Source organism: Juglans regia, chromosome 12 (genome assembly GCF_001411555.2).
Source record: "Juglans regia cultivar Chandler chromosome 12, Walnut 2.0, whole genome shotgun sequence".
Classification (NCBI taxonomy): Eukaryota; Viridiplantae; Streptophyta; class Magnoliopsida; order Fagales; family Juglandaceae; genus Juglans; species Juglans regia.
Window position 1 is genome coordinate 13,507,750 of NC_049912.1, and position 71,650 is coordinate 13,579,399.

Here is a 71,650-nt window from a genome sequence, read left to right on the forward strand (position 1 = left end):
TATCTGAATCTCGTGGATCTTCCTTTGGTAGGGGGGTTTATACTTGGTCTAACAATAGAGGGTGGTCAAGGTTGGATAGATTTCTAGTCTCTTCTCCTTGGGAGACACATTATCCTTATTTATGTCAGAAGAGGTTGCCACGCATCAGTTCTGATCATTTTTCAATTTTGCTTGATTGTGGTGGTGGCATTCATGGGAGTAGGCATTATTTCAAATTTGAGAATATGTGACTTGAAGCTGATGGATTTGTGGAGAAGGCAAGGAATTGGTGGGCTTCTTATTCCTTTAATGGCACCCCTAGTTTTATTGTGGCAAGTAAACTTAAAGCCCTTAAGACTGATTTAAAGAAGTGGAATGATGAAGTCTTTAGACATACGGAAGTGCAGAAAAATCTTCTTTGGGATGAGTTGCATGTATTGGAAGATGGGGAAGATAACGAGGAGTCATTGTTAAGAAAGAATGAGGTTGTGTTTGAAATTGAGAAAGTTTTATTGATGGAAGACATATCTTGGAGGCAAAAATCAAGGGTGCTTTGGTTGAAGGAGGGAGACAAATGCAATAAGTTTTTTCACAAGATGACTAATTCTCATAGGTGCAATAATGCTATTGAGGTTCTTCATTCCGGCTCTAATGTGTTTCAATCTCCCAATGAGATCCAAGATCATATAGTGAAGTATTATGAAGATCTCCTTTCTGAGACAGCAGAATGGTGTCTTAAACTTTTTTTTTATTATTTTATAAGTAAGAATCTTTATTGAATAGAATGAAACTAGGCAATGCCCTAGTACACAGGAATTAGACAAAATGAGACACATAATTACATTCTAGTAAGCTGGAAAGAAGATAAAATCTCATGAATGCTCACACTCTTCAGTACAATAGTAGAAAACTACTGTAAAAGAAGGAATACAAATGAATTCCAGATTTCCCCCACTGCACACTCTATGTTGTATCATTCCTTTCTGTCCATAAACACAACATTAAGCACAAAGGTATCATCCGCCACACTGCTGCCAGTTCATGAGAGCTATTGTGACGCCTGTTCCAGCATGCTAGTAGATCCACCACACACTTAGGCATTACCCAACTCAGCCCGACTCTACTAAGGATGCCAGCCCATAACTCCCTAACCACCTCACAACGTACAAGCAAATGATCTATTGATTCCCCATTCCTTTTACACATGTAGCACCACTTCATAACAACCATACTGCACTTCCTTAGATTGTCAACTGTCAAAATCTTCCTAAGTGCAGTTGTCCAAGTAAAAAAGGCGACTTTAGACGGCATAAAAACCTTCCAGATGCTCTTCCACAAAAAGAATGTGGGTTGTTGGACTGCCAAAACCTTGTAAAAAGATTTAACAGTAAACTTTTTTCTCCCCGTGTGAATCCACAACATACGATCACTCCCATTTCCTCCTAATTGCGCTGAATACAAATAGCTATAAAAATCTGCCAGCTCTTCAAGTTCCCAATCCTAAGCATTTCTAGTAAAAGTGACATTCCAAATTACAGTCTCATTTGCATGACACAACACTTCTGAAACTACAGCTTGCTGGTTTCTAGCCAAGTTGAAGATGACCAGAAAAGCAGTGTAAAGAGGGCTCTCTTCACTCCATACATCGAACCAAAAGTGGATTCTTGCTCCCTCACCCACCTCAAACTTAAGATGTTTTTCAAAAGTGTTCCACCCCTTTCTATTAAATTTCCATAGGCCTACTCCATAAGACCCCCTAACCTCCTTAGAACACCATTCCCCCCCACGCACTACCATACTTTTGATCAATAACCTCTCTCCGCAGCGGGTTCCCTTCCATTTGGTACCACCACAACCATTTTCCTAATAATACTTTATTAAAAACGCACAAATTTCGCACCCTAAACCACCATTCACCAATCGGACAACTTACCATTTGCCAACTCACAAGATGAAATTTGATTTCCTCCCCCATGCCACACCACAAGAAAGCTCTAAACTATTTTTTGATCCGATTTGCCATACCCACTGGTAATGGAAAAAGAGAAAGATAGTAAGTGGGAAGATTGGAAAGGGTACTTTTGATAGGGGTTAATCTTCCCCTTTTTGATAGATATAACCGCTTCCAACCCGATAATCTTTTCTCAATCTTCTCTACCACACCATCCAAATACTTTTTACTTTGAATGACGCCCTTAAGGAAAGCCCAAGATATTTCATAGGAAGAAAGACAATTTTACAGCCCAATAACTTCGCTAGAGAGGCAATATTCCTTACTTCCCCCACCAGCACCAACTCCAACTTTCTCAAGTTTACCTCGAGTCCTGAAACAGCTTCAAAGCACAACAAAACAGCCCTTAGAGCTTGAATCTGGTCACTAACAGCATCACAAAAAATGAGCCATTATCCGTGAATAATAAGTGAGAAACGGAACTGACATCATTACTATTGTTGTCCACCAAAAAACCGGCAAGAAATTCCTCCCTTACTGCAGCCTCCACCATGCAACTTAATGCCTCTATTACAATAACAAAAAGAAAAAGGGATAGCGGGTCCCTTTGTCTCGAACCCCTCAAAGTCTGAAAAAATCCACATGATTTTCCATTGACTAGAACTAAAAACTAAGCAGTCGAAACACAATGTTTAACCCATTCACACCACCTTTCCCCAAAGTCACATCTTCTAAGCATATAAAAATGAAAGTTCCAACACATATGATCATAAGTCTTTTTCATATCCAGCTTGCAAAGGACCCTCGGAATGTCTTCTCTTAGCCGGTTGTCCAAACACTCATTTGCTATCAAAACTGAATCCAAAATTTGTCGGCCCCGGACGAAAGCATTTTGAGGTTTGGAAATGAGTTTCTCCATCACCAAACTTCTACGGTTCGCTAACACCTTTGATATGATTTTATAGATCCCACCTCCCAAACTAATAGGCCGGAAGTCTTTCAATTCATAGGCACTGGCTATCTTTGGGATAAGAGCAATGAAAGTAGCGCCTAGTAACTTCTCAAACTTATGACTAGAATGAAAATCATGAAAAATTTGCATCACTTCTTGCTTCACTATATTCTAATACTCTTGAAAGAAAGCCATAGAAAAATCATCCGGGCCCAGGGCTTTATCTTTGCACATACCTCTCACCACTAGATGCACCTCCTCTTCATCAAACGACTTCTCCAACCAACTTGCTACATCCAAATCCAGCTGGTCAAAACTTGAACCATCAAGTTTGGGGCTTCATTTTACTTTTTCAGCAAGGAGGTCTTCATAATACTGCACTATGTGATCTTGGATCTCTTCAGGAGAATTGTAGCACATTTGAACCGGAATGAAGGACTTCAATAGCGTTATTGCGCTTATGTGAATTAGCCACCTTGTGAAAGAATTTAGTACATTTATCCCCCTCTTTTAACCAAAGCGCCCTTGATTTTTGCCTCCAAGATATTTCTTCCATCAAAAAAACTTTCTCAATTTCGGTCACAACCACATTCTTTCTTAACAAAGACTCCTTATTATCTTCCCCTTCCTCCAATGCATGCAACTCATCCCAAAGAATATTTTTCTGCACTTCCGTATGTCTAAATACTTCTTCATTCCACTTCTTTAGATCTGACTTAAAGGCTTTAAGTTTACCCACCACTATAAAGCTAGGGGTACCATCAAAGGAATAATCAGCCCACCAAGCCCTTACCTTTCCACAAATCCTTCAACTTTCAGCCACATATTCTCAAATTTGAAAGAACGCATACCCCCATGAATGTCACCACAATCAAGCAATATTGGGAAATGATCGGAACATACACGTGGCAACCTTTTCTGACATAGATTCGGAAAGTGCGTCCTAAACTTGACAGTTTGAATTTTGACCATCTAGATTCTGGTGCAGCAAACTAGTTGGAGAGGCCGTTTGAAGAAGCGGAGGTGCATCAGGTGGTGGGAGATATGTGCAAAGATAAAGCCCTGGGTCCGGATGGCTTTTCTATGGTTTTTTTTCAAGAATGTTGGGATATAGTGAAGGAAGGAGTGATGTAGGTTTTTCATGATTTTCATTCTTGTCATAAGTTTGAGAAGTCCCTAAATGCTACTTTTATTGCCCTCATTCAGAAGATAGCTAGTGCCTATGAGTTGAAAGATTTTCATCCTATTAGTTTGGTAGGCGGGATTTATAAAATTATTTCGAAGGTGTTAGCTAACCGTATGAGTATGGTGATGGATAAAATCATTTCTAAACTTTAAAATGCTTTCGTTCGAGGTCGGCAAATACTGGATTCAGTTATGATTGCGAATGAGTGTTTGGACAACTGGATAAGGCTACGTTTGGGTAGCAAAGATATCTCAATACTTTCCAAGTATTCTCGTACAGATGAAAATACTCCACATGCCAAACACAGTGAACTATCTTTGTACCAAAGTCTCTCCAAAAATCACTATAATCATCATTAAAAAAAAATCAATCATTGATGAGACCCACATATTTTTCAATTATCTATCCAAAAGTCAACAACTCAACATACTTCATACATCCAAACAACTCAAAATACTCTCAATGGGACCCACAAACCTACTTCAATCTCTACGTATAACTATTCATAAACATTCTCAACACTTCTCAGGTATTCTCACTACCCAAATGTAACCTAAGAGAAGGCATTCCAGGGGTTCTTTGCAAGCTGGATATGGAAAAAGCATACGATCACGTGTGTTGGGATTTTCTTTTTTATATGCTTAGAAGATGTGGCTTTCGGGATAGGTGGTGTGGATGGGTTAAAACATTGTGTTTTGACCGCTCGGTTTTCTGTTTTAGCTAATGGTAACTCATGTGGATTTTTTCAGACTTCAAGGGGTTTGAAACAAGGGGATCTGTTATCCCATTTTCTTTTTGTTATTGTTATGGAAGCATTGAGTCACATGGTGGAGGCTGTTTTATTGTGTTTTGAAGCTGTCTCTGGCCTCAAGGTGAACTTGGGTAAGTCGGAATTGGTACCGGTGGGGGATGTGAGGAATATTAACTTCCTTGCGGATTTGTAGGGTTGCAAAGTTGCTTCTCTTCCTATGAAATATCTTGGGCTTCCCTTGGGGGCATCCTTCAAAGCAAAGAATATTTGAGACGGTGTTGTAGAGATCTACATATAATATTTCTTTATTTCTATTATCGGTTGGTGTGACAAATCTGATTGAAAAATTATTTAGAGCATTTTTGTGGGGTGGTATGGGGGAGGAGAATAAATTTCATCTTGTGAATTGGTAAAGGGTGAGCTGCTCGATTGTAAATGGTAGTTTGGGGTTTCAAACTTTGAGTATTTATAATAAGACATTATTAGGAAAGTGGTTGTAGAGGTATCAAATGGAAGGAGATTCGTTGGGGAGAGAGGTTATTGATCAGAAGTATGGAAGTGAGTTGGGGGGGTGGGGGGGGATGATGTTCTAAGGAGGGTAGGTGGTCTTATGGTGTATGCCTATGGTTTTAAAAACATCATAAGTTTGAGGTTGGAGATGGTGCAAGAATCCCTTTTTTGTTTGATGAATGGTGTGGTGAGAGATCTCCTAATACTGTTTTTCCGGTTGTCTTCAGCTTGGTTGGAAACCAGCAAGTTGCTGTTTCAGAGGTGTTGTGTCGTGCTAATGGGATTGTGCTTTGGAATGTTGTGGAGTGGTGGTTCATGTGTAAAAATAATGAGAAATTGATTGATCATTTACTTTTACATTGTGAGGTGGCTAGGGAGTTATGGGTTGGCATTCTTAGGCCCCGTTTGGATGTTCAGATGAGTTGAGTTCCTTACGAATAGTAGTGAGTTGAGATGGTAGAGTGAGTTTGTGGGGTCCACCTAAGATGTGTTTAGATGTTAAGATGAGTTTAGATATATTTATGGAAAGTTGAAAAAGGTTGTGGGTCTTGTGTGTAAAGAGGTGTTTAGTTGAAAAAGGTTGTGGATTCCACGTGTAAAGAGGTTTTGAATTGAGATAAGTTTAGTGATTTGAGAGTTTGATATTTGGATGTTAAACTCAGCTTAAAATTAGACTAAATTGAGATCAGAGTCAAGTTCCAAACGGGGCCTTAGTAGAGCTGGACTGAGTTGGGTTATGCCTAAAAGTGTGGTGGATCTACTAGCATGCTGGAATAGGCATCATAATAACTCTCAACTGTTAGTGGCGTAGAGGATGATACCTTTATGCTTAATGTGGTGTTTATGGACTAAAAGGAATGACAGGTGCTTTAATAACAAGGAGCGAGCAGTGGGAGAAATCTGGAATTTCTGTGTCTTCTCTTTTTCAGTGGTTTTCTGCTATTGTACTAAAGGGGAGGGAATGTTCATGAGTTGTTGTTTTCTTTTCAACTTTCTAGAATGTAATTAGGTGTCTCATTTTGTATACTTCCTGTGTACATGAGTTTCGCTTAATTTCATTCGATTCAATAAAGATTCTTACTTATAAAATAAAAATAAAAAATTACTTATAAAATAAAATAATACATCATACTATGTATGTAGATTCACTATATATAGGGAATATGTAATAGAACCTAAACCCATGGAACCTAAACCCCCGGGGAGATTAGCACAACAACCCACCGCCATGGCCTCCCACTTAAATCGTAGTTTGATCCCAGAGGGAATCAAACCTATGACATGGGGCTCATGCACACAAGTTCACCCTTACCACTTGGGCTACCCACAGGTGGGTTACATTGATTAGATTTGGGTAATAGCTAAGTAGCCATACAGTCTTGTAGCCATTTAATTGTATTTGTAAATAATTGTGATTAAGAATAAAATTATATCTAATTCTATGTTGTGAGTGAAAAAATTATGTTATCTTATTTTATTCTTTAAATTCAAAATTTTTTAAAAATGAGAAACGAGCTGAGTTGAGCCGAGTGCTTGATTGAGCGCTAGACTTGATTTTTAGTCGAGTTTGGACAAGAGAATGCCTTATTTGAGTCAAGTTTAAACATCCAAAAAAGGCCAACTCAAGAGTGAGTCGAGCTCGAGCCTTATTTTTTAATAATTGAGCTGAATTTGATTGGGCACTACTCGCTCGAACTCGGCTAGATCAAGTCAAGCTCAAGCCTTATTTTTTAATGACAAGCCGAGTTTGACCAGGCACTACTTGCTCACTCGGCTACCCTGGTACAACACTTATCACTCTAAATTTGGATAATCATTTTGAAATAAATCGCCATGTAGAAAGGCATTTTGAACATCTATTTGAAATAGTGGCCAATCAACATTAGTTGCAAGGGATATGAATACCCAAACAGAAGAGATTTTGGCAACAGGCGAGGTCTCCTCATAATCACACCATAGGTTTGTGTGTGACCCTTAACAACCAAACTTGCCTTTAAACGTTCCACAAAATCATTAGGATTGAACTTCACAGTGTACACACATTTACATCCAACATTCTGTTTACCAAGAAGTAGTGGAACAAGATCCCATGTCCCATTATGGTGAAGGGCGTCTATTTCAGCTTCCATGGCTTGTCTCCAACTTGGATGAGATAATGCATCCTTAACTGTTTTGGCAACAAAGAGTTTTGCAAGCTAAGAAACAAAACAAGAGAATCCAGGAGATAAAGCCTGACATGAAACAAACTGACTAAAAGGGTAGCACTTTGTACATGTAAATCTGGAGATGAAAATGAAATTGGTGGTGGCATGAGAGGTGGTCTAGAGCAGCGAGAATAAGGGCATGTTTGGCAAACCACTAAATTTCCAAAATTTTTCATAACTTCATTCCCAAACATCAGTCAAACACAAAAAACTTTTTTATTTCAAATTTTAAACTTTTTATCTAATTATCTAATCATTACACAAAAATCAATACAACTTTTATGAACTTCAAAACGAAAATAATATTAAAAAATTATATTCAAACAACTTTTAACTTTATCTATCCACTTTCACAAACTCCAATACAATACTTATTTTAAAAAAGATTTTTTATTCAAATTTTTCTCTCATTTCCCAAAACCTAAATATTTCCAAACATTCTTGGTATCCAGGCATGCCCTTCAAGGGAATTGCAGAAGGTGCTAGTTGACAAGTTTGATGGAGTAGGTTCGGGTGTTGATAGAGTGGTAAGGGTAGGTAAAGGAAGATATGAGAAGGACAAGACAAGATCGCACTCACCAGAATATGTGACCGAAAATTAGGGTATATACTCAAAGAAGGTGACATCAAGTTGCTTCGAAGAAGAAGACCGTAACAACAATATCCCTTTTGAGTTCAGGAGTAACCAAGAAACACGTTCTGTAGCACGTGGATCAATTTTATCAAACCTAGGGCCAAGGTTGTGAACATAACAAACACACCCAAAGATCTGTGGTGTAACAGAAAATAAGAGTTTTGTTAGGAAAAAAAATAAAGTGAGGAGAAACACTATCTAGAACTGAGGAAGGCATGAAGTTAACAAGGTGACAAGTGATAAGGACATCATCACTCCATAAACGATTAGGAACATGCATGTGTTTAGCCACACCATTTTGTTGTGGAGTGTAAGGGCATGAGGTATGATGAACAATTCCCTTTACTAAAGTAAATAGCAAGTGAATATTTTTAGCATTGTCCAAATGCAAGATTTGAGTTTTTTTCCAAATTGGGTTTTAACTTCTTAATGAAAAAATTATAATATGGAAAAAGCTCAAATTGGCATTCATAAAACACAACTTGTTATACAAGAATGGTCATCCACAAATGTCCCAAAATAATGAAATTTATTTGATTAAATATTTATTGGCTCCCGAGCATCAAAATGAATCAATGCAAATGAACTTGAAGCATAGGGATCAACTTGAGTGACAAAAGGCAAACAATAGTGTTTACAAAGTTCATATGCTTCACAAGGGATGGAGAAATATTAATGAGATTGCTAATCCATCATTTCCAAATACAGAGAAAAGAATGACCAAGATGACAATGCCACTCAAAATGGGATGATGATGAGGATATGAGAGCTCGAGAGGGTGAAGGCTTGAAAACTAAAGATAATAGAGGTCACAAACTTAATGCCTTTACCAATCTTCCTCTCCATCTTGAGATAGATAACATAAAGAGGAGTGAAAACTAACTGATCATTCAAGACGTTGAGTAATCTTACTAATAAACAACAAATTAATGGAAAGCCAGGAACATATAAAACCGATGACGAAGTAATAGACTCTGTGAGCTTGGTGGACCCAACACCTATAATTTTAGCTAGGGAACCATTACCATGAGTAACACTTTTTGGAGATTCCATGCGATGTATATCAGATAAGATGCTAGACTATCCAGTCATATGTTCATCGGCACCCGAATCGATGATCTGTGGATCTTGGGTGGATGAGAGAAGATATGTGGATGTAATACCTGATTGAGCAAGAGTAGTTGTGGAAGATGAAGGGCCCTCTGTATAGTTATCTGGTATGAACTTTTGGATGTATTGTCCTTTTCACCAGTCTGAAATGGATGAAAAAGCGACCAGAATAATGTGATTGTGGGTTTGTACTGAGTCAGCAAATACCGGCATGTATCAGTTTGTACCGGCTATGTATTGGAAATATCAGCCAAAATCAGGTAGTTTCAGTTGATATTGGGTCTGTGATTGTGTGAATCAGGTCTGTCCTGGTATAAATTGGTATGTACAGCTTTGAACCCATACATATCAAACCAAAATCGGTGGTACGAATACAGGCGGATTGTTTGGTGACCCAGTAAATGATTCGGTCGTGGGTTGATCTGAAATACTTTGAACTATGATGAGGATGGACAAGCTCCGTATATGGATTGCCTTATTCCTGTCTCCAAAGAGATACTATTAGAGATAAGAATAGAATCCTAATCAGGATTGAGAACAAACTGAATTGGTAGTGGATGTTTTCAAACTGAGAAAACAAACACCCTCCTTTCTTTACCCTGCCGCTGGTAACAGCTCTACTGGCGATCTGCGACGTTGGCAAACATAGCTATGACCACCTACGCTGCTCCCCCACAGTGGTAAATACCAGAAAACACATCCACACCAGGCAGCTCCATCATACCACCAGCCACCACAGAAAGAATTGGCGATCTCAAGAAACCAACGCATCAATGCCATCTGCACACCAACCCGATTCCGACAACCTCGAAGGACCTTTTTTTTTATCTAAACTAACTGAAATTTGAAAAAAATAGATCCTTGAAAGACTAGCAAACCAGCTCTTATACCATGTCAAGATTAGGGTTTTGAGTGAAAATGATGGGTAGTCAGAAACTTGTCTTATCCTCTTGCTATTGCATTATATATACATTAGCTTATATTATACATTTATATGCTCATTGGCTATACCCAATACAATCATGCCATCTAACACTCTTGTTTTGAGTTTGCAGCAAAATCCACTAGAAAATAATAACAAAAAAATAGGTAATTCTTCGGTGTGTTGCTCCTATGTTTAGTTTCTTACTCCCTTACTGTCTGGTTTGGTGTAAGAAGATGGGGGAGGATAGTGTGATAGGTGGTGATATTTCAGTCATGAGTCAAAGGAGGTGGTAACGGTAAATGGATGTTCATAAAGTTTGGAAAAATCTCTTATTTTTAATTTTGGGATGGCACAAACTATTTCTTACTGGTTTCTGATTGGTCTGTAAACTATTTCTTTGCCGATTACAGTGTTCATTTAAGTGGAATTTTTGTTAGGTTCAATGATCAGTTTCATGATGGCTTATAGTGGTAGCTTTTTGTTCTTTCCTTTTTTCAGTATGGCAGATATTGTTTGTCAAAGATGTTTGTACTTCATTCTTAATATAAATATGCACAGGAGTCCCCCATTTTTGAGAATCTGAGAGTAATGGTTATAGAAGATATGATATATCTGATACATGTAAGAGGACTTGCTGAGCATGTAAGGTTAAGCTTAAGCTCAGAGGCACAGCTGCTTTTTGTGGACCTTGAACATGACCCTCCAAAGGTAGGTTGGTTCCTGCTGTGGGATATTATTTGAAGTCTTTATCTTTAATCCCTCACACGCTCCTATTTTTCCTCTTTGATGAAGTCTCTCTTTTCATCTTTGTTCCAGATGGTAACATTAGAACAGAGCCCATTAAGAATGCAGTTTGTATCAATTCAGAAGTCTTTCTCTCTTTTATTTCCTCAAGATGGAATGAAAGATGATCTCTTACCATGTCACAGCAATGATTACATGGCCAATGACAAATCTTCAACTAACGAGCTTCTTGTTTCTCAATCTTCTGACTTTATTGATCTTAGTAGCTGCATGCAAGATACACAGGTTACTGTGCCGACTTTAAATGGGTATCCTTCTAAATTCACTTTTATGGTATATGTGTGCTCCTAGGTGTCATGGGAACGAGTGGAATTAGGAATTGATCATAAGGGTGCTGAGGTCGATCATTATCAAGATAGAAAACTCACCTATGTATGGACACACGTGTGTATAAATTTAGAAAATCTCTTAACATTCTATAAATATGGATATTTTTAGTGACTCATTATATTTTTGTCTTCAATTTGCATTTTAAAATAGGTTAATTTATTTATTTTTGGGGCTTTGCTGCAAGTGAAAGCTAATTTTAGCATCATAATGCAAATAATATAATACACCTATGAGGGGCATATAACTCAGAATGGAGATTTTTATTGCATAGAAGAATAATTATTTTTGAGATTTTGGGAACCATTCCCATCTTAAGCTCTTATGTGTGTATACATGTATGATTATTTTCAAGCATGGATTGTGCAGCCTTAATCTACTTATGTCCTATTGAACACAATTGATTTTCATATCTTTTAGGAAGCAAGTTGAGGTGGGGTTGAGTTTCATTAACAATAGGAATTGCTTTTGATGTTTGTAGATTTCTGCATCTAAAAAAATGCGTATTACAAAGTAGTATAGATATTTTACACCAATTGTTTTTACCTGATCTGTCAGTCAGTTCAATTGCTGGCCTTCTTTTGTGGTCGAATTAATGATTTAGCTTAAGATTTGGTCTCTCTACTTATGGGGGGTACATTTTCTTCTGCAATTCTCTCTCAACATTTTCTCTCATCTCTTCTGCTACTCGTTTCTGATGATTATGGCTGGTGATCTTCAACACGTTGAGCATTTTTCCGAACGTTATTGGGAGATGTAATCTTTTTTTAGGATGGAATGCTCGAAGGTAGCCCTCATTGAGACAAAGTTATTTGAGATTTCAAACCCTGAGGGGTAGCTCAGCTGGTCTGGTCTTGGGTTTGCTCCCTAATGGTCACTAGTTCGAGTCCCCTTAGGGCCACTGGAGGTTTACCTGGTCGTTAACTTCAGGGCCCCATGAGATTAGTCGAGGTGCGTGCAAGCTGGCCAGGACACTCTCGGTTATAAAAAAAAAAAAAAAAAAGTTATTTGAGATTTCATCTGCAGGAAGTTGTGCAGTATGCATCATAGAGAGAGGAAGGAAGGTGACTAAAGAGCTACTAGGTATTCCAACAGTGACCTTGGGTGCAGACTCTAGAAGAATGCTCTCTCGATCGAACGGAAACAAGGAATTTATCAGAACATCCAGCCTAGGCAGCAGTGCTTATATTGCACAAAGGTCCTCTAATGTATATGGTAAATATCTTACTGTAGTAGAATACAGAGGCGGTGGAAGGAAAAGTCTCATCATCATCATCCCTGAAGAATTGGAAGGTAAAGGTTGGAGGAAGATGGCTATGGAGCTTTGTGAGATGAGTGGCATTGTGGGTAAAACCAGGATATGGGCCTGGGTTCGGTCAGAAAAGGCAAGTGGCTCATTACAAGTCTGCTAGGACCATGGGCTCAGTTGTGGGCTCGGGAGAAATAAGGAAAACGTGGGCCGAGAAAGGGAAGACAAAAATTTATGACCCAAAAGGCCATCCGGCCCTGCGATGGCGGGTCAAACACGCGGGCCCTCTCTCTTTGAAGTCCTCCTTTGGAGCTGCAAATAAACCACCAGAGCTGACATTACTATGGACAGTGACAACATAGAAACCTCTGGCCGAGGAAGGCAAGCCGGTGGTCAGTATCTAGGCTGAAAAGTGGTGGCACCGGCAACAAGAACAATAGACGATGGGCTGGTTTTGGATGCAGAAATCATCACCCGGCCTGTTGAAATCATTGTGAAGCGTGTATTACGGGGAGAAGGAAATTCCAGACAATGTGATGGTAGTGTTTGACTCGGTTGGGGCAGAGGGAGAGTGTTTGCAGGTGTTGCATCATGTCTCAGACAAGTTGGGTGAGGTACAAACAAGTCCTTTGGTCCATGAAGATGTAAACTGGGTAGAACCCACTCCACTGTTTTCTCTACACCCAAGCAACAATAGGAACACCCGGGTCTCAGATTGGATCTTACACAAGGCAAAAGAGATTCAACATTGTGTGGGGATCTTGTGTGACGTCTTCAAGGACCAATTTATAGCCCTCCTTGCAGTTATAGAGGCCAGACAGACCCATTCTAGCTCACCTGGTGAGCTTAAGTCAGCTAAGAAGAGAGCTAGAGAATTAAAGAGGTTTGACTGGACAGTCAATGATGGAGCAAGAGAGAGGAGCTCTAACCGTGGAAGATTGAAGGGAAGGCCAATGGAGGTGTTTTATGAAACCAAAAATTGTTTCATGAGATGTAAGGGGGCTGAATGTGAAGGAAAAGTGCCTCAAAGTTAGAAATCAGCTACGAAAATGGAGAGTAGACATTGTATGTTTGCAAGAAACGAAGTTGGAATTTACCCCCCTTTGCATAATTAAGAGTTTGTGGGTTGTAATCAATTGGGGTGGCATTACATACCATCCAATGGAGCATCAGGGGGCATTTTAGTGATGTGGGATAAAAGAGTGGTGGAAGAAAAGATAGGATTGTTTGGGGCACTTTATGGCGGCTTGCTCATTCAAGAATGTTGTGGATGGATATCAGTGGTCTTTCGCAGGAGTCTTATGTTCGTAATCAAATCTATGGTCCCTTACAGCCATAGATTTGATTTTTGTTTCAATTTATCTTAAGTTGGTGGGTGATATTTTGTTGGTTTCTTGGGATGGACACATCTGGCCAGAGCATTAGTTTACGTTTTAGATTTTATGGGTTAAATTTGCTTTGTCATTGGATTTAGAATCTGTTCCTGTTGTTGGGATTAGTTTTATTGTGATTTTAGGAAATGGGTTAGTTGTAATGTTGTGAGTTACATTTAAAGAAACTTTTATAACAAAATACTTATAAAAAATATTCTATATTTTATAGTTTGAGAAAGGTCGATTCATTCGAGTTCCTTGGTTTCAGTACAGGTAAAGACAATGTGTTTGCTTTCCTGGAAATGTATACCTTTGTGCTGAAACCTAAATTTACTTTGGTGGTTAAAACTTAAAACTTTTATAATACTAATTATCCAAAAAATGCCCCATAATAGTAAATTTCTATTGTGGCTCATTAAGAAAGGATCCATGGGTAGGATGGTGGTCCAAATTGACCTGTTACTACTTGTAAGATGGAACACACCTTTGCACTTGACAATTCTTTGATGTTGTGAACTTGTTGGAACAGTTATTACATTCTTTCTACCCCAAAAGATGAACTCTTGCTATTATTTGTCCTTTAAGATTCTCTTTAATATATGCCATATGCTTGTTGCATTTTACTGGCCTTTGGATCTTATCTTAACAAAGTAACAATGCTTAACTAAATTGCTGCAGATGGCTTCTGGGTTATCCAGTAGTGTACTTGTTCAGCAAGGAGTACATTGCTGATGCTGTTTGTAACCTTTCCACCAAGTCTCTTCGCATCTTCAAGATATCAGTCTGCAGGTTTGTTGTTCCCAATTCTAGTCTCATGTTGTGTCAAGATGTAACTTGAAGGATGTTTTCTTCTGGTCACCGCTACAAGAATCAACTGTCTCAGCCACAATTTTTATTTAAAGATGCTATATTGGGTATATAAAAAGGGAATACTGTCAAAATAAGGTTTTTTTCCCTTTTTTTCTTTTTTTTTTGGGGTGTCAAGAATTTTGCTTATTTCAACATTTTAGGAGAGAGAGTCTTGTGTACTCAGGAGTGAGTCAGGCTATGCCTTTTGAGTTATTTTTAATAACATTATCTATTATTTATCAAAGAAGTGTTAGAGAGAAAGTCAAGGTAGTACTAGTGACACTGAGTTGGAGAAAATACCTTCCCGGTACCCAAGGTTTATATATGAAAACTAAAGGGATATCAATCTCATGATGGCTAATCAAATTACATGCTTCACATTTGTGGCCAGCGGTCTTCCTGTTGTGAATGACGAGGACATACATAAATCATTTTGTATACATCTTATGCATTTTGTATACATAAATTATTGCTTATTAATATTTTCTATTACTTCAAAAGAAATCCTTCTTGTCAAATGCATTGTTGAAAGTAGTGTTTAGTTTTCTTTATTCCCAACAAAAAAGAGAGAAAAAAGGTATAGTTTTCACCGAGGTTAAGATATATAGCATGTTGACGTCAAAGTTTGAATGCTCGCAGGAATGCTGCCCCAAATAAAGTATCTCAGCTTGAAGAACTGTTGAGGTAACGCTCCCCTAGATATCTTGTTAGTCAAAATTCAATTCATAAAAATCTGTTTTAATTACAAAGGAAAATTTTCAAACAGCTGAAGGACAAGTTATAGAAGATGTGTACACAGGTTATATTGACAGGGGGAAAGAGAGAGAGAGAGAGAGAGAGAGAGATATTGTTTGATGCATGTATATTTTTGAGAATGACCATGACTATACTTATTTGCTGTTTATCTTAACCACTTATCGGAGTTGCACCTTGTGGGTTTAAATTATTGTCTCATGCCAAACTTACCTGTAAAGGATGGTGCCTTCCAAAATCAGAAACCTTGATAATTAGTTGCTTTGTTGAATAAAAATGATGCATGCACAAATTAGCTGGCTACAATAAACAATCTCAAAACTCATGGGCTGGGCCACAGGGGAATGTGTTTTGAAGTGAAGAGTTTTGAAAGGGGTAATCTGCATGAGCTAATTTATGGCCCCTATAGGGAGAGGCAAAATTGAAATTTGATTTTTTTCTTTTATTCTATTGATTGCATTGTCAAGAGAGGCTGGTGCACTTATGGGCTTATCTACCTCTGACAAAACCATCCGGTTTTTATGTAAAAGGGGTTCAGCTCCTTGTTGGCCATTTGGCTACTTGTATGAAAGTTAACTGTTAGCATGGGAGCTCTGAGTTATTGATAGCAGTGTATCCTCTCAGGTAAAGTTGAGAAAAAGTTAATTGGCTGCGTACTTTGGGGTTGGTCCACTCATCTGAAACTTTAGGGGTTGATTCATGACATGCGGCACAGACACACATCATCTGATTGTTGTTGATTATAATTTTTACAGTAATTCCTACTATCATTAAGCACTCATTAGCACAATGTTTTCTCGAATTTTTTGATTAGTTTTTCGGTGCCTTACGAACTAAGCATGGGAGGGAGTAACGAACCATGGGCAGAGGCATTTCTAGCTCACATGCAGGATAAGTGGGGAAGCTGTAAGCAAGTTTGGAGGTCTTTGCAGATGGAGGTTAGTGCATGCTACCCCCAAGCTGCCATTGTTTTGTAATAACAACCTACACAGCTGGTCCAACTCCCCACAATAAAGATTGTAATTTATGACGGATTATTGACTATATAATATATGGAAAATGCTAAATGTACTTAAGAAAAACTTACAAAAAACTTATTTCTCCACATATCAGTTATTGATATGTTGAAAATTATGAAATTTGGGTTTCAACATTTGAATTTTGTCTTATAAATAAAAATATAAGTACATGTAGCACTACTTATAATATATTGCTCATGCATCAAGTATTGGCTGTTGCAAAATGTGAACTGTATTGGAGAAAAACTTACAATAAAAAAAAAAAAAAATCACTTGTCAACTACTGATATACTGAAAATTATGAAATTTGAAATTCAAAATTTTAAAAGAAAACTAACAGCTACTGATATCCTGGCTATTTGTGTGTGAGTTTAATGGAGTCGAGTTCTTTAATGACGCAACTTTAGACACATGCTTTTGCCCAACTTTGTAACGATGGGTCCATTTTCTAAGAAACCTATTCCTTCGGGGATGCTGCGGTAGCCAAGTTCTTTAATTGCTTCTTTTGGTTTGTTACAACATAATGAAGTCGGTTTCGGGGTTGGTTATAGTCTGGAGGCAACAGATTTGTGTAAGAAATTTCAGTGTTTCCCACAATTTCCTTCCAAGCACTAACAAAATGATTTGTCACTTTCGCTTGTTTCATATTTTGAATTGAGAACTTTATGTCGATATATTTTAAGGATTCTTCCCACTTTTTGCAAGTTGTAAATGCAACTTAATTTATAACTTCGCTGTCTCTCCTATTAGTTCTGCGTATGAACGGGACACTTGAAATACTCATGTATCGGATTCTACCCCCAAAGCTCCAAGGTTGCGTTTGATTTCTAAACTCAGTTGAGTTTAGTTTAATTTTAAGCTGAGTCTAACATTTAAACACCTAACTTTTAAATTACTAAACTCATCACAACTCAAGACATTCTTACATATGGGACTTACAACTTTTTTCAACTTAAAACATCTTTATATGTGAAACTTACAATTTTTTTCAATTTTTCATAAAAAATACTAAACTCATTTTAACATCTAAACACATTTTAAATTCAATTTAGATGGGTTCCACATAACTCTATTCATTACTATTTATAAAGAACTCAACTCAATTAAATTCAACTTAACATCCAGACACAATCTTAACTACCAATGGATTCTTTTTATTTTTAGTGTGAGAGAGAGATTATTGATTCGTACAAGTTTTAAATAGATAAATTTAGCGCAATTCCTTTGAAAAAAAAAAATAGACCTCATTATGAAGTGTAAAACAACTATTCTTTTTCAGTAGGATTTACTTTTTTATAAAGGTGTCGTGCAAGGCTAGTCAAGAGAGAATGAACAAACAATAAATGGAAACTAGAAACCATAAAAAGTAAGCGAGTAATGTTATACACTACGTTCTCATCCTATTTTAATCATACTAAATAGTATTTAACATATTCATCATCATTAGATTATAAAGAATCATACTTAATGGAATGAAAGTAAAATAATAATATGATGTATAGAATTTTCTAATTGAAAAATATAAAGAAAGAAATAGAACCAATAAATTATTAAAAAATAATTAGACTTTAAAAATGGGAGAATGGGAAGACATATTTAAAGTTACAAAAAAAAATTAAATTCTATAAATCCCTTTTAGATTTTAAAATTGCATGGAAGCTTTATAGATTTGAAATTTATAAAAATGTCATCTAAACACTACAAAATTACATAATTTTCATCAAAACTATGCTTTTGATCACTTTTTTTTTATTTTTTTATTTTTTCATGTGTCTTCTGATCACATCTATTGGAGGAGAAATAGTAAATAAAATGCCAAACGGATCACCAAAAGAAACAACATTAGAAAACATTTATTTGGACGAGCCATTCCATCGTTACAGGCAGGAAAAACAAAAAAAAAAACAAAACAAAAATAAAAGAGTAGAAAATGGGAGAGGTTGGAAACCTTAATTGAAATTAAAGCAACTCCTAAGCCGAAGAAAAACAAACAAAAAAAAGTCCTTCAAAGGAAAAATAGATGCAACCACCAAGTCTTCTATTATGCCCCTTTGAGCAGACCAAAGACTTCAGTCTCGGTTGGAAGTGCAGGTATTGCTCCCTTCTTGGTAGTTGTGATGGCTCCACATGCATTTGCAAATTTGAGAACATGCCTCAGTCTTGGCTCATCCTAATGCAAAAAACAAATGCAAAAATACACATTTAGAAGTGCAACCTATGATCGAGATGGGCATAATTCAAAATCAATAGGCCAGGGAAACTATATATTTCAAGTTCCTTTTTATAGTTGGTCTCATATATTTCAGAATATTTAGAACTCCAACTTACAACGGAAATCAAACTATTGAATTTGAATATGAGGAATGAAAGTGAGTGCTTACTTCAAGTATGGATTGGTCATCCACAATCTTGCAGAGTAAGGCACCAACGAATGAGTCTCCGGCACCGGTTGTATCCACCGTCTTAACATGAAAACCCTCCACTTCTCCATGGAAGTTCTATATTTTTGCAAACGAGCAAAAAATGTATTAGGACAAACAAAATTGATCAGGTTAAATGATTTAATTACATTTTTCTTAAAAGTATCTCATGGCAACAGCTTATTGTGACGAAGATATTGTTTAGGTTAAGGCTACATTTGGATGTTGAATTGAGTTGAGTTGTAAATAGTAGTATTTTGTGAGTTCCATTGAGATGGGTTTGACTTTTTTAGGTTGAGATGAGTTTAACTTTTTAGGTTGAGATGAGTTTAACTTTTTAGGTTGAAATGTATGAAGTAGGTTGAGATGATTGTAAGTTTTTTATAGAAAGTTGAAAAAAGTAGTAGATCTCATCAATGATTGGTTTGAGATGAATTGATTTTGGTTCAACAACCAAACACAACCCCAGTGTCATTCCGTTTTTTGAATGAAACTTAACACCTGATATAAAAGCTCACTTATCATCACAGAAGAAAGAATGAATGCATTTATGAAAGCAAATGCCTCAATTTTGAAATCAAAGACACTCAAGATAGTAGTTTCCGAGTCCATGCTATTTTAAGAGAGAAAAGAAAGAACACAAGTAAAATTCCCATCCCTTTTGGAACTAATAATCATCTTATCTGGCCATTACTTCAAGCCATATAAGCGAAAGTCAATTTCATATATGCAATGAAATGTAATAAATAAAAAGATCAAACAACAAAAGAAACTGTTAGTTTTTGCGCCCTTTTTGTTGTAGTTTTTCTTACAAAAAATAATGCCCAAGAGAGTTGCATATTCTCATTTTTCATAACTGGTTTGCGTGTCAACACAGACTAATCTTCCCTAGAAGATTGCTTTTCATAGCAGTTACTACAACCATTAATGAGAATCAAAGTGGACTGCAGTCTAATGGCCAGAGGCCCCATCATCCTTAGATTGATATGCGACAAAAATCTAGTTGATAAAAGGGTTGTTTACATTTTGCTCCTTTGAACTACCATTATTTTTTCAAGTTGCATCCCTAAGATCAATGAAAAATAGGACACATGGAAGAATGTTAACTATCTGACCTTTTTTAGGGTACCAAAAATGATGGTAGTTTAGGGGTGTATAATGTAAATTTCCTTTAACTAAAATATCAAAATAATTTGTATAACCGACAACAGAAACTTTCATGATTGCATTTTGAAAAATTCTACTTACGATCCTTTACACCACATACCAAAATATGATTTGTCATTTTTTTCCTTCTATTTAAACACACACATATTGATGTGTAAATGTGTATTTAAATAGGACAAAAATAACAAATTATATATTAATATGTGGTGTGAGAATGCTAAGTAGCATTTCTCTTGCATTTTAATGATCCAAATCCCATTTTTTTTAGTGATGCAAACCGCACTACAATGTACTCTCTCTTCTTCTTCTTTTTTTTTTTAATTTTTTCAGAGAGAGAGAGAGAGAGAGAGAGCGTCTTCACCAAGCCTACAAATAGAAAAGTAGATGCATGTGCTAAGTTGGGAGTTGGCTGTGACTGAAATAGTTAGGTGGCAGTGACTTTATTACTACGTTTTTCAGATGATAATACGCCATGCTTTCCCACGTGGAGTACGACAAAAGAAAAGAGCCAACCAAAAAATAGTAAACGCTTATTTCCTATGGCAAGGCCCATGAGGCCATGATTGACTGCCACAATATTCGGGTTAAGGAAAACGACAACAACGAAAAAAAAAAAAAGTGGTTTGACCAGCTGCTGCAAACATTTATCTTACGTGTAAAGCTTTTATCCGAATACCTTTTCTTCATAACAATTGCTAAATGAATAGATTTTTGTTTTCTTTTTGAGGTGTATTCTATATTACAAAAAGCACGAAAACGCTTTTGTTATTATAAAATACAGCTAAAAAAGATAACAAAAATCTATTCATTTATTAGAAAACAAACAAACTGTGATGAAAAACTGTGGTCCCATCCGTATTATCCAAGGTTTTTTTGAACCCAGCCAATCCAAGTTAAGAAAAAAATGGCAACTTGTCAAAGGGAGATTTGGTTTATAGAGGGGTGAGAAAAATAGAGAATCCCGTAGTTCCTGGCCTAATAACAACGGGTAGTTATAGGATTACTATTTATTTACTATCTATTTATTATTTGTAGTGTATTTATTTTTTTATTTTTTTTAAGTATTTTTTTAAAATCTTTAATCATTAAAAAAATATATAATTTTATTAATAGTTACTTTTTTTAATCATTAAATAAAATAAAAAATCAAATACTAATATATATCGTTTTCGTTATAAGGCAGAGAGCAAGAGAATCCCATTATTGTGCGTTGGAGTTCCATCCATTAAAACCATTACCTACCCATGACAGCCAACTACTTGGAAAAAAAAATAATCAATCAATTTTACTCATAAGAGCTAACAGTCAAATTGAACAGCAAGTAAACTCAGAAAGCAGTAATTGAATGAAGTTAGATCCAACCAACATAACATACCTTGGTGTAGTATCTGCAGCCTTTCTCACCAAGAGTGACAAGGAGGAGCTTCAAGTTTGGGTGCCACAGTGACAACGCCGCCGCATCGTCACACTTATCACTCCCTGTGAGGAAATCCAGCTCCACATCACTCACCTTAATCACATCTGCCTTGTCCCATATGCTCATTATCTGGGTACGTGCCTCCTCCGCGGACGGCCACAGCGGCAGACGCAGGTTGGGATCGTAGGAGAGTAGAACGCCGGCATCTTTAGCCACCTCCATCGCCTTTAGGTGTGCTGATCTGCATGGCTCCACGATCAAGCTTATCGATCCGTAGTGAAAAACTTTAGCCTGTAAATCACAACGCATACAGTTGGAAATCTTAGGCTATAGACAGAATATAATCGGACTCCGTGATAAACGAGACCAAGGATTACATGGTATTGCTAAATTTCCATAAAACATACACCATCAATAATTATTGCAGATCACAACCCATAACTAATACCCTCTTTCTCACAATATTACTTGATTTTAGGGAGGAAAAAAAACCCAAATTTTGTTTTTTCCGAAAATATGTAATCTTTCTTTAGCATTATGGCAGATCACAACCCATGATTTTAGTGATATGATTTCAATACTTAAAAATTGCTGAGATTATAACCAACTGAAATGGAAACCATTTCCTTTTTCGAAAATCTCACCAGAAGAAAGGCAAGTACTATGATTCGATCAGAATATGAACCATTAAAAACTAGGTGCAGCGTTGCTCTCAAAAAAAATAAAAACTAGGTGCAGCGCGTGTTCGATGTTCGAGGCGCGTGTTGGTCAAGTCAAAAGTTACATGCTCCGGAAAGGCCAGTAGAAAGTCAAGAGTGGGATATTATTATCCCACACGCCAATAGACAAAAAGAAAACCAAACTAATCCTTACTCACTCGCCACTAACAGAGCGTGATACCACGCGCTATCAATCGATGGAAAATACTAGCATTTGAGGGATCAGAGAGCCGGGACATTGTGGGTCCCGTTTAGCTGACGTGGTCGACTCAAGGACGCTAGATCTTTTACTGTGGTGAAACGTAAGGTGGGGACCACGACCAAAGAGAGAGAGAACGGGCTGCTGTATCTTAGATCTACACGTAGGACCCACACAACACCGTGCAATCATCAGGCGGGCAGACCCAAAAAAGGCTGTGACCTGTGACCCCCTAGCGCGTGACATTAGCACACCACCTCCCCAAATCCATGATGACGTATAAGAAACGAAGAATTTTCCCGGAAAATCTCAGAGGGAAGGAAATAATAATTATACGAGGGACTTTCAGAAAGAGAGAGAGAGAGAGAGAGCGTACGGATCGAATGAGCTCGACGTCGAGCTCGTCGGGACGGAGGAGCATGTCGGCGCTGGGGTTGCGGTAGAACATGAACTCACGCTCACCGTCGGCGCGTAGGGTGACGAAGGCCAATGCGGTGCGGGCCCCCTGGTCAAAGGTGATACCGCGTCCGGAGACGCCGTTCTGTTCGAGGATGTCTGCGAGCATGCGGCCGAACTCGTCGTCGCCTAGCTTACCGACAAAGGCGGCCTTGCCGCCGAGCCTGGAGACGGCGATGGCGACGTTGGCGGGGGCACCACCGGGGGCCTTGAGAAATCCCGGAGCCTCGGCAAGAGACACCCCCGACACAGTAGGCACAAAGTCGATCAGCATCTCGCCGAAACTCACGATCAGCCCGCTCCCTGTCCCGGGCACGCCATTGTTCAGCGACGAAGCCATTGCCAGAGAGTTTTATTAACTGTAGTGAATAGAGAAGAAAATAAAGAAAAGAGAGATTTGGAGATGAGACCAGGCGTTGTATTTATAGAGGGGGTAAGTAGGTGGCAGTGGATCCAGAGGAAAATACTTCACAAAAAAAATAAATATTTTTTATTATTTTATTGTATTTTGTTTAACTAAGTTAAATAATTCTGATATATCAAGAGAACTATTTAAAAAAAGGAAAAATGTTATTCATAATTATTATATTTTTATTATCTTTTATGTGATATCAATTATTTTATTGTTTGATTACAGTACGATTTAGATAGTAAATTAAAATGATATGAATTGAAATAAAAATTAAAAATTAAATAAAATATTATTATATTATTATTTATTATTATTTTAAAATTTAAAAAAATTAAATTATTTATTATATTTTATATAAAAATTTTAAAAAATTATAATTATGAGATGAGATGAAATATTTTTTATATCCAAATCGGACCTAAGACAACGTCAATAAATGATGAAAGAATAACCATTAAAATGATAAATAATTGCACTGTTTAAAAATTTTATATCCTAAACCAATCTTATATTTTAATTTGATAAATAATTGCATTATTTTAATTTTATATTTTATAAATCCCAGACAAAACACAACTTCAAGAGCTCGACACTAATTTTTCAGATGATGTGAAAGAATTTAATGTTGATTCTCTCGAATCCAATGAAAAATATGCTGTGTTAAAATGTGCATGGACGAGATCTGATTATTTATTTACTATAATTAATGTTTATTTAGCAAAATTAAACAGAATCAATCCGATTTGTTTCTCTTTTAATTGAATAATCTAATTGGCCAAAATAATTACAAAAAAGAGAGTGTTTTTTCAGTTATGGTACGTGGGGTTGGAATGGCCAACTTGTGGGTCAAATGTTGCTAAAAAGGCATTCCAAACTTGGGCGTGACAATTATTTTGGTGGTTGTGTTGTGCACATTTGAGTGTAAAATAAAGAAGAATAATGTTTGTTCCACCGCTCCCAGCTTTTGTTGGGATCTATCACTCTCAATTTTTTTTTTGAAGTATTTTTTAATAATATTAAAAAAAAATTTAAAAATATATATTTAAAAGTATTAAAAAATACATATAAAACAAAGAAAAAAAAACACATCAAAATAACTAGCATTAGCTCCCAGGAAGCTACCAGCGATGATTGTAGTATCTTGTTTTTCTGTAACTTTTTAAAAAAAATGATACTCTCATCACTGATTTTTACCGCTCGGTGTTATTGTTGAAATTTTTTATTTTTCTTTTTACTTAGTGATTAAGTATTTTTTTAATAATATTATAATTTTTTATTTTTTAAAAAATATTTAAAAGTGTTAAAAATACATGTAAAAAAAATAAAACAAAAAATATCAATAATACCTAACGGTAGCTCCCAGCGGGAGCTGGGAGCGGTGGACGTAACATCGTCCAATAAAGAAATGTATTGATAATCTATCCACATTTTTAGCAAAGAATGGATAAATTAAAATTTCGATGTAGAGATTTGGTTTTATCCATATCCTTATCCTCGATGATATTCATCAGAATTTTGATGTGTAATAGGATTTTTAGGAAAAGATATAATAAGAGTTAGTTTTTTTTTTTTTTAATGAAAATATTTATAAGGTGAAAATTGATTGAGAGAAATGTATGATCCACTTAAAAAATTATATTAAAAAAAAAAGAGGTTATTGACATTGATTTAATATATGAAAGTGATTTGTTTGAGGTCACATGTACCTGCCTAAAAAATTATTGTTATAGTTTTTAACATGGTTGCAAAAATAATGCATGAGAAATATTTCAAGCATGGTAATATATTAGATGCAAAACTAGGTTGTGGGCCATCATTGATTTGGAGAAGCTTGTGTTCATCTTTAGATTTTGTTAGAGATGGAATGATCTGGAGGGTCAGAAATGGTAACAAGATTCAAATTTGGAATGATAAGTGATTACCAATTCCTACTTCATACCGAGTGCAATCTTCTATTAAAATTTTAGATAGAGATTCAAAAGTGCATGAGCTAATTGAGGTAAGTACAGATAGATGGAATGAAATATTGATTAATGATATTTTTACTAGAGAAGAGGCTGAAGTTTTATGCAGTAGTCCCTTAAGCAGACTGGGAGCTAAAGATAAATTGATTTGGGATCCTTCAGATAACGAAAAATTCTCTATAAAAAGTGTTTATCACCTAGAGCATATAAGAATGAGACTTTTGAAAGGGGAGTCTTCAAATTTATTTAAAACAGAAGCTAGCTGGAAACTGATCTAGGATCTAAAATTCAAGGAATGGTGAAGCATTTTATATGGAATGTTGGACATGATTTACTTCCAGCCAGAGAAAGTAAATATGTGAAAAACGAGAAAGAGAATCTTAAATTTATGTGAAAAAGAGAGAATCTACTGGTCATGCTATTTGGAGTTGTCCTGTAACAATTGATGTTTGGGCTAAACCTGACAATCCAGTTCAAAAGTGGTCCAATTCAGAAGTAGATTTCTTAAATTTATGGAAAAAAATTGAATCTTTTTTTAATGCTGAGGAGGTAGAGTTGGTGGCATATATAATGAGAAGCATTTGGTTTAGAAGAAATTATTTGATCTTTGAAAACAAGTTTGAGGATCCAAGAAGGGTGGTTCAAGCTTCAAGATAAGGATGGGATGAATTCATCTCATCTTAGAGTCATCAGCAAGAGCACAAACACCTAAGAAGCACTGAGAGACACTTGATCAACTGGAAAAAAAAAAAACTAAAGATATGGAAATGAAAGCAAATTGGGATGTTGCTGTGGATTTCCAGTCAATGAAAGTGGGAATTGGAGTTATCATTAGAGATGCAGCAGGGGACATCTTGGCCTCTCTATGCTCAACATTAATCATCTCATGAAACCTATCATAGCTTAAGCTCTTGCTTTGCGAAGGGCAATGTATTATGCTTAAAATTGGGGCTTTCAAGTGTGGTTTTTTTAAGGTGATTCTCATATAGTAGTCAAAGCAACAAACAGTAATGAGAAAATTTGGATAGATTATGGACACTTGATCGATGATACAAGAAGATTGCCCTTTGGAAGACCAAGTTGGATGTCACATTCACTTATAAAGAAGCCAATATGGTAGCTCACAAGCTTCCAAAGCTAGGTCTTTCTTATTCAGAAGAGAATGTGTGGATGGAGGAAGGTCCTATACAGATTTTGAATTTTGTTTTTAATGAAAAATTATGTAATGACTTATTGTTTTGATGTTTTTTTAATAAAAAATTATCTTGTGTTTGACTTCAAAAATAAAAAATATTTTTTTCCTTACAAATTATTCCTTTCAAATGTATAAAGAAAATATCGAAAATGAGTCTAGTTTAGTACTATTCATTGAAGTCTTTTTTTGAGAGCCCAATCTAGAATCCGGATAACCGGGTTTCAGAAGCGATTATCGACCCATGTTTTATCCGGGCCAACAATCGAATCACCCACCTGCCCATAATCCAAGGGCAAGTACGAGTACAGAAGGTAGGTACTGAGTACTCACAACCTAGGTTTATTTTAAAAAAAATAAGTTATGCTCAACCTGGTTACTAGATTTTTGGATACAATCAAGGTACCGAAATTTAGAAACAAAAAATAGGAGTTCTTTTTATTTATTTTGTAAAATTTGATTTACCTAGATTTCGAGTTTAAAAAACCTAGATTATTCAAAGTAGTAAACCAAAGTTATGACCCAAGTTAACTCAGGAATACTCAAGTCTTAATCCAGTTATTATAAATTTATAAGACAAATGTGTTATAATATAAATATATATATATAATTATAGTAAAGAAAGAAACTCCATTTGTAAATCTAGAAATAATTATAAATTAGCATCCATAAGATCATTCGATCGGTCTAATAAGCTAGAGAAATTGTATTCTTCATTTTTAATGTTATCATATTTAATTATAATAGTTAATATGTAATTGACACATGAGACTGTTTGAAATATGTCACATCATTCAGTATGACTAAAAATGAATGGATGATAAAATCAAGAATGAAAGAGAAACACAATGCTATGTCTACAAATTCAACATGTCTAGCTAGCAAGTTGAAGAGTATGAGTCATATCGACTGGAAATATTTTTAAAGGTCAAGCAAGGCAAAGTCACAAATCCTACAAATATGACATTCTGATGTATAAACTAGAGGTGGAGCCCTTACTGTAGGTGCTGTGGGGCCAAAGAGTTACTGCTGAGCCATTAAAGAATGGATCTCAATTCTAATAACCTTTCATTAAGGTAACAGCCAACTATCCAATCTCTCCCTCCCAACAACTCCACACCAATACCACCTAACTCTCTCTCTCTCTCTCTCTCTACCCCTTAGGAGATGCTGATTTTTACGTGTGTTTGCATGCTTTAATATCATAATCTAAAATAGCCTATATTGATGTAAACATGACCCACCATTATCCACAACAATAGCTACCATTTTATACATAGAAAAATAATTTATACAAATTTTAAATAGATAAATTATGTATAAATCTTTATAAAAAAAAATAGATCTTACTTTAAAAAAATGTAAAAAAAATAAATTATTTTTTATTAATGAGACTCACTTTTTTACAAAAGATTTATACAGAGCTTATCTATTCAGAATTTGTTCATAGCATCAATAAAAGGAAAATGATATTTACAATCGTAAAATTTGCAAGCGCCACATAATTATTTTTAAAAAAATTAAATAAATACGAAACTTACATGATATTTTTAATAGTAAAATCCATTTAAAAAAAAAATACATGATCGTACTGTATGACTATATCTAATATTATTCTTAACAAAATTAGGTGAGTATATACAATAAGGACCAGCTAATTGATGGTACGTACCACTTGGTTGGTAGGGTGGGGTACCTTCGAAGGGAAGTTAAAGGCTTGGGACCTTCACATCATCTCGGGTTGGTGCTATAACAAAATACAATGCTTTAATTGAAAATAACTTATGAACAAATTCCCTATTTTAATCCTCAAGAACTATAACAATAATTATCGACAACAAGTTCATGTCACATCTAGCATGCATGAGTAATTAGTTCACATCACATCTATTATGTATCAGTTGGAAAGTGCATATATTTTGTTACCAAACTTTAATATAATTTTTGCAGTTTTTATTGATTACTAATTATTTTCTAGATATAGTAGTGGAGTGCACAAACGCCGTGTAATTCTTTTGAAAAAAAATGAATAAATACGAGATACACATGAAAAAAATTAATTTTTTACTAGTTGATCTCACTCTTTTCAAAACAATTATACAGCACTTGAGCATTTCATAATTGTATCTACCATTATTCATAAAAAAACATTATAATAAGTGTTTCGCGGGTATTAAGTTAACATTATATCTAATACGTGTCACATGTGTATACCGCTTAGACATTTCTTAATAAAATCTCATAATTTATATTAAGAGTAATTTTACATACAATTGTGAAGTGCATAAATGATGTACAATCGCCTTAAAAAAAAGTGAGATCCATTATTAAATTTTTTTTTTTCATATGAGTCCCGTGTTTTATTCATTTCTTTCAAAACGATTACGCAACGGTTGTATAATTCACAATTATAAATATATTTTCTCTTATATTAAATATGACATAATTCAAGTATAGCTATTAAGCAATCTCGAAGCACGAACACAAAATAATTTTAATTTTACATATGAATTGCGAAATACATATTATTAAAAATTGGTGGTTAAACAAGTAATAAGATTAATAATATTCTTGTGTTAGAGTGAGAGGTATTGATTTATCTATATTCCGAGAGTACCTAATAATAAATCATAATTTATACATATTTTGAATTTTCTTAATAATTAAATATGCATACATTGCAATGAATTTTGAAAATGAGTCATGTAATGAAATTTAGGTTAAAATTTTTTAATATAGAATTGAATGGGCATATACCATTTTGAGAAACAATATTTACAATTATAGAATGTGAAAGTTCCTCACACTTATTTTGAAAACAAGTAAGGTCTATTATTAAAAAATAATTTATTTATTTTTTCATATGAGTCATTAATTTATCCATTTTTTTTAAAGAGAATATGCGAGTTGAGATTAATTAAATTCTTTATGAATAATAGTGAGTTGAGATGATGAAATGAATTTTGTGGAACCCACTTAAGATGTGTTTGAATGTTAAGATGAGTTTAGACGTATTTACGATAAATTAAAAAAGATTGTGGGTCTCGCGTGTAAAAAAATGTTGAGTTGAAAAAAGTTGGAGATCCCACATATAAAGAGATTTTGAGTTGAGATAAATTTAGTGATTTGAGAGTTAGGTGCTTGGATGTTAAATTCAACTTAAAATTAGATTGAATTAAATTGATCTCGATTTAATTAAACTTACAAATGAGGCATTATCCTAAAATTATTGTATCTAACATTACTCATATGTCACTTGAAAACTGAAAAAAGTTCCCATTTGGACTTTTGTAGGGATCGTACAAAACGTATTTCACAAAGGAAAATTCTCACAAAATATTACTAATTCAATTTGTTTTATATCTACGCTTATAATAAAAAGGCATCTAAAAAATTGATAAACCAAACATGGCCCATGGTTCTCATGCAAGTCGTCGAGTTTAAAGGTATGCAATTTTTTTTAGGGTGGTCAGATTGCCACCACAAATTAAACGGAACATATATATATATATATAGAGAGAGAGAGAGAGAGAGAGAGAATAAAGGCATGATAGGAATCGATAACGTTGTTTATCGTCGAGATAGGAGGGACATTCTTCCTACCTTTGGTAAGCGAGGAGGGGGTTGGGGAAGATGTGACTTCCTGGGTTTGTTGTTAAGAAAACTAATAAGCAAATTCCCTTACCATGCAATAAACATGTAGATGCTAATTTGCTGAACAAGTTCTGAAGTTTGATGTGGTGAAAAAGGGACCAGATTCTATTCTTCATTCGTGCCACTACAACGCAAGTTCATTGGACACATGGAAAGAAAATGTTTTATGGAGTTTCTTTATTTTTCCCAAAAAATGAAAATTATGCACAAAGCAGCCAAGGGTGTCTCGGTTTCCATAATTGATGATAAGAGAGAAGAACGTGAAATATAGATTAACTTTTCACGGCTACAACATGTTCTTTTGCAAAATCTGGATTGCCAGAATCATACTTACTTTCAAACATTGATGGAAAACCCAAAATTGTGAGGTAGTTCTCTTCCTTGGCTGGAGATCTTAGTTCTCTGTCTTCATCATTGGAACCAAATATGCTGTCATCTTCGGAATCTGATTCACTTGTGGATAAGTCATCATATTCAAAATCATCTTCAGTTTCTGATACTTCTGGGGAATCTGCTTCTGATTCTGAAAGATCTGCACGAAAGCAATCACTAGCTGGATCGAGGCTTTCCTTTCCAAGTTTCCCTGATTCCTGGAAGTCTTTTCTTGGACTGTCCAAGATGGAAATGGGATTCCTATCATTTGGGTCACCATAGAGTGCAATATGCCTGTAATAGAGTTCTAATTCCTTCTCAGCAATAGCAATGAAGCGTCGTACCGATTCAAGTGATTGCTCATACTTGGACTTTTCCAGTGCCTGCAAACAGGAGAAAAGAGACTTCATCATCAGCCATAACTTTTACAGTATTCATAAAAGCATTTCACTAAACAAACTGTTAACAAGAAAGAAATACAAGTAGAGGAGCAATTAACCACAAACAAAAGGTGAGGTAGAGCCTGTATCTCTTGATTTATTGTAGCTAATTGTTTCCGTCAATACGATGTAGGAAGAATAACAGCCAGGGAGAATGAAAATCAGTATTCAACCCAAAAGTGAAAAGCTTAACTAGCTTCCACCTTCAAGTCATAAGTTCTTGCAGGACATAGGGCACTGGGTCTATTTGGAAAAGCATCTGGATGAGTTTTGGACATCGTCTTGTACCAGGAACAAATTTGAGGACAAGGCCTGACTTACTGACCCTGAAAGTGTCCATTGCTAGGAACCCTTTATAGCTTAGATCAATCACTTACCACGGAAAAATGAACTTGCACAACAGTGTAGATGACTCATAAGTGGCATTCTCACTTTCTCAGAAGCCTAAAGAATCAGCCTGCCCATTTTGATTTAATTTTGGCAGATTTCTTTCCTTGTAAATCAGATTATTAGATTTTAAAGAGCTCAGCCTGAGGTTCCATTGATCTAAGATTTTAAAGAGCTCATATTGCATGTCAGTGCCCATCAAAACTCAACTAAGCTAAAGAACTGCAAAGATTGAAAAAGGGTCATGAGAATGTCTTCTGGCAGGGTAACACTATCATATAATACTAAAGTTTAAGTAGTGAAAGGGCTGCAATTCCATAATGTGGAAGAAGACCTAAGTATGCCCATCTAGCACGAAAGGGTCAGACAACTTCATGGTTGAGAATATTCTATGTATAATTAGGAAGTTGGAAGTTGGAAGATAAAACACAAACCAAAAGGGTCAGCACCCTCATTCACACCACTGGGCAGATTTTGGCTTGAGGGGACCAAAACTGTACAACTAGTTTTATCAACAGGATTGATTCAGGCTTCAGCCCGTGTGAAAACTTAAGTTTTGTCTTCCACTTTTCTTTTCTATGTACTTGTTCTTTTTTTTTTTTTTTGGGGGGGGGGGCATCAATAACTGTTACAGAACTGGAAAAAGAGAAGATGATTGACTTCTTAAGAGATATTTTGGCGGGCGGCACACCATGCCCTTTTTACACAAAAGCATAGGTATCAAAGAGAGTTTTAATCATGAACCCTTTATAGCTTAGCAGCATATACTTATTTCTTTCCATGTATAGAATTCTTTGTACAGTTTATATAATAAACAGAAATCACAAGGCCAATTATCCAGCCATTCTCACAAAATTGACACCCTCGGCAAGGAGTTTCATCCAAATCACCTCGGGAATTGAAGGGAAAATTCATGCAGCCCGATGACCCCCAGAAATTGTTTGCACCCAAGGGTTCAAGCCTTATGCCCGGTTTGGATACACAAAACTATCTCATCTCATCTTATTTCATCATTACAACTTTTCCAAACTCCCACACAAAATATAATAAACAATTCAACTTTTTCAAATCTCAAAAGAAAAATAATATTCTAACAATATTTTATTCAACTTTCAACAAAACATCTCATCTCATCTCATCTGAACTGCGTAACCAAATGAGGTCTTAGACTTGGAGGGACCATACCACCAAGACCAAGACTCTTACCACTTGAGCCACCCATGGGGCTTATGTCAGAACATAATTTATAACATTAAACCCAAATTGTTTGTAAGATACTTGTATGACGAGGAAGATCAAACAAAAATCGTCCTGCAGTATATACTTTAAGATAAAGAAATAAAACAGCTGAAAAGGTTGAAGGTTGGAAAACACACCCTTTTCTTGGATAAAGTATCTATAGGTGACATAACTTGTGGCTGCACGTAGTCCTTTCCTCGATAAAATATTATAGTGTTATCTCCAATAATCTGTATCGGGATCCCACCACTCAATCTAGCAATTTCTTGTGCGTACTCTTGTACTTGCCCAGGTTTACAAGGCTTGCAAATGACCTCAACAGTTTCATGTTTCTTCCAATGCATATGCATATTAAGAATTACTCCACCAAATATTCCTCTTCTGCCAACCGGTGCATAATTAGACCTCTTTTGGGCCATTTTTTTTAAATAAAACCGCTCCTCACCGGTCAGTTCATGGGATTTTACTTCAGGACCCTGAACTTTAGGAACTTCATACCGCTTCAGTCTTTCAATCAGCAAAGCCTCCTTAATTTTGGCCTGAAGTGAAAAGAATCACACAAATGTAACATTAAAATCAATGGAAAGAATAAGGCTTTAACAACATACAAGAAAATTGAGAATCAATTCATATACTCGAAACCGCTCCTCACCTCTTTTGCCCAGGTTTCATGCGGGGGCGGGGCCCCCCGCCCCCGCCCCCATTTATATATATATATATATATATTATATACATATATATAAACATAAATATATATTTATATTTTACAAATTGTATATATATAAATATATATTACAATTTGTTAGACTTGTTTACAAAATATGCATTGGCAAATTTAAAAACTACATAGTTTAAAAATTAATACACTACAATTTATACAAAATATGTACTAGCAAATTTAAAAATTATATAGTTTTTAAATTATAGTCATATTTAAAAAATTTAAATTTATAATTTGGATTTAAAAATGTATTTTTAATTACTTTTGCACTTATAAATAATTTTTAAATAAAATAAATGTAGTATTTATTTTTAAGTGAAAAGAGGCGGGGCGGCATCCCGGGGGCGGGGGTGAAAACCCCACCCCCCGCCCCATGCGAGGCGAGGTGCAAGGAAGGGGTGCCCCCGCCCCGTAGGGGGCGGGTAGCACCCCTAATTAGCCAGGATGTTGGCCACTGACTCAACTTCCTCTATCGGTTGGTTTTGTGGTGTCGTCGTCCAGTGTATTATTGATGTCGACGGTATTTTTGCAACTCCAGAGGATGACCCAGTTTTGAAAGTGGAGAGGCCTGATTGTTGGACCCACCATCGCCTAATTGGGAGCCCTGTTAGGTCATGGGCTTTCAGCTTGCCTTTCTCGGCCCATGTTTTTCTCGGTTCCTTACTTGCTCTTGAGCCCACCTATGAATCCATGGACTTATGCACATATTGGCCCTCTGAGCCCAGGCCCATGTCCTAATTTATTCTTAGGATTAAACCCATGACCCTCTCCCTTAAGTCTATCAGCTCCTCTTTTATGCTCTGTATAGATGTCTACTCTGCACCACACCCCTTGAACAAAGAGCCACCATCCCTTATGTAAAACCTTCTGGCTGGCAGCACATCAGACCTCTTCTCTTTGCATTGCTCCATAATGGTAACTTCTCTCTCCTTCGAAAAACCAATATTGCCCTCCACATCTTGGTACAACAACCCTACTCTTCTCGGATACTCCTCTGTTCTTCCGACACCACCTTTGATGGCTGGAGCAGAGCATGAGACTACCTCAGCATAAGTCCTAGACGTAGTACCACCGCGTGTGACTGTTTTACAAGGTTGTTGTATGATCACAACACCCCTATATTTCTTCCTCCAACTTTACCCTCATTGCCCACACATCTCATTAAGTTCCATAGCCATCTTTCTCCAACCTTTGCCTTCCACTTCTTCAGGGAAGATGAGTAAACTTCTCCTTCCACCATCTTTGTACTCTACTATGGTCAGATAACGACCACAGGCCTTTGAAAACCGTTGTGCAATATAAGCACTGCCGCCAAAGCTGGATATTCTAATAAATTCCTTATTTCCATTCAATCAAAAGTGGTCTTCCAGAGACTGCACAACCCAGAGCATTGTTGAACTACTTAGTACTAACTAGTCACCTTCCTTCCTCTCTCTATTATATGTACTGAATGACTTCCTGCATATAAAAGCTCAAATATCTTTGTCTAACTGAGGACTACCTTCGAGCAACCAATCCTTAAAATTAACAACTCCTGATATCAACCAAGAAGTGCTAAACGTGTTGAAGATCACCGGACATAAGCATTAATCACGAATAGCATGGGAGATGAAAGAAGATGTTAAGAGAGAAGATTTTCAGAAAGTCCCCCCGTGTTCGTTAGACATTTCTCTCTACCTTTCATGTTGCCCAAGTGCAACGTAAAAGAGATCACCCTACTTGAAGCCTCCATAATAATAACAAAGAGCAAAGAGGAAGTAACCCACGTAAGTACCATTCACCAAAATCGAAAAACAGAATGTGGAGATGCATCAAGTGATTCAAACACACTTCTCCCCAAAATGGCATCTTCTCAATAAATAGATCAAGAATCCACAATTCATCATGTGATCAAGTTTTTTCAATGTCCAATTTACAAGTACCCTTGGCTCTTCCGATCTTAATCTACCATAGAGACATTCGTTGGCAATGAGGATCGAGTTAAGAATTTATCTTCCTTCAACAAAAGCATTTTGGGAACTACAAATGATCTTTGAGAGCAGGAAAGTCAGTCTATTTGCAAGAAATTTGGCCAAAATATTGTAAACACCACACTCTAGACCATTAGGTCGGAAGCCATTTGCATCAAATTGCCCCTAGCTTCTTTAGTATAAGGCCATGAATGTACTTATTACCTATAAAAAAAAAAAAGAATAAGGCCATGAATGCAACATTAAGGCTCTTCTCAAAGTTGACTTTTGAGTGAAAACTCATCAAACACCTTCATAACATCTCCCCTCGCTACATCCTATCAAACTTAGAAAGAAGCCAACGACTAACCATCTTGGCCTTGTGCCTTATCACCCACCATTCTAGTGTTCTCATTACTGCCCAAACTCTGTTCTCCTTAAAAGGTCTTTCAAATCCCAAGGTCTCAACCTTCTCAAGGGATGAGAAGGGAAAATCATCTAACTTAGACCTCCAAGTAAATTGTTTAGTGTATAAGTTATGGGAGAACTAATCACGACAGAGTAGAAAGAGACTATACCATCAACCGAAAAGGAATCGATGGAGACAATCCATCTATTCAAATAGGCCACTCGATGAAAGAACTTACATTTATCACCCTCTTGAAGCCATAAAACCCTTGATATTTGTCTCCAACATATCTCCTCCATGAGGATCATCCCTTCCAGCTTACTGATAAACATTGCCTTCCCTAACCTCTCTCCATCATACAAAGGTCTATTTTCCTCATCCCATCCAAACCCTATAACTCTTCAAACAAAAGACTCTTGTTTTGTCCAACATCATCACCTCCTCATCCCGCCCTCGCAAATAAGATTTCAAAGCTCTGAGTTTATGCGCTAAAATAAAACTTGGAGAACCAGGAAACAGTAGAAATCCCACCACTGCCTTACTTTTTCCAAAAAGCCCTTTGATTATAACCACATATTCTGAAACTTGAAATCTCTTTTACCACCTTGAATATCCCCACAATCCAGAAGCATAGGAAAATGATCTAAGCAAAATCCAGCAAGTCACTTTTGAGACACCCCAAAAAAGTGTCACCAAAAAAGTTCTTCGATTTTATTTCTTCCATGGTAGAGCATGAAGTAAACAACATTATCACTTTCTCCCCAAAGCCATGATAAAGATATAAGCTAAACGCACGAACTCGTATGAAAAAAAATTCAGGAAAAGAAAGGATCATTCCTGCCAAACGAATCATACTTATCTTTTTCTATAAGTTGAAATTCAACCTTATTGAAATTACAATGTTATACAAGCATACATTCAGGCCCCAATATCAACAAACAGCATATGCAAATAAACCAAAAGTAATCAAAGAAGGTTTTTGCACCAAAGAGTGTCATAATCATGATATCACCTTTTCAAGCTTGTACTTAATTCTCTCTTCGGCATTCTCAAACTTCCGCTTCCTCTTCCCCTTGATGCCAAGACTACGTGGGTCTCTCTTATTAGCCATTTTTCTCTTATGCTTCTCTTTCATCCTCTTCATCTTTAGCCTCTTCTTTGTCGTCCATTTGTGCTTCTTTGGAGGATCCACCTTATGTGTTTCGAACTTAGGCTTTCCTTCTGATATAATGAGGCTCACCGAACCATGGCTTAAGTTTCTGCAAGTCCACAAGGGGCTTGGCTGGTTGAGTGGAAAAAAGTGCTTGGTTATATTAAAAATTGATTCCTGGGCTTGGAAGTTTGACCTGGCATATATACAAATGAGCAGAAAAGGGTCAGTATATAATGTATGAAGGAAAGAGGATTTTCTGTAAGTCTTCCATTCCCTTTTAGTTCCCTTATTAGTTAGTGTTTTGATATGTCCTCACCAACTTACTAATAAAAACAAAATGTTACACATACAAAATTGTGAATAATCCATTAATGTGTTCGATTAGATGAGTGGGGTTAAGAGATTGGATGATTCTGGAACACCTTTTGATTTTCTCTCCTGGTTTTCTCTCCGTACAATATTCTCTTTTCTTGGTTTTCTTGTGTTTTGCTGCTGTGTTGGTATTTTCTGGTGTGATTAACATGCAGTTACAGTGGTGATTAGCATGTAGTCTGGTGTAGATTTTAGATAATTTGCCTTTAATGGCGTTTGTGGGAGTTTGATCGTGGGATCTAGTTTAGAAGAGGAGGTTTCTTTGCCTTTAAGGGATTTTAATCCTAGTATGAGATGTTTTTCAATATTGAATCAAAACTTTTCGAGGTGGATAGGAATGGCAGGTACGTGATTCTTACAGAGAAGGGGTGGAAAGGGATAAAAAAGTTGAACTTAAGTCTGGGAACAGTACGCTGGTTTTTTAATGCATTGGAGGTGTGCTTGAAGAAGGAGGGTAAGGGCTTTTACTCTGCATATAGGGATGGAGACAGGGACTACATTGCGCAACGGTGTTCCAACTCGCGGGGAGAATACATGGCGCTGGTGGAGTATTGTGGAGGGGGTCGTCGAAACTGTGTCTTCATACCAGGGGATAAGGATAGAGTTGGATGGAGAAAATTAGTGATGGAGCTGAAGGAAGCTGGAAGTGGTGGTGGGGTTCAGTTACCACCAATCACAACTGTGTAGAATTCAAACTTGCGCTCATACAGTGATGTTTTGCGGGGGAGCAGAGAAGTGGAGAAGTTTCGAGACGTAAACTATGCAGAGAAAATGGGTTTGGTGAAGAAAGGTCCCGTCACTTCTGCGGGTAATGACCTGTTGCGGGATGGAGTTGGCAGAGACGTTGTCGCGCTGAAAGAAGAAAACGTGTTGAAGGCGTTAAGTGATATGGAGGAGCAATTGGGAGAGTTAGCAAATAAGGTGGGATGGCTAAAACGGTGTGTTGAAGTTAAAGGCATAGCGAGACTGGGCTTGGATCATGGACGGGATATTGAAGATCAATGGGCCAAGGAAAACGCTGGTAAGGGGAAGGGTAAAATACTAGGCCGGGAAGTTGGGTTTCAGCCCAACAAGACCCAAAAACAATCGGGCCCTTTCTGGAGGCAGACATTCAACCGGACCCGAGAGGAAGTTGGAGGTCCATCGGGGGATGGAACTGTGCCGTCGCTTTCGGTGTTGCCACAGACAACATCGCCGAAGGTGGTAGTCCCTACAACGGAGGTTGTGGTACAGGCAAAGGTTTCGAAAATCGCACAGAAAGGTGCGACGGAGGCTAGCGATTTTACGACGCTGTCTCTGGGGCCTGAAATTCATGTGAGGGAGGAGATGGGTCCATCCCACTCGAATGGGTTGTTACAGGGGTCAACGAAGGGGGATTCTCAGACACATTTGAGTAACGTAACAGTGACAGAGCTGCTTTCGGAGTTGCCTCAGACAACTTCGCCGAATGTAATAGAGTCTATGGCGGAGGTAGTGGTGCAGGAAATTGTTTCGGATATCGCACAGAAAGGTGCGACAGAGGCAGAGAGACCTATGGCGACGCCTTTGGGGCTTGAGATTAATGCGAGGGAGGAGATGGGTTCACCCCTCACGAGTGGGCTGTTACAGGGGTCAGCGACGGGGGTTATACAGACCTCTCTGGAACAGAAATCTACGATGGAAACTAGCGGCATTTCTACGATGGAAACTAGCGGCATTTCTACAGATGGATTGCTACAGAATTCAGCTATGTCTCAAATGGTTGTTGGAGAACTCCTTGTTGGACAGAAATCAAATTCAAAGGTTAATGATATAGTCGGTTCAAATAGAGATGGAGAAGCAAGTATAGAAGGTATTAACATGCAGTTGGGGTTTTGTGAAGGGGATTGCATGGATAATAGAGAGGCTGAACCATTAAGAATGCTTCCTCCTAGCCCCAATTCTGACATTATCCCTGATTGGGTTCTCAAGAAAGTGGATGAATTGCAATTATGTACTGGGGTGTCTTGTACAGGTTTTGAAGAGCAGTTTTGGGCTCTCATTATAGCCATTGAAGAGAGTAGATTGAAGTCGGCTACAAAGAGAGAAAGGGAGCTTAAAAGATTACAATGTTCTATAAATTATGAAGGGAAGGAGGGTAGTTGTAGTAGGGATAGAACGAAAGGGAGGGGTATGACCATTGTCCATGAAACCTAAAATTCTATCTTGGAACGTGAGGGGGCTTAATGAGCGCATCAAACGCGCCCGCATCAAAACTTTGTTGAGAATGTGGAAGGTGGATATAGTGTGCCTTCAAGAAACAAAATTAAGATATGTTGAGCGAAGTCTTATTCGTAGTATTTGGGGATGTCCTTATGTGGGATGGTCATATTTGGCTTCGGAAGGAGCTTCTGGGGGGGTGCTCTTGATGTGGGATAAAAGAATTGTGGAGGTGATGGAAGAGTGTGTTGGGACTTGCTCGGTGGCTTGTTTATTTAGAAATGTAATTGATGGGTGGGAATGGGCATTTGCAGGCATTTATGGACCTAATCGATATAGAGAAAGAAGAAGGTTGTGGGAGGAGTTAGCGGGTGTATATCATCTTTGGGATGTGCCGTGGTGTATGGGTGGGGATTTCAATATCATTCGTTTTCCAAGCGAGCGATCAGGGAATAATGGCCACTCAATAGCAATGGAAGAGTTCTCCGAGTTCATGTTTGATCTGAATCTTATGGATCTCCCTCTTGCAGGGGGGGAGTTCACATGGTCTAATAATAGGGGGTGGTCAAGACTGGATAGGTTTCTTGTTTCTCCTTCTTGGGAAACCCACTATTCGGAGCTGTATCAGAAGAGGTTGGCCCGGGTTTGCTCGGACCATTTCCCAATTATGTTAGATTGTGGAGGTATTAATAGGGGTCGTCAGTATTTCAAGTTCGAAAATATGTGGTTAGCAGTGGATGGCTTTGTTGAGAAAGTTCGTTCTTGGTGGTCTTCTTATCAGATCTCGGGTACCCCTAGTTTCATTCTCGCTGGGAAACTTAAGGCATTAAAGCAAGATTTAAGGAGATGGAACATAGAAGTTTTTGGCAATATTGAAAATCAGAAAACTAGTCTATTAGAGGAGCTTCAGGTCTTGGAGGAACAGGCGTTAAGGGGAAATGCTTCGGAAGAGGCACTTCTACGGAAAAGGGTAGTGGTGACTGAATTAGAGAGGGTCTTGTTGATGGAGGAAACATCGTGGCGCCAAAAATCCAGGGCTCTTTGGTTAAAAGAAGGGGATAAATGTACGAAGTTTTTTCATAGAGTGGCCAATTCTCATAGGCGTAACAACACTATTGAGTCCCTTCAGTCAGGTAATCAAGTTCTATCTTCTCCTACTGATTTAGAGCATCATATTGTGAACTACTATGAGAATCTGCTAACAGAGCCGACTGGTTGGAGGCCAAAGCTCGATGGTTTGCCATTTCAGTCCATTGACATGCAAAGTGCAAGTTGGTTGGAAAGACCTTTTGAAGAAGAAGAGGTACAGAAGATCATTAGTAGCATGGCCAAAGACAAAGCACCTGGACCGGATGGGTTTTCGATGGGGTTTTTTCAACATTGTTGGGAGATAGTGAAATGTGATGTTATGCGGGTATTTTCTGAATTCCACACTTTCCAAAAATTCGAAAAATGCTTCAATGCGACGTTCATAGCTCTTGTTCCGAAGAAACAGGGAGTGCTGGAAATTGAAGATTTTCGCCCCATTAGTTTAGTGAGTGGGATTTATAAAATTATTTCAAAGGTGCTGGCTAATCGTTTAAGTGTGGTTATGGAACAAATCATTTCAAAGTCTCAAAATGCCTTTGTACGGGGGAGGCAGATACTTGATTCAGTTCTTATTGCTAATGAGTGTCTAGATCAGAGGTTAAAGGAAGGTAAATCAGGTATACTTTGTAAACTGGATATGGAAAAAGCCTATGATCATGTAAACTGGGATTTCCTCCTTTACCTACTTGGGAGATGTGGTTTCGGTAACAAGTGGATCTCATGGATACGATATTGCATAACTACTGTGCGTTTCTCAGTGCTTGTTAATGGTAATCCGGTGGGTTTCTTTCGTAGTTCACGTGGTCTGAGGCAAGGGGATCCATTGTCTCCATTTCTTTTCGTTATTGTTATGGAGGCACTAGGCCGGATGGTGAAGGCAGCTGTTGAAGGAGGCTATATAGCGGGTTTTGTGGCAGGCAATGGTACTTTTGGCTCTGTCATGATATCACACCTTTTATTTGCAGATGATACACTTCTCTTGTGTGAAGCGGAGGTGGATCAAATACAAGCCTTAAGGGCACTCTTGTTGTGCTTCGAGGCGGTGACGGGTCTAAAGGTCAATTTGGGCAAATCCGAGATGGTGGCGGTAGGAGTGGTGCCTCATATCAATACACTAGCAGAAACGTTGGGATGCGTAGTGGGTTCTTTGCCAATGAAATATTTGGACCTTCCTTTGGGTGCCACTTTCAAAGCTAGAGGTATATGGGAAGGGGTTATTGAGAGAATAGAGAAACGATTGGCAGGGTGGAAACGGTTGTATTTATCGAAGGGAGGGCGGCTCACTTTGATCAATAGCACTTTATCCAATCTACCAACTTATTTCTTATCATTATTCCCGTTGCCGGTAGGGGTGGCGCATCGTATCGAGAAATTATTCCGGGAGTTCTTGTGGGGTGGTCTGGGGGAAGAAACTAAATTCCATCTTGCTAGTTGGCACAAAGTTTGCTCTCCAGTTTCGGGTGGTGGTTTAGGTGTGCGCAATTTGAGAACTTTCAATAAAGCGCTTTTGGGAAAATGGTTATGGAGGTATCAAGAAGAAGGGGAGTCATTATGGAAGGAAGTGGTAGTTTCGAGACATGGAGGTGCTTGGGGGGGATGGTGCACTAATGAAGTAAGGGGGGGGTATGGTGTGGGTCTATGGAGATATATAAGGGGGGGATGGCAGTGCTTTGAAAATAATGTTAGATTTGTAGTTGGTTAGGGCACTCGCATCAAGTTTTGGCAGAATGTTTGGTGTGGAGAGCGTTCTTTGGAGAGAGCCTTTCCAGCTCTATACAATATTGCGATTAATAGGGAGGCTTCTATAGCAGATCTATGTGTGATTGCCCAAGACTCTTTTCAGTGGAACATTTTATTCACTCGGGCTAATCATGATTGGGAGCTGTCTATTGTTTCAGAATTTTTTAGCATGATATATTCCTCAGAAAGATTAACGACACAAGATGATAGGCTACAATGGAGGGGCAAAGACAGTAAGAAGTTCTCAGTCAAGACATACTATAAAATTCTGGTATCACAAGGTAATGAATATTTTCCGTGGAAAAGTATTTGGAAGTCACGCGTACCTTCCAAAGTGGCTTTTTTTGTGTGGACTGCGGCACTTGGGAAAATTCTAACCACGGATAATTTAAGAAAGAGGGGACTCATAGTAACGGACTGGTGTTATTTGTGCAAAAAAAATGGAGAATCAGTGGACCATCTATTATTGCATTGTGAGGTGACGAGAGAGTTGTGGAATGGAATATTTCGTAGGGTAGATGTCGCATGGGTTATGCCGGCTAAGGTGGTGGACTTGCTTGCTTGTTGGAAGGGTCTAAAAGGCGGTACACAAGTAGCTGCAGCTTGGAAGATGATCCCGCTGTGCATTATGTGGTGTATTTGGTTGGAAAGGAATGCACGCTGCTTTGAAGATAGGGAGCGATCGATGGAGGAGCTTCAGAATTTTTTTCTACACACTTTACTATTATGGTTTTCAGCCATTGTTCTTAATGGAAACAGTGTACATGAGTTCCTAGCTCAAATTTAGTTTTTGAAGAATGTATTTAGGTGTTTTCTATTGTATACTCCCTGTGTACATAGGCCTTGCCTATCTTCATTCATATTAATGAAAATTCACTTTTTACTGATCAAAAAAAAAAAGAGATTGGATGGAGATAAAATTGATTCTTCGGTCTGAAAAATCGACCCAGCAGTGATTCAGTTAGAAAAGTGAGAAAATAGTGAATAACATAATGTCTCCTGCTATACATAAGCCTCAACACCAAGTGATTTTACTTTTTTATCTGTATATTTTATGAAAGATAAAAGGGTAAAATTACATAGTTTTAAGTGGTGTGCAAGAATGTGAAGGTTATGTTTAGAATTTTTGAATGTCCGTATGGAAGGAACGGGACTGAAGGCTTGTCTTCCACTATCTCTCTTGCTTCAATATATGCCCACCATTTCTCCATCTTAAAGGTCAAATCTCCCAAAATCTCCGAATAAATCTTCCAAAACAGAAAGCCCATCAAAGGGTTCAATGGGGTACAGGGATAAAAAATTCGAGACTTCATTCCAGGGGGTTAGGTTAAAAAGTAGCCAAAACGACACGAGCAAAGGAGATAAATGGAAGAGTACCTGAAAGAAAGCGAGTTAGAAGGAGTTGAGAGTACGAGGAGCGAAGAAGCTCTACGTAGACTACGAAACAACGCCTTTGCCATACCACAGGCAGAGAAGGAGAGAGCATTTTACAGGTTAGAAAAAAAGGGGTTCAACTTCAACCCGTCGGGGAGCGGGCGGGTGGGTTATTTCGTCCGAGAGAAATAATCCTACGAGTGTAGAACCACTGAACTAGACACGCGTCGGCATATCATGCATTTTACTTAGAGTGATTGACTTTTATTTTGTAAATACACCAATGGTTATTTGGCACGTCACCAACTCTTTAGGCATCCATATTTACAACCTCCTCCCTCTCTCTCTCCCCGTTTCGAAGCCTAAACTCTCAGCTCCCTCTCTCTCGTCGAACGAGGATCGTCGAGAATTTGCAGTGAGTTTCATTAAACTCCTTCTCATTTGTTAATAACATTGTTTCTGTGTTTACTATTATTCATTTGTGATGTTTAGGGTTTTTTTTTTCCAATTTTTTGTATTGTTTGCGGTTGATTATTGCCTGCTTACGCAGAGAAAATTGGGCCAATTAGTCAATCTTTTAATCGCTTTTTTTTTTTTTTGGCTTTGAGTCGCTATCTGAGAATATAGATTATTTTCTTCTATCTTTTCTTGCCGAGGTGAAAATTTTATATTTGAAATTTCTCTTATTTTAGGTAAACATAGGTGTAGCATATCATGTTTGTTTTGGTCTTTTGGTTTTATAATTGGGGTGTCTTGGGAAAGTTGAATTTAGACTCTAGGAAGAGAAAAGGGGAAACAAATCTTGAATTCTAAGGAATCCAAAATATATTATACTGCTGTTAAGCAACTTCCATTTTTTGACTTTATGACTATGACTTTATGCATCTTCCTTTTTTTAGTTGCTGTATCTGAAAGGGAAAAAATAAAAGAGAATTTTACTCGACTCAATTGTGACAATCATTCCATATTTTGGTTATTAACTCCCGAAGCTCTTTATTTTTGTAATAAAAGTTTGTAGAAGCTCTATGCTAAAGTAAATCTTGTAGCGTGAAAACAAAAAGAAATATGAAGTTTAGAAAACTAGAGGAAAATATAGCGAGAGTAAAACTTGAAAACCCTGTTATTTGAGGTTTTGGCACAAGATAGAGGTCAGACAAGAGAATCTGGTTAGTCCTGTCCATTTTTACTGGCCCTGTTTAGATGTGGAGGGTAAGGTCCCCCTCTCCCCTCTAAATGGGACAAAAAGCATGAATTTATGCTTCTTTACATGTTATTTCCTTGTTCTTCCTGGTGGGAGAGGGAGCCAGTCGTCTTGGCTAGTGAAATCTCAATTGGGTGTCAAAAAGTCATAACAAATTTTCTTGCTGCAGTGGAGTTTGGTGTTGATGGCGATGTTAATGGTGAGGTGCTTGGGAACTCTGTTGAGTCTGAGGATCATAGGGTTGGTGATGAAAATGAAACTGGTGGAAGCTCTGTAGAAGGGGCATTCCAACAGGATCAGGATGATAAAATGAATGGAATGGATATAGTTCCTGTTGCAGTTCCTTCAGTATCAATGGTCCTGGAGGATGAACCATATGTGGGACAGGAGTTCGAATCTGAAGCAGCTGCGCATGCATTCTATAATGCATATGCCACGCGTGTGGGATTCGTCATCCGTGTAAGCAAACTTTCCCGATCGAGGCGTGACGGATCTGCTATTGGTCGGGCACTTGTTTGTAACAAGGAGGGTTATAGAATGCCTGACAAGCGTGAAAAAATTGTGAGGCAAAGGGCGGAGACAAGGGTCGGTTGCAGGGCAATGATTTTGGTGAGGAAAGTAAGTTCTGGCAAATGGGTTGTTACAAAGTTCGTAAAGGAGCACACTCATCCATTCACACCTGGAAAAAGTCGAAGGGATTGCATTTATGATCAATATCCGGTTAGTCGTTATTACTTCATCTAATTAGAATTTGTTTTTTATGTTCTGATTTCTAGTCTGATCACATGTGCTGTAGGCAGACCAACTTTTTTCGTTGGTATCATGAACTATTTTCAAGTGAAATATATCATTCTAATAATGATTTTGATAACATGTATGAAAAATGTGGGAAACTAAAACGAGATTATTCTTACTACATTTACTTCTTTGACTGCTGTTGTTGATGTCCATTCTAGGAAGGAAGTTGTTTAGGATGACATGAAGAAATACAAAATAATTGGACAAAGAGAAGGGAAGAAAACATCTGATCGAGACGATCTTTTCAAAGGTAGTAAATGAAGTTTTTAATAAATCTGAAATGTGTACATATTCAAGAGAGCCACCGCTGAAGGGGGCAAGCAATTCCCATTGCATCCTCTAAGTTGGAATTTCCTATCTTGGTGAAGAACTTCATCTTTGCTTTACCTGATAGAAATGTGTAGATAGAAGCAGCCATTCCAGAAGTGAGAACGTTTTTTTTTTATTGGCACCGGGTGTTTGGAACAGCGTCCCGACTAATCCTAGGGGTGCACAGGCCCTCGGCAAGAAGTTTCTCACAAGTGCACCTAGGGTAATTCAAGGGAAAAATTCTCCAGTCCGATGGCCCCTAGAGATTGTTTGGACCTGAGGGTTTTTGAACCTTAGACCTAGGGGGAGCATACCCCTAAGCCCAGGGCCTTTACCACTTGAGTCAACCCCTAGGGTGTATTTGCGGAGACAAATTGCAGCAGTATGGAAGATGGTCGCGATATACCTCATTTGGTGTATTTGGAATTAAAGAAATTATAGAACCTTTGAGGACCACGAATGGATGGCGCAGGAGCTCAAGAATTTCTTTATCAACACTCTTCTCCCATGGACTGCTAGATAGGTGTCTCTCTCATATATTCCCTGTGTACTTGGCTTGCACCTGTCATGCTTATTAGCTTATTAATAAAGACTTCTTATTTATCCAAAATTAAAAACAGTGTGAACATTTAATAAGATTAACTAGTTGAGAGAAATGGGAAAGATGTCAGGTTTTTCCAAAGATACATGATTGTGGCAGTCACATGTTATGCTGGTGTTATTCTTCTAATGAACGTAATGATCACACTTTGATAGGATCTGGAAAGTTTCTGGAGAAGAATAAAACACTTTCTACAAGGATGGAATACTGGTGTCCAGTGACAAATGATTGGTTCAAGTCAATTCTTACTTGCTTAGGGGTGTAAACGAGTGAAGTTCAAGAGAGTAGCATTTTTTGTTCACAAAACAGCTCATTTAATATTCAAGCTAGTTCGAGCTTGTTCATGAGCTGTTTTATTTTGAAAAAGTAGATATTTTATATTGTATTTTATAATTGTTTCTACAAATTTTGACAAACAAGCTTTGACTTTTTGCTAATATCTTTATAAAGTTTATATATACATATATCAATGATTATGTTCATAAGGATTCAAGTAACATGTTTAGTATTAGGAACATGGTTTCCTCAAATCACTTTAATTATTTAAAATATTCTCACCTATAAACAAGATTAGAATATTGTCATTATAAATATATAATAACACTATAAAAATAATAAATGCGAAGTCATTTTTATTTTTATAAAATAAAAAAAAAAGAAAAAAGAAATGATCGACAAATATCTTATGGTGTCTGCCATATGAGCTATATAGCTCAAATGGCACACTTCATGAAAAAGATAGTACTGAGGCCATGCGGTTCAATATGCTTTTTTACCAAAAATTATAAATCCTATGGTGTTTGCCATTTGAGAAGTTGAAAGAGATGCATTTCAGTATGCTTTTTTTAATTGGTATAGGGATGTGCTTAATGGCAATGGGTAAGCCTATTGTTTTCTTTTTCGTGCTGGTGTTACCATTGTGCCTCTTATTTGCATTAGATTATCTTCATGAATCATTGCTACTGATTAGCTTAGCCTAGGGTTTGGTAAAGAACCTTTTTTGGTTGCCAATCTGATGCCTTGTTCATTCTCTGTGGTCTTAGATTGAAGCAAGGCCCCTGAGCTCAGCGTTAGTGAGTTTAAATGGGGTAAGCAATGTCATGCATATGTATATGTGAGTGTAGATTAGTACAAGGCATTTAGGTGTGTATATGCATGTTTTCATGAGTATGGATTTTTGTATGGGAATATGTAACAAGCCCATATATATGTTTCTTTTTATAATTAATAAGAGAAATTTTATTCTAAGTAAATAGGCATAGCCCAAGTATACTAGATGTATACAAATGAGAACACCTACTTATAAGCTAAAACAGAATATAACTAAAGCAAAACATTACAATCATTCGCATTCCTTACAAGATTCTTCACCCAAAAGCTTAATGTACTAAGGAATACTCCCTAAGTTCCCCTATAGAATGTTCACAATTGTCAAAGCACCTCTCATTCCTCTCTAATCATAAACACAAAAGTAAACACAGCGGGATCATCTTCAACACTGCAGTGCTGTAACTTCTCCCCTCGATACCTTGCCAACATGCAAAGAAATCAGCCACATGCATAGGCATCACCCATAAAATGCCAATCTTTGCAAAAATCTCATTCCACAACGATGTTGCTACGTCGCAATGAAGAAAGAGATGATCAATAGATTCACCTTCCTTCTTACATATAAAACACCATTCAACCACCTGAAAACCTCTCTTCCTCAAGTTGTCCATGGTTAATATTTTCCCAAGGGACACCAGCCAGCAGAAAAAGGCAACCTTACTAGGCACTTTGGCTCTCCAAATACATTTCTGAGGATAGTCTTTGACCCCAGGACTGGTTAACACCTTATAAAAAGAACTCACTGAAAATCTGGAATTAACAAACCAATATATATGTATCTCTCAATTCTCCAATTGAGAGGGGAGGGAGGCCGGCTGATGCAATCATCGTCAAATTGTCGTTAAAAGTTTGAATCACTTAACAAAAAAGAGTCACTCCTTAAATCATGAATGCAAAGCACTCATCTTGATTGACATTAGCAGCATGGCTTGTATTGAATTATGTATACTTGATGGAATCATTCTATTTACTTATCATGTCCAAGAAAGTTTTCATCATCTTTCCCCTAGGAGGCACTTAAGTTTAGTTGATTGTAAACTCACCTTTGCCTACTTTTACTTTTACAGAATGAACACGACAAGATTCGGGAACTATCCCAGCAGCTAGCCATAGAGAAAAAGAGAGCAGCAACCTATAAAAGGCACCTGGAAACAATATTTGAGCACATCGAGGAGCACAATGAGAGCTTATCAAAGAAGATTCAACACATAGTAGACAGTGTCAAGGAGATGGAGACCGAAGGGCAGCAAAACCAAAGATAGTTCAAGCAATTAAGCTTTTTATCTTTGCCTTGACGAAACATAAATCTAACTGCCCGAATGGAAGTTGCAACTGGATGGCGCTTGTTGTTTAACAGAATTATGTGCTTCCTTCCTTCCAGGTTTTAGGTATCCTATTTAGTTTCGTAGCCTAGCATGTTTGGCTTAATGGCACTCATTGGATAAATCGTGTAAGTATTTTCCTTTTTCTGGAGCAAAATGTTGGTAGGAGAAATTAGGTGAGTCGATGTACAGTCCTGAAGTTGTGCGCTAACAATACAATGATTCATTGGGGGCATCGAGGCGTATTTAGAAAGTTGATTCATTCTATTGTGTTTCATGTGGGATTTTATGTCTTGTATAGCAATTCAAATTTTCATATATCTTAATTTTAATTTCACTGCTTCTTGGTTTTGCTCTTATTTATTTACTTATTTATTTATTGTATCTTCTGTTAGAAACAAAATGATCTCTGTCAAATTAAATCAAGAACATTGTAGTAATTTGTGTGAACAACTTTAGAGTTTAGACTATATATCATTGATATTGTTAATATTCTATATGCAATATAACAATTTGGAAAAGAATCTAATTATTTTTAAGTAATTCAATATTCCAATTGGAGTATAATCTCATGTTGGTAAAACTTCTTTTAACGCTTTTAATTCTTAAAATAAATCAAGACCATTTATATTAGAATCTGCATCATATTTTAGAAAATCTTCAAGGGGAATACATCTTTTCTCCAAATCATCACCATTTAAAGCTCGTAATTTCTAATTCAATCAAAGCAGTCATGTATGTATGTTAATAGTATATTTATTGATTAGATATTTCAAGAGTCTTAGGATATGTTTGTGTGTTAATTTCATCTCCACCTATTTGAAATCTCATTGATTTCATCTCCACCTGTTTGAGTCTGGTCAAGCGTGGGGTCATCTTTTTACCGTTTATTTCCATTGTGTTGTTGTTTTATTTATCAAGTTGACTGGATCAGTACATGGTGGAATGGGTTTTAGTGGTCTATTGTATGTGGGTTTAAGGGGCAGTTATTAGTCCATTTCTTTTTAACTTTCCGTCTATTTAGTTTAGTAGTTATTTTTCCTGTCTATTTAATGTCCGAACATATGGAATGAAATATCAAGAATTTGCCCATAACTTTTGAGTGGTGTTGGAGGGATTCTAGCTCCTCGAATGGCCAGTCTGTTTTTTATATTTCAATATTATTAAGTCCATAACATAAGGTCGTCGAACGCCAATGTCTTGGTTCCTCTCTCGTTCTTCTTCCCAACCTCTCTCTTCTCTCTCACTCTCAGTCTCTCCCTCCCTCAGACGTTCTCTCTTGGTCTCTTGGTCTCTGTCTCTCTCTACCATGAGTATCGCCGCTGTTACGATCCCACATCGACTAAGTATCAGATTGGTTGATGGTTTATAAGTATCTAGGCACCCTTCCCTTGTAAGCTAGTTTTCAAGTGTGAGTTCTACCTAGTGGGTTCATAACAAATTGTATCAGAGTCACTCCACATCTAAGGCCATGTTGCGACGGTTGCAATCGTGCGGCACGGGAAGTAATGCCGGCATGACAGTGTTCGCCCGGAGTTAGGAAAAAGACCTAACGCACAGTTAGTCCATGTGAGCGCTAGGACCGCCATGGACGTCGGCTGCGGAGCGTGGTGGTTGTTACGATCCCATATCGACTAAGTATCAGATTGGTTGATGGTTTATAAGCCCCTAGGCACACTTCCCTAAGCTAGTTTTCAAGGGTGAGTTCTACCTAGTAGGTTCATAACAGTCGCCCTCGCACCCTAAGCACGTTGTCACTCCCTCTACCACCCTAAAACTCTACTTCTTTTACTTTTCTATGTACGAAACCACAAATTGCAACGATCCATCGCAACAACACCGTCCTTCGCACCGTAACACATCCGCCAGTAACTCTCTCTCTCTCTCTCTCTCTCTCTCTCTCTCTCTCTCACAATTTGGGTGTTCTATTGCATGGTCCAAAACGTTGCCCAACTGCCGCCAATAACCCCACTCGTTGTACATTGTACAAGTGGGTAAGTGCCAACTAGAACTTAGGAATATCTCTGCTCATAGTTTTTGGAATTTATGGATTGTATGATCTCATGGTTGATGTTTGGAGGATCTCCGTTTGTAATGTTGTGGACAAAGGAATGGATGGTTTATAAAAATGTGGATTGGTGTTTCGATATGCTGGGGGTATGAATGTAAATATGATGTATCTTGGAATGAAATTTAAGCGAATTCAAAGAGGTTAGATTAATCTATTGGTAAAGTAGTACATGGATGTTGTACTTGGGCCATTATAAACTCAAGGCACCAAGATGGATTATTTTGTTTGTGGGATGTTTATTGGGCTCGTATTGAGCTATAGTTCGGGTTTTAGAATGTTGTTAGTTAGGTTGGTTTTATTGGTACAAGTTATTAATATGTTAGTGGTAATTTTTTTTTTAGATTAGGTTGTGATATTAGTTCTGTTCGAGTTCAAAGCTTAGATGGTATATTGCAAAAATTAGGTAAGTGGTGCTTCTATACTAGACTAAGGTTAATTTTGTGAAAAATCTGCATATTTTGTTATGAAAACAGCTTTAGTAATTTTTTGCATTTGTCTATGCATCTGAACTCTTAGATTTGACATTTTATTATGACTGGTGTAGACATGAACAGTTTATGCACTATGTCTCTCTACCACATGAAATATGAATATGAAGTCGAAAATATTTTTGTTTGATTATATGATATTTATATGTTCAATACTTTGCTATGATATGATATTGCATATGAAAATCCTGAGTCATAAGATTTTGTTCTGCTCTGATCGGCCTTGCTATGGGATATAATAGTGGCCTCCGACCTTGCTACGGGGCATAATAGTGGCCTCCAACCCCGTCACGGGACATTATAGTGGCCTCCAACCCTGCCACGGGATACAATAATGGCATCTATTCTGAGTGTAATCACTTTGATGACAAAGTAATTTATGTTGCTTGGCTATTTGTAGGATGCACAACCCTACCAAGAGGTAAACATGACCTTTGTTTTGAGTGTATCACTTCGGTGACAAAACAGTGACTTATGTTCTGCTTGTCTAACCGCAGACATACACAACCCTACCATGGAGGTAAACATGACATCTGCTTCAGTTTCTGATGTTGTTCAGTTATGCTTGTGCCTAATGAAATGCTTCTGAAAATACCACTATCATTTTTCTTGAGAACTCTTTATTTATGTATTCTGTAATAGGCGCATGTTTACACATTAGTATAGTTTCGTTGCTTACCAAAGTGTTGATAATTCACCTAATTATCTTCATTATTTTTCAGATGATGTTGAGATTCCAGTTGGGAATCAGGAATAGGAAGCACAAGCGGAATTAATTGAGCATAAAGTAATAAGTGCTTGAGAGGCACAAGTGAGCTAATAGATTGAAATAAGTGTCAAGGGGTACAATAGGCTATTAAATGATCTTATTCATGAAACTAGTCATTTTCTTTTGAGTGTTATTTTGGAATATTTATATTGTTATTGAGACATTGTGGTGTTCTTGATTAATTATGTTGGAGTAGTTCATTAATGTTTTTGTATAGGAACATATACGTTTGATTTGAACAAATGAGCTTTATGTGTTATAGAGCCTTCAAAGTTTATACTTGTATTGTTAATTTGTGATTTTGAGTGAAAATAACTAACTCCCTGACCTTCTAAGCACGGGCATTACAGTTGGTATCAGAGCCAAGTTTAAGATTCTGCAAACTTAATGGAACGAGGATTTGGAAATTTGAGGTTTTAGGCTTTGCTGGCTATAGGAAATTATATGTGTGACATTTGATGTTTTATGTGTTGTGGACTTTAAGAATGATGTTGAGGGTATCTACGATTTTAGATTTTACAAACTACAAGAAAGGATTTTGGATAAGTTTCAAGGTCTTACATTCTGTGGATTTTAGCATATAAGTTTGATCAAACGCTAAGGATTAGATTTTGTAGACTTCAGGTAATGATGTTTATGAGAGTCAAGGTTTTGAAATTTGCATATTTTAGATTACAGTAAGATATGGGTAGGAACGGGTAAAAACAAGGTTTTGAAGTCAGCATATTTTTATGAGTGTTTACTTGCCCGGCTGCCTCATTATCGCCAGCATTTTGACTGTTGTGAGGGGATTCCTTCTCTCAATTCGGTGTAGTCCTCACAAAAGTCATTACCAATGCATCATCATGTGGGTACAATACGCATTCACAGTCTTAGTTGCCAAAAGTTATGGGAGTAGGCTTTCGGATTTTAGTTTACTTAGAGCACTGGCATTGGATTATCCAAATGCCAGTATTTGCAAATATTTGCATAACTTATCTTAAAAATGTCTGCATTGAATTAGCCAAATGCATAATATTATGACTTTGAGCTACAGTGATTTCCTTTCACTGGTCATATTTGGATTAACACTGTAGATAGACCAAATGAGTATTTTATTAAAAAAAAGTACCGTCCAGACTAACTCCCCCTCTCTCCCCCTTTCCCTCGTATTCCCAAGTCCCAAGCCTCCCTCTTTCCCTCCCTCTTCTCTTCGTTTCTCTCCAATTTCCGCACAAAGTCCCCCACTTCTCTCCAATTTCTGCACATCCATCTCTCAAAGAAGAAATCGACGCACATCCATCCTTCTTTCTCTTCCTCTCGGTTTCTATTCTGAGGATGACACGTTAAGCCATCATTGCTTGGAGAACCCTTCAATAATTAACTCCAGCTATGGAGCTGGGTCAATACACAAAATTGGAGGCCACAAGGCTTACGTTAGTGGCCATCGTCATTCCAAGCTTGCAATCCTACTTGTTTCTGATGTTTATGGTAATTATCCTACGTTATTAATTAAGATATGAGCTATAGAATTGTAAAATATGATAAAAAATAAATTAGGTAAAAAAATAATAAAAATATTAAATTAATAATATTTTATTATTATTTTGACTAATAGATAGATAATCCAATGTGGGAATTAGTTTTGAGTGGAATAGCCAATTGCAAAATGATGTCATATTATGCAAATTTTACATTTGCATTTGCATAATCCAATGCTAATGCTCTTAGATTGCATGTTGACATTAAACACTTTTTTCATACCTTGTCCTCTTGGCATGTGCTTTTCTTGCCGAAAATGACATTCTCCCCCAACGAAAACCCCCTGCTATGGTTTTGATCTCACTAAGGATTTGGTCTAGCAGGGCTATGGTGGGGGGAATGCTCCCTTTTCGATTGGCTACCTTAGTGGCAGCTCGTGTTCAACAAAGAGTTGCTCCAACTCTCCATTCTCCTACATGAATTCTATATGATGTTTGAGGTTGCAACAGTCATCAGTTTTGTGCCCCTTTATTTTGCGGTAAGCGCAATAGCAGTCGATGCCCTAATTGTTCAAATTTTTACTGTCATTCTATTGTGTTTGCGCCTCCTCGTTCCCTTGCACACTCATACTCGAACAAGCCATTCTAGAACCTTGATTGCGGGAGTGGGAGCCTTTGTCCTTCCTTTGCTTGTAATGGATGTTCATTGCCTTGTCTTCTTTCTCATTTCCTTTGCTACCCTTATTTGCCTCTTTCGCTTTCTTGTCTGCCTCTTCTACCTCAACTCTTCGTGGATCAATCAACGCTCTAAGTTGTTTTTTGCATTGCCAAAATTCGTCTGTCCTATCCTTAAATTCTCACAACGTCGTTAGCGTCTTCTCGCCAATTCTACTATAAAGAGGCTTATGGGCCAAACTCTACCTAGGAGCTCTGCCAACGTTATTTTCTCATCTTGATCGTCTGTCGTCAGGTGCTCCTTGTTAAACTGAATAAGGTGCACCTTTAGGCTTTCATCCTCCCACTGTTTCACAGTAAAGAGATATGCAGTCGCTCATCTCTTACACCCATTGACTATGAACTATGTTAGGAACTACCTATTGAAGCTCTTCAAAACTAGTAATAAAGCATGGCTGCAAATTTCCAAAACACCCTTTTGCCATGCCTTTCAGGGTTAACGAGAGGGCCCATCATAAGATTTTTCCTGAAAACTTGTGCAAGGTCATGTGGGTCTTATAAGAGTCGAGGTAGTGTGTAACACCCTGCTCTCTACGATTAATAATATTATTATTCTTTCAAAGATCTGGGGAGCCGGAATGATACTACTGACTTTGACTTAAAAATTTAATTTTCTTACAAAAGGGCCAAGTACAAATATTCTTTATAATAAATAAAGTCATTTTGTATTAAAATACTGAAATCATAAATAAGAGTGCGTGAAAGCATTAATTAAAACTTCTCAAAATTTGTGTCATAAAAATCATAACTTAAAATCTCTGTACATGATCCAGGCCACTGTCACGCCTCCTGGGAATAAGTCCCATCCTACAGTTCTACCTTCATAAATATTCGAACCTGGGGTGATTTAAAAACGTAAAAATAAACTAAGATGAGTTAATGACTCAGTAAGAAACAAATCAAAACATAAACATATTTAACATAAGATTTTCATAAAATATTTCATGCTGAGAATTAAAATCATGAATGTTCATAAATATGATGATGACATGCATGACTTATCTATCTGAATTAACTGATTGATCTGATTTATCTGACTGATCTGACTGTCCAACACACTTAACCTTGTGTGCAAGGTTGTACACCGACCTCACGTCCCACGACCACAAAGGAAGCTGCTAATAGTATTTTGGCATACTATGGTGAACCACACTTGAGTCTGTGGCTTGCACATCCATCCTAAAACTGCATTGGTAGCATACATCTGATTAACTGTTTTAAGCTTTTCTTACACTTGGTCTTATGAAATGTTACGTGTTTGATGCAATGTGAGATGCATAATACATATATAACTATAATATGTAGAATGAAATATGATGAATGACGTACTTGCAAATATCGTGACATGTGTGGTACATAAACACTAACTTTCAAAGAATTGGCTTCAATAATAATATATATCTAGCTAACGTGTACTAATCATAATTTATAATTAAGCTACTTACCTTGTAATGTTGCTTCCTAAATTTTCCAATACAAAATTGATCACGATACAATGGAGGGACGGCGATGGTTGTGATTAGGAGGAAGGAAGAGACGATGGTGGTCTTGCCATGTTTCATGGTAGGGGAGATAAGGCTACGACATGCTGAAGGTAAAAAGAGAGCTAAAAATAAAAAAATAAAAACCTAGGCTTGAAGAGGTAGGTACACATACAGTGCATGAGACTCTATTTATAGGATAGTATGAGTTGGGTTTAATAATTTTAAGATGAAGAGGATTCTATAATTTTAATCCTAGTATGTTTGAAATTAAAGACATACTCTAGTAGTTCATTTAATGTAGAATTGAGAGTAACTGAGACTGTGTAGAGAACTTCAATCAATGATAATTTTAAATTGAAATAAATTTCTAATGACTGATTTTTAAATTCTAAAAGGAGTCTAACTCCTTCAATAAATAATAAATGAGATTTAACCTAGTTATTGCTAATTAAAACTTCTAATCGATCTCAATAATTTATCACTCATGGACTTATTCAATATGATCCATTAAATATAATTTAGGTCCAATAAAAGTTTTCAATATTCCAACTTTAAAATTATTAGGGCGAGTCATTTCATAGTCCATTATGATAAAACCTCTACTTGAGCACAACTCTCAGTGCCCAGTTTGCTATGTTACATCTGGCATGAATATTTCATTTGGACTTATTTTTATAGATCTGTATCTTGGCAGGATATGGTTGATTAGGTTTCTATATTGATTACGATTTTCTAGGATTTTTCTTTATGGACTGATCCCGATATTAGATGGATACGGGTGGTTGACTTTATCACCAAACCCATATGGTAGGATGGGGGAGGGGGTGCCATATCCCGCATCCCACCCCCACCCTGGCGGGGTTTAGAGTTTACCCCAGGCGTCTGGGGCCCTTTATAGGGGTAAATGACCCAGAACCTCTTTCTGGTCCCAAAAATGGGCTCATAACCTCTTTAAAAAAATAAGTCTTAAAATAAAGGACAAATTATATTTTACAATTTACATATAACATAAAATTAAACAAATTTTGTTTAAAGCATAAAACATAAAAACTTAAGTATTCTAAGCTGTTACGATAATACAAATTCATCTAAAATTATTACAAATTGTCAAATAATTGAAATCAATAATATTACAATATTAGAAATTATACTGGCAATTTGACAAACAAGATGACTTTTGAGTTTGAGTCCTGAGATTGGAATCTGGGGGTGGTGGGCAAGTGAGATTGTGAGATTATAAAACCTGAAATATTAATAGGAAAATAAATTAGAATTAGAAACAATATAATGGCATATACATACATAAAAAAGTTAAAAATATAAAATTATAAGTACAAACCAAGTGAGACTACCAAGGATTGTAGATTAGATCATTGAAAATTTGGGACTATGGTTGGAACTTGAGAAAGTGAGACTGTGAGACTATAAAACTTGAAAAACAAAATAAGAAAAAAAAATCATAATATAAATATTATATAGATATGTGATAAAGTTACAAAATTAAAATTACAAACCAATATGAGATTGAGATTGAAGATGAGATCATTGGAATTGGGCATATGACAATGAGACTATAAAAATTGAAAAAAAAATACAAGAAAACCAATTAGAATTTCAAACAATAAACATTATATACATAGTAAGAATAAATAAGAGAATCATTATACAAACAAATGGTAATGGTGGATTAAATGGAGAAGTCATATTGTGGCCAATGTAGACGTAGGGACATTTGGCGAAGTTGTCCATACAACAATTATAATGATTCTTAAATCATCTAGGGGTTCAATCTGACCCCCTAAACTAATTTAGGATTTTGGATATGAAATCCTAGATTTACAATAAAACATACAAAATTCACCAAACAGTAAATATCATCATAATTACACAAATATCTCTACAGCACACAAATCACAACCTCATCCTCCAAATCCATTCATGAATCTCATCCTCCATAGTCCAATCCGAGAACTAAAAATTAATGGGTCCTCGGGATTCTTACAAGTTGAAGATGTAGGAGAGAGACACAGACTCGGTGAGGGCGAGGACGACGGCTTTAGGCGACGGTGATGAGAGAGATAGAGAAAGAGAGAGAGGGAGGGAGAGAGGGGAGTCGAGAAGGGGGTGAATTTACACATTAATAAAAACGATGTCGTTTCGGGGGTATCCAAAACCACATCGTTTTGTTTAATGTGTGTGTGTGTGTGTATATATATAAAACATGCGGGGCGGGGGATATGCAGAGTGGGGCCAAGTTCAGTACGTCCCCCACACCTGCAGGGGCTGCCGGATGAGGGCGGATTGCCCCGCTACCTGCATTTGGCAGACAAGGCCACCGCCCTGCCGTGGTAGAGGCAAGGCGAGGTGGGGCAGCGGTGGGAGGGGGTGAGGCCCCATTGCCCTCCCCTACCAAACGGAGCGTTTAATATATCCGAACCCTTTAATTGCCTTCTATCACATAAGTCTTATGCGACCGCAACCTTTAGTTGCATGCAGCTTTTTTCCTCGCAAATGTATTTGTTCCCAACACATAGGGGTGTAAAAAAAAAATCAAAAAGCTAGTTGAACCGAACCAAACCCATCGGTTCGACTCGATTTGTAAATGGTTCGATGCGATACCGGTTCTTAAGAATCGAAATCGGTCCTAAACCGATGCTGTACCGGTTTTCATATTTTGAAAACCAGTTTAAACCGAACCAGACCATTATATATATTTATAATTTTTTTATTATATTATATGCTAAATTGCTAATTAATATAATATGAAATTCTAATATTATTATTCAAGTATATTATTTTTATAACATAAAATTAATATAACATAAAATTAATTTTAGAATTTTTAATATAACATATAATTTTAATCTTATAATATAAAATTAATATAACATAAAATTTTAATCTTAAACATAAATATTAATATTAAGTTATTAGTATAAACTTAATTTTGATATATATAATGTATTTATACTATAATACTATAAACATAGTATATGTAAACATTATATTATTACTAACATAGATAATCCATAAAATCAAAAAAATCGGACCAGACCGAACACTTCCAATTTTGGTAATAAATCGATCTAATATTAATTCTTAAATTTTTAAAACTGGTAAATATCGATTCGGTTTTAAAAAATATATAAAACTGGATCAAACCTAACCATTAGAACCCTACCAACACATGATCTAAGCATGTGTGACCGTTTGAGCATGAATTTTGGGGGATGCCTGATGCTATCTTTTTTGTGTTTCATCATTTATGATTTTTTTTTTTAATAAATTTTCATATCACGCACTATACATAATTTTTTAACTTTTATTTTTTTTCCTATCAAATATATAGTGTATGAATTGTAAGTATAAGAACTTAATTAGTTTAGGAGGAATCAATTTTTTTTAAATAAATAAAAATAAGTGTAGGGTGTGATGTGATGAATAACAATACTTTTTTTTAAAAGCATTTTTCGACTTATTTTTCTTGTTTGTGAAATTAATCTGACACTGTTCATCATGCCACGTAAGACGGCTTCAAACCGTTGTTGAACGAATTCTGTCCGTACCAGGAGTCTGCCTCTTCAAGCAGTGGAAAGAAAATACAAAAACCCTAAACGTCCGGTTACCGTTACCCTTAAGCCAACCCTCTACTCTTCTCGCTGCAACCACAGGTCTCTCTCCCTCTCTCCCTCTCTCTCTCCCTCTCTCGCTATTTAGGTGTGTATGCGCGTTTGTGTGAGAATCGGAAGACTTTCTAAGAGAACTGTTGCAGAAAATTTTGTGGTGTATGCATGAGCTTTGATGTTTTTTGGAGCAAGAAAGGCAAACTAATGAGTTCAATTCTTTTTTTGTTGTTGTTGTTTAACTTGATCCTTTCTGTTTATTCTGTGCCATTTTCCCCTTTTAGGTAGGACGTGTTATTTTATTTATTTTTGTATTTGAGTAGGTAAATCTGATTGAAGCCAAATTTGGTTCTTCGTGTCTCTCGGGATTTTTTTTGGTGAAGGATACGAGTTAAAGATGGGTGATTTTGTAAGTTATTTGCAAAATGGTTCCTGGAATGGAAATTGTCTGTTGGAAATGCTATCAAATTCAGCTTTAATTATTTGAAAAAAAAAAAAACTTAACAAGCAGATGTTTTGAAATAGCTTTGTTGCTTTATGATGAACAGTGTCTTGGCAATTGGCTGTTGGCAGTTCGATTTGACTTTCCAGTTAAGTATTGGCTATGGCAACTAGTTCCTCACTAAATTTTGTATTGAAATGCAGATAGGAAATTTTTTTACATATGAAGTGGCTTTTTATTGCTGATCTTTGGTCTACAGCATTTGAGTTAGGCATGTTAGTTGGGATCTGTTAATCTTAGGCCTGCTATTAATTTTCCCAAACTCAAAAGATATTGGTAGTTGGAGATAATTGACTTCTTGGTTATGGATGTAATTACAGGTCAGCTTCATATTATTTTACAAATGAAGAAAATGATAGCCTTGGGGTTTGAGGGTTCAGCCAACAAGATAGGCGTTGGGTTAGTAACTTTAGATGGCACCATTCTATCAAACCCACGTCACACCTACATTACTCCCCCGGGGCAAGGATTCCTTCCGCGGGAAACTGCCCAACACCATCTCCAACACATTCTTCCACTTATAAAATCTGCTTTGAAGACTGCCCAAATAACCCCAAATGAAATTGATTGCCTTTGCTATACCAAAGGTCCTGGCATGGGAGCCCCACTACAAGTCGCTGCTATTGTTGTGCGGATTCTTTCACAATTGTGGAAGAAACCCATTGTTGCTGTTAATCACTGTGTGGCACATATTGAGATGGGGAGGATTGTGACTGGGGCAGTTGATCCTGTTGTGTTGTATGTTAGTGGTGGGAATACTCAGGTAATTGCATATAGTGAAGGGCGGTACCGGATCTTTGGGGAAACTATTGATATTGCCGTTGGAAATTGCTTGGATCGATTTGCTAGGGTTTTAACGCTCTCCAATGATCCAAGCCCTGGATATAACATTGAGCAGGTATGTTTGTGTGGATTTTGTTACTTCTTGTTGACATCATGTATAAATATACCCATCCATGCCTTACATACATCAGATCTATATACGTATAATAAATACATGTATATATGATTTGCTTCCCTTGATTTATTTTTTGAATATGGCTGAGATAAAATTTTCTTCTCCACAAAATCCAAGCAAATATGTGTTTTTTTACAAGATATCTATTTATATAATTTTCTGACGTAGATGATCATACAACATAGATGGGAAATGTGCTTATCATCTTGTAAATTGCTTTGACTAATCTTAATATATAATGCAAACAACCCAATTGAACTCAACTCTCCTTACCTAGGCTTTGAAAAGATATTGTATTTCAGGAGGATGTGTTCATGAGCAATGAGTGGTTTCTTGATCTTTTTTGGAATTAAAAGGTCAAATTGGTTTATATAGAGAAATAACATTATTTATTTTGAGTAAGCCTTAGCTTCTAAATTTGTGCAGCCAAAGGAGAAGAGTCAATTTTGATGATCCACAATTTCCAAAATTTCTTTTGGCAATCTAGCAATCTATTTATGAATTTTCTCTTATAATGTCCCGCAAAATCTCACAATGGGTGGGTGATACATGGTAGAAGTGTTACTAGGGAGTTTTTTAATGGAAAAACAGTGGGAAGGCCGTTCTTAGTCAAAGGTGCTTTGTACGCTGCAGTGTTGAGGTCATTGGCGGGTAGTCCAGCCGAGATCAGCTTAGCAGCAGAAGGAAATAGTAAGGCACTTGTAGGAGACAAAGGCCGTCAGGGGACATTGTGAGAGGTGGAGGAGGTCTTGTGGGATGTCAAAGCTCAATTGAAGGGAGTTATGAAGTATGTGAGAGATGTAATGACTAAAGTGGATAAGGGGCTGGACTTAGTCGTGGGTTTTGGCGGTAGGCCGAGCATGGATGAGGGAGGGCGAGGGGTAGATCCTTCGGGTTTGAAGGCCACAAGTGTGTAGGAAAAGGGCGTTTCAACGCCGTCACAGATAAGGTCGTTGGACGCTAGCATCTTTGTCCATGTCAGTGTCACTATGCCTCCTGAGGGAGCTGTAGCGCCTCAGGCACTAGATGCAGATGGGGTTGGTATTTCTATTCAGGGTTCATCCTTAGTTGAAGACGGGGAACCCTCCAGGGTCTCGAGTACTTTGGAAGAAATAGTCAAGCCTCTTTTGGAAGATGCAAACGAGGTTACAGAAGGTAGTGCTTTTCTTACCTGTGCTACGGAAGGAACAGTAGGGTTAGACAAAGTGACACGGCAAGGATCATCAGGGGTTGGTGCAAAGTCAAGCAATGTTGATGGAGGGGAGGAACCTGTAATGGTGACAGAAACAATGGACACTAGCGGTTTGTCGTTGGTGCCTCATGTGGGAGAAGGTTTAGAATTGGGAGTGCAATTGGGTAATGTGGTTGGGGATAATGTCATTCCCTTGGTTTCTATTCCTCCATTAAATGATATAGTGGGTTCATCATCGGATTGGGTTTTGAATAAATTTAGTTAATAGACTTCTGCAAATCCTGGGGCTTTCATATGGAGAACAAGGAGAATATGAAGACCAATTTAAAGCTCTACTCACTGCAATTGAGGCAAGTCATGCGCTTGAAACCAAATCACATTTCAAGAAAAGCAGGGAGTTAAAGCGTCTTTCATGTGCAATCAACTACGATGCTAAGGGAGGTAGTTCAAGTCGAGGGAAGAAGAAAGGGAGGGCATTGTGAAGACGATCTCATAGTGGGATGTTCGGGTAGAGGATTAGTTTGATGGAAACAAAGGGTTGGGGTTGGGGAGGTGTGTTACATTCTAATTCGGGCTTCTTGTATTTTGGGTAGGTTTCATCGGGTTTTTGGGTCATTAGGGGCTCTCTTGTATGGGCTAGGTGTTTTCTTATATACGTCCAATGTATTTGGTTACTCCTATTGATATATATATATATATATATATAATATTATTACTTATCAAAAAAGAAAAAAAAAGAAGTGATGAGTATGATAAAGGTGCATTGAGTGCCAAATCCCACACTTGTTCTTTACTTGAGTGAATTGGGGTTTGTAACAATCTAAACAGCTCCAATTGTAAACTTGAGTAGATCTTTCAGAGCATATGCTTAAATGTGGCTTGGATTTTCTTTATGTCATTACAAATTGTTTCAAAGCTATCTAGTAGCACCATGTGGGGCTGAGACATTTATTGTGACATTGGCCGTGACGAGGACATCAAGGGTTTGAGTGAATGAGATTGAAATGCCCTGTTAAGTCTCAAATTGTATGGAAATATTGATAGAAGTTAATGGGCATGATAAAAATATATTGAGCTTGAAGTCCGGACTCCGGAGTTTCGCATTGGTTTCTTATTAGTTGGAATTTTGCTTTATAATACTACCAAGGAGCTCTAATTCTAATATTTACTAGTCTTTTTGGATCAATTTTTTTACTAGCATCATTCCTTGTAGCATGAAATTATTATTATTTATTTGCTAGTTTCTCCCTTATCCTTTTCATGAAGTAGGTCGGTTTAATATGATGACTTCGGTTACCATTGTCTCCTTTCTTGTTTTCTTTCATCAAGGCGTGTATGGTTTTTTTTTCTACTTGAAAGGAGGTTTTTTTTTTTTTTTTTTTTTTTTTTTTTTTTTTTTTTTTTTTTTTTTTTTTTTTTTTTTTTTTTTTTTTCTTTCATCAATTTTTGTTTGACTGTTGGTGATTCACAACTAAGAGGGAAATCTTTTGACTTAGAAGATGTGGTGGGATTGAGGTATGAGGTATGATTTTTTTTTATAAGTAAAAATGTATTAATATTAGGCGTAACCAAGTATACCGAGTGTATACAAGAGAAAACACCTGGCCTATAATAAGTAGCCCCTCATGAACATCGCCCAAGAGGGAGAAATTAGAGACCTATCCAATATAACACCAAGTCCGATGGGAACAAGACGCCCTCCCAAAGCAAAGCAAGTCACTATAACTACCCAAACCCCTTGTTTCCCACAAGACTAATACCTCCACCCGAATGATCCTACAAGGACTGAGAAAGGCTTCATGCCCTACCTCTAGTCCTCCCTTGACTTGTACTACCTCTCTTTTGCATTGTAGTTGATTGCCCAAATAAGACGCTTGAACTTCCTGTTTTTCTTAAATCTTGATTTTGTTTCGAGTGACCCACCTCAATTGCAGTGAGTAGTGTTGTGAATTGGTTGTCAAATCCTCCACATGTAATCCCCATGCACTGCTGTATCTTGTTGACCTTTTGCAAAACCCAATCCGATGATGAACTAGCTATATTGTTTATCGGAGGAAGAGATACTAGGGGAACAACATCTTCCCCAGACACAGCCCCCACTGTACACCAGGCCCTAAACATTCATCTTCGCAGACAAACCCATAACTTCCCCCCCTCCCAATCTCCTGCATTCAAATCCCTTACTTCCTCAACAGCTCCATTGTTGTGTCACAAGTAGGGGTGTAAATCGGTTCGGTTTAGTCCGGTGATGGATCGAAATTTTTGGTCCATCATTTTCCCCGGATCGGATCGAACATCTATAAGGACCGGACCGGTAGCTATCGGTCCGGCCTAATTATTTTATTATTTTTTTCAAATAAATTAATAAAAAAAATTATTTAAATTATTAAATTACAATTAAGTGAATTATTAATATGGATTATGTAACTAACTCACTAAAAAGAATATTTTACTATAATTATATTTATGATGTTGATAGTTACTACTTACTAATTTAGATTTTACTCTTTAGTATGCATAATTATTAATAATGTCATACATTTTCTATATGGTTAATGAATATCAAAAAATTTCATTGTACATAGAGTATTCATGCTTGCTTGCAACTTAGATATTTAAAAAAGAATTACCTAATTATTTTAATTAAGTGTAAATAGTAAAATATGTATGAATGTATAATGTATTAACTGTTTACATATAATGACATAAATTATCACATGATTTAGGATTTATTATTAATTGATAGCATATATTATTTTATATGGTCAATGATAATAAATTAGATGAAAATTACATCATTAACTTATATAATTACTATATAAAAATAATATATTAAATTATTAAAAATATTTTTCAAAAATATATATAGGGGTTCGGTCTGGTCCAGTCCGGTCCAAAATTTGTAAACCCTGGGACCGGACTGAATTTCATTGGTCCACATATTTTGGGACCGAGACCGACCAGTCCAGAATTCGGTTCAGTTGGTTTTGCCAGTCCGGACCAAATTATTACAGCCCTAGTCACAAGATGTCTGGATAGATACTGAAAAATTGGTTCTCTCCATCATGAGTGGTGAGGCCATGGTCACTATTGGAGGTTTTGGGTTGGCGGCAAGTCTCAGCAGTACATCAAGTTCAAGAGGTTGATAGTATTGGAGGTTTTGAGGTATGATGTTCAAAAGGTTGATTGGTATAGAAGTGGTTCCCAATTAAGTAGTGCGGCTCATTGTTTGACAGCCTGTGTATGAGGCAGTTAGAGAGGAAATACCAAGTAACTCGGTGCTAACTTTGGCACAAAGGTTGGTGCTTTTGGAGACTATGCAACACAGTGAAGTGTGAATACTTGCTTCCTATATAAGGCATGGAACTGGAGTAGGACAATCGCATTTTGAAATTTCCAAGAAATTGTTGCAAAGATAGGGGAGAAGGTATAGTTTTGAGAAGGATATGATAGGATAGAGAGGGTTTATTAGGGCTGAAAACCGATGGGTTCGGCGCGGTTTCGGTGCCAAACCGACGCCGAACCGATGTCTGCCATGAGATGAAAAAACCGGCCGAAACCGATCGACTAGGGGAGAGAAAACCGATATTATCGGTCTCGGCGCGGTGTGGTTCGGTTCCTCGGTCTGCCGTCGGCGTCTCTGTCACGGAGGAGGGATATGCCGCTGTCTACCATGAGAGAGTAGAAGAGAGTTGCAACTTGCAGGTGAAACAGAGCGAACGGAATAAGACGCGGGGAAGAAGAAGAAGAGGGGCGAGGGGCAATTAAATCCATTTTGAAACGACGCCGTTTGGCTTTTAAGCCAAACGGCGCCGTTCCATATATATATTTTTTTAAGTTCCAAGAGAAAAACGACGCCGTTTCACTTAAATAAGTGAAACGGCGTCGTTTTATATAAGAAATATATTGTAAAAAAATATATATAAGACGTCGGCCGGTTTGTCGGTTTAGACCGGGATTGAACCGCAGACCGAACAGGCCGACGTCGGTTTCCTTAATTTCCTACCGCCGGCCGACCGGTTCTTTGCCGGTTTCGGCCGGTTCCTGAATCCGGCGGTCGGTCTGAGTCGGCGGCGGTCGGTCCGGCCGGTTTGTGTACAGCCCTAGGGTTTATGGTTGAAATTAGGCTGCAAAAAGATTGGCTTAAAATTTGCAGGAAAGTGGGTTTGAAGTTGCAGGAAATTCTGGCAACAAGTTCTTTAAGGCTTTGGTGTGCGTTTGGTTTAAGTCCAAAGTTGAAAAATGGTTGGACTATGGTTATACTTGCTGTACTGACATTTTTTCCCCTCCCCCGGAGCTTGGGTTCCTGATTTATGTTCAGTAGAATAATGTGATAAATAATGTGATAGAAATGCTTCTGTCTTGACATGTATGATATTATGCATCTCTTCACCAGCTTAATTATATAAAAAAAAATGTTTCTCTTCACCAGCTTGCGAAGAAAGGAGAATTGTTTATAGACCTTCCTTACGTTGTCAAAGGGATGGATGTATCTTTCAGTGGAATATTGAGCTATATTGAAGCCACTGCTGTGGAGAAGCTAAAAAATAATGAGTGCACCCCTGCAGACTTGTGCTACTCCTTGCAGGTATGTTAAATTAGGATCATTTACATCTTTGCCGACAACAAAACTATTGAGATATATTTTTTTTTTTGTATTTGAATCTGATTATTCTTCATATACCAGTCATTTCGAGTTTTGTCATCATGCATGCCAATCGTGTGTCTTAATGCTTATCCTCTCAAGAGTTTAACTCACCCGCTAGGAGGAATCTTCGCATGATTCTTTTGTACTAGAGCCTCGTTCTTTTCTTTTTCTCCTTTTTTTACTCATATATCTGAAAAAATTGCTACTTAAATTAATTCAGGTGCAAGTGTTGTGTTGCAGGAAACTGTGTTTGCAATGCTTGTAGAGATTACAGAACGGGCAATGGCACACTGTGACACGAAAGATATTCTCATTGTTGGTGGTGTTGGTTGCAATGAGCGCCTGCAGGATATGATGAGAACCATGTGCTCTGAGCGTGGTGGAAGGTTGTTTGCTACTGATGACAGGTATTGTGTCGATAATGGGGCAATGATTGCATATACTGGTCTCCTTGCTTATGCTCATGGTACATCAACTGCACTGGAGGAATCAACATTCACCCAGCGGTTTCGGACTGATGAAGTACATGCAATCTGGAGAGAGAGAGAGAGTGCCAACTAACGTGAATGGTTTCAAGCAGGAAAGCAGCTAAATCTAGAAGATCTGAAGGTATGGTTTCTGATATTGCCGGATTTCGTATTAATTTTTTTCTTTGAATATTACTCAAGCAACAAGATTATAGAAAAATCTAAAACGTCATAACTAAAACCTCTTGTCGCTCTCTTCCATTTGGAAAGGTAATCTGTAAAATGATGATTTCTATTTAAAGCAGTGAGACTTCAGTTTTGTCAATATTCTTAGCATCTCTCTTCCTCTGAATTACTCCGCTTAAAGCATAAAGGAACAACGTTCCATTCAGCTATTTGAATTTCCTTTGAAAATGTGATAATATTTTTATTTTGATAAGACAATTTTATTAAAAGCGCAAAGCCTGTGACCTAGGTACACAAGATTCATACAAGAGAAAATAACTAGGAGAAGGAAAACAAAAAGACAAAAAATCTAATTGATTGAAAAAAAAAACTATTTTGAGCCGATGCTCAGACATAAATGGTTTTTAGCACAATTTCTTAGCTCAACCATCATCTTCTCACAGATTCAAAGTTCCGAGCATTGTTCCAAATGCACTACACTTCTAGGCTCAATACTGGTTTCCCAATAAGCCAAAAGCTATAGCATCCTTTTAAGGCATCATCCATTCTACACCAAAGTGTTCGAGGCCCACACTGTACTAGCCAATTCATAATGTAGCAAAAACATGATCTATTGTTTTCAGCAATAATCAATTGACTTTCTCAAATCATCCATTGTTGAAGTCTTCCCCAATGTAACTGTCTACACAAAGAAACCTACCCATGATGAAGCCTTGTTTCACCAAAATGCCTTTCCAAAATAAAGGAGGACTTGTGGGATGCAATGCATGATAAAAACTTCTTACCTCAAACTTTCAATTTTTGTCTGTAAGGGACGCTAGATCTTGTCCTCCCCAGGATGCCCAATCTAATAGACTACAAAAGGTTAAGGAATGAAGAAAACAACTCTGTGTTGGTCTGATAAAAGCGGCAGCACACGTATGTGGTATGCATAGTTTCCTATTTAAATGGGCAGCGTAGGTATGGGGCTGGGAGTTTCCTAGCAGCATCTTAATGTTGGATAATCAAGAATTCCCTTTTTCAGTCCTATGGGTCGTCACATTAGCTAGGAATTTCCCTAGAAACTTACTGCTACTTGGCAGGAAATTAAAGTGGTAGCTTGGGCACCCAGTTTGGCGCCACTGGGGGGTCTCTGGGCTGGGCACTGTTTTTTCCTGAGGCTGTCTAGGTGGCCTTCTCTTGAAGGTTGCTTCATAACCTTGGTAAATTTCTAATTGCTAGAATTCCCATCAGTTACACTAAACAAGTAATCAGGGCCTCTTTAATTATCTGTGCACTCTCTCTCTCTCTCTCTCTCTCTATATATATATATATATATATAACTATTCTGATGTCTTTTGCCTGTGTTTCTAGCTGCCATAAGCTCCTTTTCTGCCTTTTCTTTCCCATGAAATGACATTGATAATCGCAAGATACTTTTCCTACCTAGGAAACACCTTTGGCTTCTATTGGGTGCCTCATAAAAGTCTAAGAACTCGTTTGGATTCGTAAGTGATCTCAGCTCATCTCAACTCATCTCACTACTATTCAGCAACTTTAACTCATAAATCTCACTACTATTCACAACTCATCTCATTACTATTCACAATCCATCTCAGCTCATCTCAAATCATCTTAAGTCATCTTCGAATCCAAACGTCTCCTTAAGGCTCTTTGGGACGGTGCGATAGAAAAGATGGAGTGCAGATTGGCTAGTTGGAAGAGGATGTACTTGTCCAAAAGTGGGGTAGTACACAAAGCACTAGAATGATCAAGTAAATAAAATGAGTGATGTGATGGCAGGGGAACCGGCCATAGTCTCCGGCTCCCTTGTCGTCAGGTCACCAACTTCCTTGACCTTTTGGCACTGGTAGCGTTAGCCCCCATACATGGTCTTACAACTTTGTGGAGACCTCTGTTTATGGTAAACAACTGCCCGGGCTTGGTTACTACCCCCTTGTGAGGAGGCACCTAGTTGGGGAGGAACCAAGAGGCTTTATTATTCTAGTTACACTATAGGTGATGGTGGTGAATTCTTCAAAATGGTTTGACATGTAATAGGTCCTATGTTCAAATCCAAATATAGGTTCACCTTAAACTATTGGTATTAGCCGCCTAAAGAATCATTGAATTTCTCTAGTGGGGCTGCAGTCTAAGCTGTGGCTCAAACTTGACTTGAGGGAGCGCTCTACTGCATCTTGTCATCTAGGCACCTCCTATCCAGCCTAGTGGGTAGGGTGCTACTATGGTCGCGCCCAAGTAGGGAAGTTACTTCCGGTTGCCCCCTCCTACCCTTTTCATTTAAGAAAAAAATGTACCACGGGCAAATTCACTTTACAAGTGGGAAATGAAACATTCAAACACAGCCACTTTAAATTAGTGAATTAATAGTAGAGAGGAAGAATGGAGAATATGGTTCTCCATTCTTCCTCTCTATGTCCCTTCTAAGTAGTAGATTCTATCGAATCAATTTTTATTTGTCAATGCATACTTTACAACATTATGTCCATTCAGAACGGCACAAGTCCAAGTCACAACATTCTCCACCATCAGTGGTGGTTTCAACTCTTACCATCAACATTATCTCTGAATCTAAGTGTAGATTCTATAGAATCAATTTTTATTTGTCAATGCATACTTTGTTGCGATCATTACCGCAATTATACCCAAACAATATTATGTCCATTCAGAACGGCACAAGTCCAAGTTACAACATTCTCCCCCATCAGTGGTGGTTTCAACTCCAACCATCAACATTATCTCTGTATGTTTATGACACTGTCTTTCCATTTGGGAAAGGAAGTATGTTAGGTTGTTATATCAATAGGAAAATATCATTACTATTTCAATGCTTGTTTCATTCGAGCTTTAACATTTATTTTATGTTTTGGATTACAGGTTTTGAGTACTTGGGATGATTACTTGGAGATATCAGTACGTCATTCTGTAACTAAACATGAAGGATCTACGAAAGACAATATATATTTGTAGTATCAAATTCATCAGTTGAAACTGAAATCTAATTTCTCAAACATATTTGTCCCCTTAGGGCTTTTGGAGGTTTACCTGGTCGTTAACTTCAGGGTTCAATGCATTTCCAGCGTGTATCTGGTATTCTCAAATCGTTTTTCAGCATATATATAGTTCTGGTATTTTTCGGGCCTTCTCCAACGTTTGTTCGTAACACCTGGTGTTCTCTATTGTGATCCCAACGCCAATTTAGGCTAGAAACGTACTTCATTATTATAATTTTTTTAAATTTTTATATAAAATATAATAAATAATTCAATTTTTTAAATTTTAAAGTGTCAAAACAATAATAATAATATTAAAAAATAATTTTTTATTTAATTTTTTATTTTTATATAAAATAATATCATTTCATCTTATTATTTAAACGACATCTTAATGTTTTATTAATTTTTCTTTTCATAATCAATATATTTCTGGGTTATTTCTTCTCTTTTTCCTATGATTGAAGGTTGCTTCGATGGTCTCTTCGGCTTTTACTTTTCCTGTGCAAGGGAGACACATGTCCTTGCCCTTTTATTTTAGGCCCCATCTTAATACTGAAACAGTTTCGTTCTATTTTATTTTATTTTATTATTATAATTTTATTTTAAATTTTTATATAAAATATAATAAATAATTTAATTTTTTTAAATTTTAAAATAATAATAATATTAAAAAAAATATTCTAATAATATTTTATTTAACTTTAATCTAAAATCATCTCATCTTATCCCACTATCAAATGAGATGTTAGTATTACAACTTTATTGTTCTCACGTGGGAAGACAAATTGCTCCTACTTCATAAAGTACATTTATGTGGGCTTCAAGCTGCTTTGGTTACTAAGATGAGATGAGACTCATTTCATATAATTATTATAATTTTTTCAAACTGCTATATAAAATATAATAAACAATTCAATTTTTTTAAATCTCAAAATAAAAAATAATATTCTAATAATATTTTTTTCAAATTTTCAAATTTTATCTCATTTCACATATGTAACCAAATGTGACCTCTGAGCATTTGCTATCAACATGTTTCTCTATTCAAGATTTTGTACTTGATTTCAAGATGTTCCAACTTGAGAGGTGTGACGCCCCAACCTCTACTTGTGATGGAACGGAGACTTAGAG

General features: G+C 37.1%; 5 protein-coding genes across 8 annotated transcripts in view; 3 read left to right on the plus strand and 2 right to left on the minus strand.

Annotated features, from left to right (window-relative positions):
* LOC108992485 overlaps positions 1–16,778 on the plus strand; it is a 23,921-nt gene extending 7,143 nt beyond the window's left edge. The window contains exons 3-7 of the mRNA XM_018967068.2: positions 10,761–10,910; positions 11,019–11,254; positions 14,634–14,744; positions 15,444–15,488; positions 16,372–16,778. Of these exons, the coding sequence (XP_018822613.1) occupies positions 10,761–10,910; positions 11,019–11,254; positions 14,634–14,744; positions 15,444–15,488; positions 16,372–16,534 (705 nt within the window). The 3' untranslated portion in view covers positions 16,535–16,778. The remainder of the gene's footprint in view (positions 1–10,760; positions 10,911–11,018; positions 11,255–14,633; positions 14,745–15,443; positions 15,489–16,371) is intronic.
* A 1,620-nt stretch (positions 16,779–18,398) lies between these two features.
* On the minus strand, positions 18,399–23,353 carry LOC108992456 (probable fructokinase-4). The gene is made up of 4 exons (XM_018967009.2): positions 22,875–23,353; positions 21,539–21,871; positions 18,958–19,074; positions 18,399–18,746 (listed from the first exon to the last, which is right to left on the minus strand). Exons 1-4 carry the CDS (start codon positions 23,292–23,294, stop codon positions 18,618–18,620), a joined length of 999 nt encoding a protein of 332 aa, XP_018822554.1. The 5' UTR covers positions 23,295–23,353; the 3' UTR covers positions 18,399–18,617.
* A 7,073-nt stretch (positions 23,354–30,426) lies between these two features.
* LOC108992455 (uncharacterized CRM domain-containing protein At3g25440, chloroplastic) lies at positions 30,427–43,744 on the minus strand. The gene is made up of 4 exons (XM_018967008.2): positions 43,603–43,744; positions 36,706–37,039; positions 32,752–33,153; positions 30,427–30,931 (listed from the first exon to the last, which is right to left on the minus strand). The coding sequence occupies exons 1-4, from the start codon at positions 43,683–43,685 to the stop codon at positions 30,449–30,451; spliced, it is 1,302 nt and encodes a 433-aa protein (XP_018822553.1). The 5' UTR covers positions 43,686–43,744; the 3' UTR covers positions 30,427–30,448.
* A 162-nt stretch (positions 43,745–43,906) lies between these two features.
* On the plus strand, positions 43,907–49,277 carry LOC108992457 (protein FAR1-RELATED SEQUENCE 5-like). Of its 2 annotated transcripts, XM_018967010.2 has the most exons (4): positions 43,915–44,014; positions 44,970–45,520; positions 47,552–47,596; positions 48,686–49,277. In XM_018967010.2, coding segments are annotated over exons 1-4 (792 nt in total). In that variant the 5' UTR covers positions 43,915–44,013; the 3' UTR covers positions 48,881–49,277. The 2 variants fall into 2 exon arrangements, with proteins under 2 accessions (XP_018822556.2, XP_018822555.2); XM_018967011.2 differs by lacking the exon at positions 47,552–47,596 and having other exon boundaries at positions 43,907–44,014.
* A 10,219-nt stretch (positions 49,278–59,496) lies between these two features.
* LOC108992479 (probable tRNA N6-adenosine threonylcarbamoyltransferase) lies at positions 59,497–70,673 on the plus strand. 3 transcript variants are annotated; one of them, XM_035683606.1, is made up of 7 exons: positions 59,500–59,618; positions 59,894–59,979; positions 60,119–60,160; positions 60,393–60,970; positions 66,655–66,810; positions 67,111–67,479; positions 70,401–70,673. In XM_035683606.1, exons 4-6 carry the CDS (start codon positions 60,416–60,418, stop codon positions 67,429–67,431), a joined length of 1,032 nt encoding a protein of 343 aa, XP_035539499.1. In that variant the 5' UTR covers positions 59,500–59,618; positions 59,894–59,979; positions 60,119–60,160; positions 60,393–60,415; the 3' UTR covers positions 67,432–67,479; positions 70,401–70,673. The 3 variants fall into 3 exon arrangements, with proteins under 3 accessions (XP_018822606.1, XP_035539499.1, XP_018822607.1); XM_018967062.2 differs by lacking the exon at positions 59,894–59,979 and having other exon boundaries at positions 59,545–59,618; XM_018967061.2 differs by lacking the exons at positions 59,894–59,979; positions 60,119–60,160 and having other exon boundaries at positions 59,497–59,618.
* Positions 70,674–71,650: the final 977 nt, after the last annotated feature.

Excerpts from the sequence above, each read along its gene's own strand:
- LOC108992455 (XM_018967008.2), bottom strand. The coding sequence starts at position 43,685 with ATGGCAAAGGCGTTGTTTCGTAGTCTACGTAGAGCTTCTTCGCTCCTC. Across the intron at positions 37,040-43,602 it reads TCTAACTCGCTTTCTTTCAG|GTCAAACTTCCAAGCCCAGG; the intron begins GTACTCTTCCAT and ends TATATATGCCAG. Across the intron at positions 33,154-36,705 it reads TTAAGTACAAGCTTGAAAAG|GCCAAAATTAAGGAGGCTTT; the intron begins GTGATATCATGA and ends TTTTCACTTCAG.
- LOC108992457 (XM_018967010.2), top strand. Across the intron at positions 45,521-47,551 it reads GCATTTATGATCAATATCCG|ATTGAAGCAAGGCCCCTGAG; the intron begins GTTAGTCGTTAT and ends CTGTGGTCTTAG. Across the intron at positions 47,597-48,685 it reads CGTTAGTGAGTTTAAATGGG|AATGAACACGACAAGATTCG; the intron begins GTAAGCAATGTC and ends TTACTTTTACAG.
- LOC108992479 (XM_018967061.2), top strand. The coding sequence starts at position 60,416 with ATGAAGAAAATGATAGCCTTGGGGTTTGAGGGTTCAGCCAACAAGATA. Across the intron at positions 60,971-66,654 it reads CTGGATATAACATTGAGCAG|CTTGCGAAGAAAGGAGAATT; the intron begins GTATGTTTGTGT and ends TCTCTTCACCAG. Across the intron at positions 66,811-67,110 it reads ACTTGTGCTACTCCTTGCAG|GAAACTGTGTTTGCAATGCT; the intron begins GTATGTTAAATT and ends GTTGTGTTGCAG.
- LOC108992456 (XM_018967009.2), bottom strand. The coding sequence starts at position 23,294 with ATGGCTTCGTCGCTGAACAATGGCGTGCCCGGGACAGGGAGCGGGCTG. Across the intron at positions 21,872-22,874 it reads ACGTCGAGCTCATTCGATCC|GCTAAAGTTTTTCACTACGG; the intron begins GTACGCTCTCTC and ends TGTGATTTACAG. Across the intron at positions 19,075-21,538 it reads GCTGCAGATACTACACCAAG|AACTTCCATGGAGAAGTGGA; the intron begins GTATGTTATGTT and ends GCAAAAATATAG.